The 72,089-nt window shown below is 34.8% G+C and overlaps 2 protein-coding genes and 1 long non-coding RNA gene across 3 annotated transcripts; all 3 read left to right on the plus strand.

Moving 5' to 3' along the window:
- The first annotated feature begins 6,687 nt into the window (after positions 1–6,687).
- LOC131841359 (uncharacterized) lies at positions 6,688–12,453 on the plus strand. The gene is made up of 5 exons (XM_059189677.1): positions 6,688–6,736; positions 8,390–8,598; positions 9,712–9,930; positions 11,494–11,615; positions 12,279–12,453. Exons 1-5 carry the CDS (start codon positions 6,688–6,690, stop codon positions 12,451–12,453), a joined length of 774 nt encoding a protein of 257 aa, XP_059045660.1.
- Positions 12,454–17,093: 4,640 nt separating this feature from the next.
- Positions 17,094–21,923, plus strand: LOC131841360 (uncharacterized). The gene is made up of 8 exons (XM_059189678.1): positions 17,094–17,105; positions 17,185–17,300; positions 17,637–17,834; positions 18,985–19,147; positions 19,575–19,760; positions 20,481–20,595; positions 20,911–21,072; positions 21,835–21,923. The coding sequence occupies exons 1-8, from the start codon at positions 17,094–17,096 to the stop codon at positions 21,921–21,923; spliced, it is 1,041 nt and encodes a 346-aa protein (XP_059045661.1).
- Positions 21,924–23,291: 1,368 nt separating this feature from the next.
- On the plus strand, positions 23,292–52,762 carry LOC131841345 (uncharacterized). Its single transcript, XR_009357447.1, has 3 exons — positions 23,292–23,355; positions 38,672–38,779; positions 52,691–52,762. It is a non-coding gene; the product is annotated as an uncharacterized LOC131841345 (long non-coding RNA).
- Positions 52,763–72,089: the final 19,327 nt, after the last annotated feature.

Below are 72,089 nucleotides of genomic sequence, written 5' to 3' on the forward strand. Positions count from 1 at the left end.
CTCATCACAAGAAGAACGAGCAAGAAACTTGTGTGTTGCTCTTTTAAATAAATATTGATTTACTTATATTTAATTAACAACAAGGATTAGGCATGCGACAATCAACATAGAAACCGCTACGCACTTAATCTCTGTTCAATCAGATAACATTGTCAGCGCTATGAATTTTAAGTTAGATATTTTCCACAAAATAAATTATTATCATTTATACATTTTATAATAAGCTTTTTTACAAAGAAAATATTTTATAGCACAGTTGAATTATTTTTCTGGCAAATTGAGTACAGACTCTGGGAGTTTGTTGAAACAGAGAAATATTGTTATCTGATTATTAATAATGTATTATAATATCATGTTTATATATGTTATAAAAATATTGCAAATATTTACGAGCAGGTACCTGTCTCTATATCATTATCAGCGCTACATAGTATAGAACAAAGTCGCGTTCGCTGTCTGTCCGTCCTTATGTATGCTTAAATCTTTGAAACTACACAACGAATGTTAAGACAATCTTCAATAATAGATAAAGTAATTCAAGAGGAAGGTTTATATGTATAATACATGTACACCCTCGGGCGAAGCGTATAAATAAAATTGGGACGCTAAAGCTAGTCTATAAATAAAATTGGAGTGTCTGTTTGTAATATTGAAATAACCGTGTTTTAGGTACTACATGCATATGAATATATATATATTGTACATATATATATATTCATATGCTATATATATATTCATATGCATGTAGTATGTTTTTTACAATTTTTGTCTGTCTGTTTGTTCCGGCTAATCTCTGAAATGGCTGGACCGATTCTGACGGGATTTTAAATGACAGGTAGCTGATGTAATAAGGAGTAACTTAGGCTACTTTTATTTTAGAAACATAAAGTTAAATTCCTCGCGGACGAAGATGCTGATATAGCAAGTAGTGAAATGAAATTCTGTTATTTTTTTATAGTTTTAGAATTTGCCGATAAGCCTTTTGTCTTGTCAATAACAAAGACATTTTTTTGTAATGAAAATATTTTCATGTTATGATATTCTTTTGTAAAAGGATATTATTAAATATTTTTGAATGGTACAGGTAATCCTTTCATGTATAATATATACAATTTATTTATTTATTTTCGATAGCCTCAGTGGTCTAGTGGTTTAGCACACCGCTCTACTATCCGATGGTAGTGGGTTAGATTCCTCGCACGGTACAAACATTTGTATTCATGAGTATGATTGTTTGTATCGGTCTGGGTGTTTTCTATGTATAATATGTATGTATTTACAAAAAAAATGGGTCCTTGTATTTATATCAGCTCTGCTTAGCTTGGGACTAGATGGCGCTGTGTTGAGATATATTATTATTTATCCAATAAAATGGTGAACAAAGACGAAAATCAAGCTATGGATAGTCGTACTGGAGTTTCTTGCCAGTTCTTCTCAATTGGATCTATATACCGAACTGGACGGTAGGGAAAAAAATTATAATGTAAAAACTTGACGTTCATAAGCGGCTAAAATGTCCTACATGAATAAATTATTTTGAATTTTTAATTTCGTACCTTTATATAAATATAATCCTTACTAATATTTGATCTAAATGCGAAAGAAACTTTGTCTGTCTAGCTTTCACGCCAAACCTACAGAACCGATTTAAATGAAATTTGGTACACAGATAGTCTAGAACTTGAGAAAGGAGATATGCTACTTTTTATTCAAAAAAAAAAAAGAGTTGTAAAGGGTTGAAGGGGTTTTATTTTATACTACGACGGTGGCAAACAAGCATACGGCCCATCTGATGATAAATGGTTACCGTAGCCTATGGACGCCTGAAACACCAGGGGTGTCATGTGCGCGTTGCCGACCCTTAAGAAACCATAATATACTCTTCTTGAAAAACCCCATGCTGTAGTCTCGTGAGAAAACATCGGCAGGTAGTTCGTTCCACAATCTAAGTGTACGCGGGAGGAAGCTCATCTGAAACCGCATTGTCCGAGACCACTTAGGTTCCAGCGTGTGGGAATGAATTCCCTGTCGATGGCGAGCGGTGCGATGGTAAAAGGTGGCCGTCGGCATCATGTCGAACAATTCATCAGAACATATGTAGTATAACATTGGCACAATTCTAAAATAATATCCTAATCATCTGGATCAATAGCGTACTTCCACAGTGCGTTTTCCTAGAAACTTTTTGCCACGCACAATCATATTGTGGAATCACCTTCCAACAATGGTATTTTCGAACCGATACGATATTGAAACCTTAAAGAAAAGAGCATATTCCCTCTTAAAAGGCTAGCATTGCACTTGCATGTCGTTATTTGAAGAATTCGTTTCCGCTTTTTGTTAGTCCTTTTAAACTCCGCAACGGATTTTAATGCAGCTTTTAGGAATTGATAGAGTGATTCAAGAGGAAGGTTTATATGTATAACATGTACACACTTGCAAAGTCTATTACACAATTGAAACCTTCAAGAAAAGAGCTTATTCCTTCTTAAAAGGCTGGCAATGTACTTGCAATTCCCCTGGTATTGCTAGTGTTAAAGAGCGGTGAAAACTTATCATTTGGTGAGCAGCAAGCTCAATTGTCCCCTCTTATCATCATCATCATCATCGCAGCCCGGAAGACGTCCACAGCTGGACATAGACCTCCCCCAACTCTCCACGACGAGAGTGTAAATCCATTTGGGGGGATATTGCCATATTCGCTACGCTTGGCATGCGGGTTGGCGATCACAGTGTGGTGGTAGTTACTCAGTAGAACCCCCGTCCACTGGTTGATGAATCCGTTAGTCACCTTTTACGACACCCACAGGAGAGAGGGGTGCTATTCTTACGGTGACACCACATGCACAAATGTAATTGTACACGCGTAATAAGTATTTTTTTAGTAATAATAAATAAGGACCCAACAGAACATCAGCGCTGCAGAGTTATCTGTAGCATTATGCTGAGTTGGCTACCTTTTCACTTTTGTGGCACATAAAGTCACGTACATTTCTTTTATTAATTCGTGTTTTTTCTGTATCTCATGTATGTTATCTGTCTGTAATTGTGAATAAAGAATTTAGCTATCTATCTATCTTCATTAGCCTATCTTCACTTAGCCTTTGGTGAGCCTTAAGCTCATTTATATATACTAGTATAAAAACAAAATTTAAAAAAGAATTTGCTATCTCCGCAAAAAAATACGTGAGAGTTTGTTTGACGAATGTTTGATTTAAATCGTGATGTAAAATATCCATACATTACAGATATCAATTATCATTTGAAACCTTCACACGTAGCTAAAATTCGTTGCCATGTTTCATTTTCGTATCTTGTGACATTGACAAATTGGTGACTGCATATTGATATGTTGGATCTGTATCAGTAATTTGTTGGGCGGCCGACTTTTCATATATTTATTTGGCTGTAATATTTTCACATAAATTTATATGAGCATTTTTTATTGGGTTGTTTTGGCTATTGTCAGGTGCCTGTAGCACTGCGACCTACATAGAGCTATTGTGCTCGCCTTTTTTCAAAGTCCGCTACCTAGACCCGTCAGGGACAAGAATTGAAGGATATTCTTAGGAGCGATGGTTTTTATCTCCTCGGGAAAGAGTGTAAACTTTCCAAAGGAGATATTTCATTTATGCATGAGTGGCCTGCAACCACATAGGATGTGTAGTGGATAAAACAGCATATCATCATAACTAATATTCCGGATGGGGTAGTCAGATGTATTGTTAAGTCTTAATGTTGTGATGAAACATTTTACACTTTCGATAACATACCTATTGGAATCTAACGTGACGTTGTATTTTTTTTTATTTCTGATTTAATGTTTCAATCATCCTGAGTGTAGTTTAGGGTAGTAAATCAATGAGATGGTCAATTTAATTTTACTAATAAATATAATATGTGTGGCAATATTATTTGACGACCTCGGTGGTCTAGCGGTCTTTACAACGCGGTCACGTGTTCGATTCCTCGCACGCCACAAACATTTGTATTCATGAATATGATTGTTTGTATCGGTCTGGATGTTTTCTATGTATAATATATATGTATTTTCTATGTATGTATATGTATGTATTTACTAAAAAAAATATACCTATGTATATATATCAACTATAATTAGTACCTATAACACAAGCTTTAGCTGGCTTAACTTGGGTCTAGATGGCGCTGTGTGAATTGTCCTATTTGAATTTTATATTTTGAGATTATTAATTATTAATATTATAGTACGCCATACGTGGTACTGTTATTATTATTGTAGTATACGTGGGAAAGAGAGGGAAGCATTATGACGTCTCTAGCGCACACTGCTGGCGTCATGCGTGCATTAAAATAACATGTTTTACAATGTTTGTCTGGCTATCTGTTTGTTCCGGCTAATCTCTGAAATGGCTGGACCGATTTTGACCGAATACCTTTTGGCAGATAGCTTATATAATAAGGAGTAACCTAGACTACTTTTATTTTAGAAAAGTAAAGTTTAATTCCACGCGGACCAAGTCGCATGTACAGCTGGTCATTTGTAACCAGAATGTTGTAGTCTACAAATGCAGGTAACTGTCACCCGCGCCAGGCTATACCGTACATAGTATAGTTCTTTAAACGTTTCACATTTACGAACCCTATCTGATTCACCAACAGCGTTCCCTTCGCCTGGTGAATGTGTCCAAATTCGAAATAAGAGTGTCAGTGCGGCCGCCGGCGCGGCGAGAGCTGGCTGTACACATATGTGGGGTTCGAGGACTGACGGTGACATCGGGGGCCGCCGCCGAGCTGCGCGTGCAATTCCGGCCGCGCGACGTGCTCGCGCTGCACGACTGCCTCCACGTGCGGGTCTCTGTTGGGAAGCCGCTGGTCGTGCCGATTGCGTGCTATATGCAACCTCCTATATTAGATGGTTTGAATACTTTACAATATTAATTGAGAATGGAAAGGTGATAATGGCTTCACTTCCGATGGTCGCAGGTTCGATTCCTCGCACGGTTGAAATATTTATATTGATCAGTATGATTGCATCGGTCTGGGTGTTTTCTATGAATATCATGTATGCTTTAAAAAATGAAAAATCTGAATATTTATTTCCGATGGTCGCAGGTTCGATGCCTCGCACGGTGAAAATATTTATATTAATTAGTATGATTGTTTGCATCGGTTTGGATGTTTTCTATGTATATTATGTATGTATATAAAAGAAATCTAAGTATTTATATCAGTTGTCTAGTACCCATAACACAAGCTCTGCCTACCGTGGTTCTAGACGTTAATTATCTAAGATTATTTAGTGTCATTTATTAATGGTTCCTTTTAAAAAATGACTTTATATTCCACAGATATTATTTTCTAAAAATAAGTTTTTATCAATAATCTATAATTATATCTTTGCTCTGATAATTAATTATTACAAAAGGGCGCTGATGCAAGCGAGAAAGAACCTGGGACTACGCGAGCAAGCGGTGCGCGCATTCGTTCCCTATTTTATTTTCCTTATTTTCTCCAAAGAACATACGTCTAAATAGAAATAATCTTTATTCAAATTAACTTAATATAACCACTTTTGAATAGTCAAGTTTTTTTTTCTACCGCTCGTTCGGAATGCAGATTCATTACAAGAAGAATAAAAAAGAAACTTGTGTGTTGCTCTTTTAAATAAATATAGATTTAATTATATTTAAGGATTAGGCATGCGACAATGAACATAGAAACCGCTACGCACTTAATAGAAAGTCATTCATGTACCCATTTGAATACACAAAAGTTATATATATGTTACACGTAATACATAACATACTCGTATCATATTAGAAGCTACACAGAAATGCAAATAGTGTATCTAGTGGCATATTAACCAGTGTATATATTGGTGTTATGCTTTGATAAGTCATGTGGTTAATAACAATATTATAAACATGCGTTCTGACTAGAGATGTGCTAACTCGTAACAAACATGACTCGAGTTAACTCGAGTTAAAAGTCACGTAACTCGAGTTGACTCGAGTTAACTGGAATAAAAAGTTTTATTTTTATTTTTCAATTTTAATGTTTTTGGGCGCAGCTAGCCTTGAAAGCTTCTCTGAACTTTAGTAGCGAGTAGAAATGGCACTTTAAAGCCGCGGAAGGACTTATGGAACACATAATCATTTTATTGATAACATAATTAGATGAATATGCGAAAAAAAATTATAACAACCTCTAATCAATACTGAAATATTTGTGACGAGTGAAAATTGTATGATATGAAATGATCGGAAAATTTCATGTCATTGTCAGTTCGATGACAGAATCATGCTCTCGCTCTTTCACTTGATTCATTCATTTACCAGTTGAATTCTTCCAACTCGATTTCATAGAATTCAACTCGAGTTAACCCGAACTATGCTCAACTCGAGTTGACACATCTCTAGTTCTGACGCTGAACAGCTTCGGTCCGGAGCCAGGATGTGATATTATTGGCGTTGTTTACTCTAACGTTACATTCAAAACACGTAAATCTGAATCGAGAACAATAATTAATGTAATAACCATTTCTAACATCAAAAGGTGTTCAATTTTGAACTAGGTCGGTAGAAATCTTTACATGGTATAAACTGAAGTTGCTTCCGCTGTGACTTTCAAACTACGCAACAGATTTTTATAAGGTTTTTAAGAATAGATAGTGTTAATACTTGTAGTAACATCGCGCATACAGCCATGACGCGCTCGGCATCCTACTGCATCTGTGTACCGTGCAACATTATGCGTCTGTGGCATATTGTGATTTGCGCGGGAAAAAATACTAACGACAAAATGGCTTCTTCTGCAGATATTATTTTAAACTATTGTACTTCTGATCACAATTTTTTTTATACTGTTCTTCATTTCTTTATCTGTCTGTAAATTACTTTTATTACAATAAAATACTTCTATACAAAAAAACTGGTATATAAATAAAGCCCCTATAATTATATATATATATATATATACTAGCTGTCCGGCAAACGTTGTTTTGCCTTAAAATAAAAAAATTAGGGGTGGACTACCCCTAACATTTAGGGGGATGAAAAATAGATGTTGGCCGATTCTCAGACCTACTCAATACGCTCACAAAATTTTATGAGAATCGGTCAAGCCGTTTCGTTCCCATACTCCGAAACGGCTGGTCTGAGTATTTTATTTTTCATCCCCCTAAATGTTAGGGGTAGTCCACCCCTAATTTTTTTTTTATTTTAAGCCTAAAACAGCCGTTGCCGGGACAGCTAGTTTTATAAAAAAGATAAACATTCAAAAGGTTTATATAAACCTGTTGTTATGTTTGTTTGTTTATGACCTCGCTGTGTTGTTAACAAAAAGCCATCGCAGTAAACACTTATAGTGATAAAGTTTTAAATCTTGTTAATTTATTATTGCATACAGGAGTAAATATTTACATAAGTGTATAATGTATTATACACATGTACAACTAGCTGTTCTCGCGACTTCGTCCGCGTGGAATTTAACTATATCTTTATAAAATAAAAGTAGCCTAAGTTACTTCTTATTACATCATCTACCTGCCAAAAAAAGTCCCATCAAAATTGGTCCAGCCATTTCAGAAATTGGCCGGAACATACAGACCGACAGACAGACAGACAAAAAGTATCAAAAATGTTATTTTGGTGTATGTACCGTATTTATATTTATATGCATGTAGTAAAAAACGGTTATTTCAATATTACAAACAGACACTCCAATTTTATTTATATGTATAGATACATGTACACTCATGTAAATCCGGGGCGGATAGATCTAGTCCCACGGTAAGTAGAGCAATAAATAAATAGCCGTGGACAATTAACACAGCGCCATCTAGTCTCACGGTAAGCAGAGCTTGTGTTATGGGTACTAGACAACTGATATAAATACATACATTTTTTTTTTTCAAATACATACATTACAAAGCTGAGTATTTATTTCCGATGGTTGAATTTGGTGAAATAAAATAGGATATGAAATGGAAATTCCTCATTCGTCCTCTATGCCTTGCGAACGAAGTCGCGGGACAGCTAGTAATCTATATACAGATACAAGAATCTTATTTAGATTATATAACTCAAAAGTGACTGACTGACATAGTGATCTATCAACGCACAGCCCAAACCACTGGACCGATCGGGCTGAAATTTGGCATGCAGGTAGATGTTATGACGTAGGCATCCACTAAGAAAGGATTTTGATTAATTCTACCTCCAAGGGGATAAAATAGGGGATTAAAATTTGTATGAAAGTTTGTCAATTTTAAACCGATCGGGCTGAGACTTTGCCTGCATAAAGCTACTATGACGTAGGCATCCCCTAAGAAAGGATTTTGATTTGAAATTAACGCGAGCGAAACTGCAGGCAAAAGCTAGTTACTATATAAACTTGTATATTCTAGTGTTAGTTCCAAATATATCCACATCATCATTGTCGTGCACACCTGGTGAGGAAGTAGCGGAGTCGGTGACCCGCTGCGGTGAGGTGGTGGAGCTCGGCTCCAGACTCCTGGGTGACGTTCACAAAGTGCAGCTGCTTCTGAACTGCGAGGCGCGGCATGCAGCTTTCTTCGTAATGACTGAAGATGCCTGGATATCATCCTGCTTAGATGTTAGTACGTAATGTCTTGAAATAGGGACAAGAAATTTGGAATGCGACAAGCAAAACAAGAGAAAAAGATCAATTTTTTTACTCGAACCTATATTTTCAATCAAGTTACCTAATTAGGAATATATAAAAATAATCGACTAAGAAAAAATCTATTGTTATCTAAAGAAATAAGGACTTTTGTTTGATCGATTATAATGTCTTCAAAAATCCTTTTTTTAAAAAACTTTTGATACGATAATTTCTTCCCTGTGAGAAGATTCTCAAACTTCATTCAAATTCTTATTGGTAGCTTGGTAGATGACCGATTACCTTTATCATTATCATTATATATATATTATATAGTATAAAACAAAGTCGCTGTCGCTGTCCGTCCGTCCCTATGTATGCTTAAATCTTTAAAACTATTTTTTTACATGTACACTCAGGCGATGTCGGGGCGAGTAACTAGCTTTATTATAATTACAAACAACATAGAGTCTTATCTTATTGAGAGAGTTATGCGTAAGTCACAGGACTTTGAGATATATTAGAATGATCATCGTCAATAATGTTAGAGATAACATGTTTTTCCAGTACCGATAACCGTATCAGAGTTTTGTATGCAAACTTGTCATTAAGTAAACGATATTGCTTGTACTTACGTAGAATTATAATATAAAATATTAAGTAGGATTTAAATACACAATAAACATTTCTTCTAGCTTTTTTTTATGTTTCTCATGAGCGACGTACGTAGACAGAATAAAGTCAGGTACACGCAGACCAATATACTGCATCATTTATTAATACCTTTTCATTAAAACTTATCTAAATTTCACAGTACACAACCATAACTATAACTTTGGTCCTCAAGAACGGCGAATACATTGTAAAACGTTTACGAACTATTCATATATCTGTTACCACTTTTATCAGGTAGATTGTTATTTGCCTTTTCATTTACATAAAAAAAAACTTTATATAAATATAATAAGTACTGTTTGTCTCCCTAATCATCGTCTCTTAGATACACATCACTGTTTTCACTTGCCTTGGCCTGGCCATGGCTTATGATGCCAGCAGTGTGCGCAAGAGACAGCCTAATGTTCTTTCTCTTTCCCACATATACTATAGAATTTGACAAGCGATGGATCGTTACAAGCCGGTGCATTCACAATACATCCGGTATGTTGGGCCGGCGGTGGAATAGTGCGCGGGACGGTGTGGTGCCGGGCTCCCAACGCTGGTCTCCACGTTGCACCACTTCGGGTGCTCGCCTCCACTGCTGTAGTGCGGCCGTTACATCTGCTTGCAGATTCGTTGTACTTTAAAAGAGATCATATAACGCTTCAGGTCAGTGTCATAGAACAGAATATCTTTATTCAAATAAACTTAAATATAAGCACTTTTGAATAGTGTTAACTTAATTGGCAAGGATAAAAATTCATTGAACATCTTATTAATATGACTAACGCGAAAGTCTATGAGTACGGATGGATGATTGTTACTCTTTCTCGCAAAAACTACTGAACGGATTTTGATGAAACTTTACAGTAATATGGCTTATATATCAGAATAACATAGGCTATAAACCGCGGGCATAGCTAGTATATAACATAATGAATAGAAGAGGATGTGCTGAGATCAGGTCAGTCGTCCCATCGTGGCATATTCACCATCACGATGTTTTCCAGGTGGAACTACAAGCACCGTTCCCCTAATTTACCATATTATTACCGATATTTGTTGTTTGGTATTTAAATAGGGTACTCGTACTTAAAAATTTCTGTATTACTAGGCGTAGGATAAAGATTACGACATCTGTAGCCAGGATGACAGACTTTCTCCAAAAATACTATGTTGTCACTGCTGTTTGGTTAGATAGATAGATAGATAAATTCTTTATTCACAATTACAGACACATAACATACATGAGATACAGAAAAAAACACGAATTAATAAAAGAAATGTAGGTGATCTTATGTGCCGCAAAAGTGAAAAGGCAGCCAACTCTGCATAATGCTACAGATAACTCTGCAGCGCTGATATTATGTTGGCTCCTTACTTATACTATACTTATTATTAATAAATTACATAAATATTAAACTTTGAGCTCTTTATCAAATAGAAATAGAAATAATCTTTATTCAAATAAACTTAATATAACCACTTTTGAATAATCAAGTTTTTTTATTCTACCGCTCATTCGGAATGCAGATTCATCACAAGAAGAATAAGCAAGAAACTTGTGTGTTGCTCTTTTAAATAAATATTGATTTACTTATATTTAATTAACAACAAGGATTAGGCATGTGACAATCAATATAGAAACCGCTACGCACTTAATCTCTGTTCAATCGGATAACATTGTCAGCGCTATGAATTTTAAGTTAGATATTTTCTATAAAAACATTATTATCATTTATAAATTCTTCAATTCTATAATAAGCTTTTTTACAAAGAAAATATTTTATAACACATTTGATTTTTTTTTCTGGCTAATTGAGTACAGACTTCGAAATACTAACTTTCGTCAAACGGCACTTAGGTCAAACTAGTTTGAAATATATAAAGTATGAATAAACTGTAAATAATGTAATTAATTATGTTATTAAACTACTTATACTAATATTATAACAATGATTACACATATATTGATATGGTGAAAGGCTCCGCGAGACTGATGATGACGAAGATGATGGAAGACAATGCTTGCGGTAAGATTGAGGTAACTAAGTTGGGTAAGCAGCTGGTTAATAAAGCTCCTCAGATAAGGAACGTCCTAAAGGATTAAAGTAATTTGTTTACTTGGTAGATGTTTATTTAGTTGGTTTTTAAAATTCTCTTTAGTTTTTGTTGTTGTTTGTTGGGCTTGTAATTAAATAACTGTAACTTTAAAAATTCTGTCTTTACTAGGCGCAGGATAAAGATTACGACATCTGCAGCGAGGATGATCCAGCGTGCGAGTATTATGTACACCTCGGGACCGGTTTCCCTCACCGTTCACTGTCGGCCACTGTTCAAATTGTCAATCACAGGTAGCGTGTGTGTTTAGTAATTGTACATGTTCTTATGGTACATATAAGTAAATCTTAATCCTTAATCATTACATAGTATAAAACAAAGTAGCTCTCACTGTCTGTCTCTATGTATGCTTAAATCTTTAAAACTACGCAACGGATTTTGAAGCGGTTTTTTTAATAGATAGAGTGATTCAAGAGGAAGGTTTATATGTATAATACATGTACACCCGTGCGAAGCCGAAGCAGGTATGATGACTAATCATTACATAGTATAAAACAAAGTCCCTATCGCTGTCTGTCTCTATGTATGCTTAAATCTTTAAAACTACGCAACGGATTTTGAAGAGGTTTTTTTTTAAATAGATTGACTGATACAAGAGGAAGTTTTATATATATAATACATGTACACCTGTACTAAGCCGGGGCGCGTCGCTAGTGATATTATAAATGTGAAAGTAGGGATGCTTGTTACTCTTTCACGCAAAAACTACTGAACCGATCATCATGAAATTTTGTACACATGTTCTTAGAGACAATAAATATGTATTTTTTATTAAAAAAAAAATATTTTTGATTCAATGCGAATGAAGCCGCGGGTAAAAGCTAGTAATATTATAAACGCGAAAGTTCAATTATGTGAGCCCTAACAATAGATTACGTAATTTATTTCATATCCAGCTCAGTTTTGTATTCATATTCCTGGAGCGTTCGTCCCTGGGGCGTCGGTTCTTGTTGGGAGGAAGAGAAGGCAGCGGCGGGATCTCTGGTCTCCGACGACGCTAGTGCGCAGCTTTGTATTGGGGCCAAAGATGAAAAGGTAGACAACAACAGGTTAATCATGGACTATTATTGACAGCCTCGACCGTCTAGCGGGTTACCACATTGGTCCCGGATTCGATTCCTCGCACGGCACATTAGTATTCCTGAGTATGATTATTTGTACTGGTCTGGTATTTACGAGAAAAAAATATATCTATGTATTTGTATCAGTTATCTAGTACTCATAACACAAGATTTAGCTGGCTTAACTTGGGTCTAGATGGCGTTGTGTGAATTGTCCTGAGATTATTATTATTATGAGGAAGTATGAAAGGTTAAAGAGTAATCGTCTATCGTGGTATGGACATGTAATGCGTAGGAATGAAGATCATATCCTAAGGACGGTGTTACATATAAGGGTAGAGGAAGACCGAAAAAGAGATGGATGGACTGTGTGAAAGATGATATGGTGAGAAAGGAAATAAATAACAGGATGACTGAGAACAGAGATGTATGGAAGAGAAAAACATATTAGGACGACCACAAATAAATAGGATAAGGAAGAAGCAGATGATGATATTGCAATCTATAATATTATAACTTTAGTAATATATATATTTAAAAAAATTGAAATTAAATACCCTATTTAAAATAAAAGCAAGGCAAAAATTATTGTGCTGGTTTGAATCAGCTCAATAATTTTACAAATAGCGGTTCTTTAACTAAGATAGCCTATTATGAGAATCTAGGATATAAATATCTGAATGCATTCACTTAGAACACTTAGTTACAAGTTTTCTTCTAAGTTGGCGCTAATCCAGGTTTAAATCTATAAAGTTTTAATATCATAAAGAGGTAAAGTTTGTGAGGTTGTAGGGAGTAATCTCGGGATCTACTAAATCGATTTTGAGATTTATTGTAGAGATGGAAAGCTTGTTTTTCAAGAACGACTACAGGATGTATAAAATTGGTCTACTCCTGTTAGTCATAATCATAGGATACTAGGACTTACGCCTTATTTGGACGATCTTCCTCTATTCCCAGGTAGGATAAATCTTGTAGGATCAAGTAGACTCAACCGTATATACGTAAGTAGTAGGTTGTAATATTAAAAAAGAAACAGCGGATCGTGCTATGACTAATAGGAGCAGACTGCAATGAAAAATATAGCAAAAACACGGGAAAATGTGATGCAGAAGAAGTTGTCTGGAATACCAGCTGGGTATAAAGCTACGCTACAAGCACTGTCTGGAAATTTTGCATGTTTTTTGCCTAAAATTAGGGATTAAATTGCCCGCGGCTTCGCTCGCGTTAATTTATCCCCTTAGGGGTGGAATTTATCAAAATCCTTTATTAGGGAATGTCTACGTCATAGTAGCTTTATGCATGCAAAGTCTCAGCCCGATCAGTTTAAAATTGACAAATTTTCATACAAACTTTCATCCCCTATTTTATCTCCTAAGGGGTAGAATTAACTAAAATCTTTCTTAGCGGATGCCTACCTAAGATCTACCTGCATGCCATATTTGAGCCCGATCCGTCAAGTGGTTTGGGCTGTGCGTTGATAGATCACTATGTCACCTTTGAGTTATATATATTTAGATTACACTACGACTAATAGATGCAGAGCTGCAATGAAAAATATAGTAAAACCCCGAAAATTAGACGTAGAAGTCGCGTGGGACATATAGTTAGTATAAAGCTACGCGCCTATCACTGTACGAATTTAGTGTGTTTTTTGCCTAAAATTAGGAATTCAATTGCTCGAGTAACGCCAAGTTATTGCGAGTGGAACCGACGCAGGGTCGAGTTGCACCGAGGTCGTCATGTCCGGTGCACGTGTGTATGCCAGATGTTGGAGATCAGATCGGAGTACAAAGAGCAGTGCTGATGTAAGTATTTATTCTCCTCCAATCGATCCGTGTCCAATTAAAACGGGGATCGAAATTACCACTTTTAGCCGAGATTTAAACCCCTAGCAGTGTCTTTAGACTGAGGTCGTATCAGTCAGGCGGAAGATTTTTTTTATACTACTATGGTGGCAAACAAGCATACGGCCCATCTGATGGTAAATGGTTACCGCAGCCTATGGACGCCTGAAACACCAATCCGATACTACAGTGATCATGTAAGTGTTCATTTCCTTCCGACCGATCCCCCGTCCAATTGAAACGGGGTTTGCAATTCTCACCATTAGCAGAAGTTCGAACTCCTAGCAGTGTCCTTAGACTGAAGTCGTATCCATCAGGTGGGAGATGGCCGTCAGCCGCTCTATAATTCCTTCTACGGTTTTGGAGTGTCATTTTCACTCGCTCCTCGTTTGGCGAAGCTGTAAAGGCTACTGCAGACAACAGCTTTAAAATAGTTAAGAAAGATAGGGATTAAATTGAAATACTATAATATCATAATAGGGCTGTAGATCAGATTAGAGTTGAAGTTTGATCACTAGTAGGGAAGGCCGTAGCGCTGTTCAGGTCGTCTCACTGAATATTTGTTGTCCCACACATGATAATGGTTACAGAAGAAGAGTGCGTAGCGATTTCTATGTTGATTATCGCATGCCTCTTACTTGTTATACTGTAATTATTTATATAAAAAAAACATCTATTAAAAAGAGCAACACACAAGTTTCTTGCTCATTCTTCTTGTGATGAATCTGCATTCCGAATGAGTGGTAGAATCAAAATATGACTATTCAATAGTACTTGTACTGAGTTAGAATAAAGATTATTTCTATTTCTATTTCTATTTCAAGAATTACAAAATAAAACAAATCCATTAAGTAATGAAATTTACTTCCCCAAAATAACACCTAATTCGAGAAAATATACCACATAAGGGATTGAACACTTGGAGTACTGAGTTGTTTTTTTAATCTAAATATATTTGGGGTTTTGAGTACTGAGTTCTGTTTTATATTATTTATTATTAATTGTAATAATACTTCTTTAATTCAGGTTGGTGTTGAAGGATATACCACGGGAAAGCATACCTCTAGGTTACGACACGTTGTCTGTCAACAGCAAAACGATCCAGTCGGATCCTATACCAGGTGTGGAGGTACTTAATAAAACTGTTATAATTTCACTATATAAATATATCTAAATATTAAATTTCTTTTTTAAAATTAAAAACCTTAAGAAATATAATATAACTAGCTTTTGGGGATGGAATTTATCAAAATCATTTCTTAGGGGATGCCTACGTCATAGTAGCTTTATGCATGCAAAGTCTCAGCCCGATCGGTTTAAAATTGACAAAGTTTCATACAAACTTTCATCCCCTATTTTATTCCCTTGAGGGTAGAATTAATCAAAGTCCTTTATTACCGGATGTCTACGTTATAACATCTACCTACATGCCAAATTTCAGCCCGATCCGTCCAGTGGTTTGGGCTGTGCGTTGATAGATCACTATGTCAGTCAGTCACCTTTGAGTTATATATGTTTAGATAACTAAAATATATTATTAAAAGAAGTCCCTTTAGGCAAGGTTCTAAAGATACTGGCAGCGTTCCCCCTTTGAATGGCTGGACTAATTCTTTGTCCGAGGTAGCTGCCAGCTCTTCGGTCTTCTGTGATGTCGACTAACCTTTTTATTATTTCCTTAAGAGTGAAGATTATGGCAATGGAAATAGCATAAAATAATTTAATATGATCAGTAACATATAAAATTACACCTTATTTATATTATATACTGGGTCTTAACACGAATAATTTTATGGCAAATAAAAGAAGAAAGAAAGAAAGAAAGAAAGAAAGAAGAAAGAGTAAAAGTATTTACCTCTCTCGACGATTCGACTAGGTTGCACTAACCGTGGTCACGAGCTGACTGGAGTAACAGCGATGTCAATGTAGACACATAGGTGACAGCAGTTTTTTCATCTACCGTCACTAGATTGTTCAACGAAAGTTCGCTACACACTGCACTCACGGTATCCATACACTTATCGACTGTTGATGCTACTGATCTTTGCTTGAATTTATGTTAAGACCTGGTTAATATTATACACGAATGTTTAAAAATAACTGAAATTACACTGTTAATAATTATAAAAATAATAAATAAATAAATGTAAATACATATATTGCAATAGAGTATATTTCATATAAGGTTTATTTGCTAAGATAATTTTGTTGTTGGTTGATGCAGTGTTGTTTATACTGCAAAACTTTTAACATTCCAAGTTTTAAAGTGACCACCAGACGGTTATATTCAAATGCTTATGAATCATACTAATATTATAAACCCGAAAGTTTGTGAGTATTGCTGGATGTCTGTTACTCTTTCACGCAAAAACTACTGAATGGATTTCGATGAAATTTTACAGTAATATAACTAATACATCAGAATAATAAGTAGGCTATAATTTAAAAAGGTTCAAAAGGGGTTCAAAGTTTGTATGAAATTTTGTCAATTTTAAAGCTACTATGGATTTTGATAAATTCCACCCCTAAGGAGATAAAATAGGGGCAAACTCTCAAATTTGCGGGTATTGACTTGAGAGAACATTGCTTCTCTCATGGGCAGTTTTATGTCGCATGCTCACGAGTAAGTTCATCCAGCTTGATAGTTTTAGCGTCTAATGACAGATTAGTTAAGAATATTGTGTACAAACAAGTTTTGTAGGCCATAATTTTTTACACACGCTAAACAAAAACAAAGCCGCAAAAACTAAACCTAATTAATAATAATACTTCTTAACGCGAGCGAAGCCGCGGGCAAAAGCTAGTTATGTCTATGAAAGTTTTGTCCATCTGTCTACATATGTTCAAGTATTCGATGCTATGTTTCGTTGCTGTGTTGTAATAAATTATGTTTTCAGGGTTGGTCCCGGGAAGTTTGTGACGTGGTGTGTTGCCAACTGGAGGTGTGGTGGGACGTCGTTGCTGTGAGATTCATACTTGATCCACCGTATTTGTTGCTGCCACATTCTAGAAGGTTAGTCGCAATTTTTTTTTTCTTGGGGAAATCCGTCATAGAGACCCGCCCGCTCCAGGGGTAACGAGTGGGTACTGCCGGACTCCTACCGGCTAAAACCCTAAGGTGTATCTCTAGTGCTTATTGCCGGAGCTCCGGGTGTGCGCGAGCATTCTTCCGCAGCTCCGACGGCGGGGACCCATCTCAGTAGACGGGTCACTACTCATCTTCAGGAGAAGTAGCGCAGATACTCACGTGCACCTTCTCTTATGATCCTCCTTTGATGCCGCATTTACCGTTAGCGCAAGCGGATGTAACATTCCATTATTTGTTAAAAAATCTAAATCAATCATTTAGAGTTAAGAAGATAGATCTGAAGATTCGAGCTACGCAGTTGTACGGATGTAAATCAGTGTACACCAAGTGGGAGCTGCCCCCAAGAGTGCAGCCCCCCGCCTCTCAGTCACGTCTAAGTCCTGCCAACTCTTTGGATGCGATCCTCAACTTCGACTTGCCGAGTCTTCCTAATGAATACCCAGAGACTGATGTTATTGGGTAATTTACTCAATTTATATGTAAAACTAGCTTTTACCCGCAGCTTCGCTCACGTTAACTTATCCCCTTAGGAGTGTAATTTATCAAAATCCTTTCTTACGGGATCGGGGATCGGGGAAAGTCTCAGGCCGATCGGTTTAAAATTGACAAAGTGTCATACAAATTTTCATCCCCTATTTTATCCCGTTGGGGGTAGAATTAATCAAAATCCTTTCTTAGCGGATGCCTACGTTATAACATCTACCTGCATGCCAAGTTTCAGCCCGATCCGTCTAGTGATTTGGGCTGTGCGTTGAGAGATCACTATGTTAGTCAGTCACCTTTGAGTTATATATTTAGATTAAGTTTCAATAGCAGCAAAAAACGAAGAAGCAAGTTTAGACGAATATGTTTGCCAATCCTTGATACACTCCTTATGGTTTCTATGATTTTTGATTCTCTATTTCTGATTATATATAATATATTAGAGGATTCAATTTTTCTGTCTCACCTATCTCTCTGTTTAGCCTTACTGTAAGGCAGTGTAATTACAGGGTATGCAGTCATGACATCCAGTGAAATAGTAACACATAAATGTTACCACGGGCGTAACATGATGTACTGATCGTGTATAGCCCACCATCAGGTGGGAGATAACCGTTGGCATTTATTATCAAATAAATGCCAACGGTTATCTCCATTGGCATATATCATCAGGTGGGCTATCAGTTTTTTTGCTATCTCAGGTATATAAAATTATAAAATATGGCATAGGGGACAAACGAGTCTTCGGTTCCACTGATGGTAAGTGATTACCACCGTCTATGAGCACCCGGAACATAAGGAGAATTGCAGGTACGTTGTCGGTATTTTAAGCAGAAATAAACACTTGAAGGGTTCAATATCGTATCGGTTCGGAAATACCATTGCTGCAAGGTTATTACCCTACAATGTATTTGTGCATGGCTGAAAGTTTCTAAATAACGCACAGTCGCTAAACGCAACGTCCTCCACGTTGCGTTTAGCAACCATTCATTCAGATATTCAGGATGGTATTTTGTTTCTAGCGGGTAATGCGATGATGAAATTCAGCAGCTGGTATTAATTCTAACAATTCTATAATATTTCGCCGTAAAGACAATGGATATAAATTAGAAGTCTGACCATATAGGATGGTGGCAGAGAACGACGAGTGGCGGTCCCAATGCAGGGTTGTTCGGCAAAGTTCGACCCGGCAACCGCGGCTAGAACCGGCGCGAGCGTGGCTCGGGCTGGTGCCACCTGGGGCCCGCCTGCACGTACCGCTGGAAGTCCTCAACGATACGCACCAACATGTAACCTTCCTAATAATTCCTTCTTTGAATTCCTAATCTACTTTAGTGTCTTTTGGGAGCATCATGTAGTGGTTTTGGTAGGGAGTAGTCTCCTATTCGTACAGCGTTGGATACAAATATACCCAAATGAACGCAGGTCGAGAGTTCACTGCGACATCGAAAGTCGAGAAGGATTCTGATTATCCAATGTTATCCGTCGATAATGTTATCAAAATGTCGTCAGTCAGGTCGAAAGTCTTTAGAGAGGACTGTGTCTTTCACACGATTCTCAAAGACTTACCGACCTTAAGCTGACTGCGCCTAAGTGAATGAAATTTATAGCAAATTACTTACAATACTTTTTTTATCATAATGGTACAATTCCTTATCTACGTATATGGTATGAGAAGTCGGAATGGGGCGTCTTTGTATGATAAGTTTACTGAAGGTACGGTGGTGGTCCGAGTCGTGCGGTTGGTGGGACGAGAGCACGTTGAACACCGCGTGCCGCGGACGAGAACCCTGCGAGGGGTGTCAGGATGCCGCCTGCACGTGCACGTCCATCCAGCCCGCACACGGAGAACTGCTCCACGAGGGCTCCGCCCGCCTGCACTGCGGACTGACCGCGCCCTCTGTACGTACATACTCATACATACGACCGCGGCGAACTGATGCACGCTTGCACCACCCGCCTGCACTGCGGACTGACCGCGCTCTCTATACATACACACGCCCGTGGCAAACTACTGCACGTTCGCACCATCCGCCTGTACTGCGGACTGACCGACCAATAGAAAAATTAATTGGTATAGCTTCACGATAGATATATTGTTGCAGATGAAGTCCAAATAAATCAAAAGTAATTTGAGAGAACGATAGAGTTCCCCCCAGTCATCTTGGTCCCCTTACTGTGGTGTCGATGGTCTGCTGAACGAAACACTTTCTGGATACATATGTAGCCAACGTGGCACGGCATGAGTTTATCGTTGAATCACTCTATCTACTAAAAAAAGCTTCAAAATCCGTTGCGTAGTTTTAATGATTTAAGCATATATACAGACAGCAATAGCGACTTTGTTTTATACTATGGAATGATGATACTATGACTGAAAAGTAAATATTTTAAAATCTCAATGATTTCCTTCCTCATTATGTATAAAATCTTCCGTATTTGATTTCTCCAAAGTATTTAAACGAACATGCCAAACCATAATGTTTGTATTTAAAAAAAAAAGGTATTTGAGAATTTATATCAGGTGTCTAGTACCTATAACGCAATCGTTACTTTCAAAAATTAATTTTATCCAAAATATGGTGATGATGATGATGACAGTGATGATAACGGTATCCGTAGAGAGATGGGTGTGTGGTGCGGCTGGTGGTAGCGCGAAGTGGGCGTGGTGTGGCGCGCGCGTCGCTGGTTGGCTGCCGGGTGCTGGCACCGCGCCTCGTGCTGCGCGCCGTCCGCTGTTAGTCACACCACACTTTTACAATTTTTTTTGTATGGGAAAACCGTCATGAAGATATGCCCGCCCTAGGTGAGGCACCCGGATACTGTCGGACTCCTACCGGCTCATGGTGATATCTGCTACTAGCGCCAGGGTCACGGAAGCAAAGTCGTGACTTTGATTCTGTTTGATCTGAAGTCTACGTATTTATATATAATGTCTAGTATAGTATACTAAGTATACTAGTATAGTCTAACAAGCTCTACTTACATTAGGACTAGATGACGTTCTGTGGATTGTCCGAGGAAATGATTATTTATTGTTGTATTACATCAGCCATCGGTTGTAACTTGGACCTGGGCGCTGGTAACCGCAGTGATGGCACCGCCGTCCTGCGACCGAACTCTGCTCTCATCATCGGGACTCGCACTCGTTACCGTCTCATCATCACAAACATCACGCCGATCGCCACTACCGTCAGCTGGGATCCTGCGATTGGTAACTGTCATTATTTTTGTCTATTTACTACATCGATTATATTTTACAAATTGCAGAAAGTCGCCAGTGTACTTGGGTCCGAAATGTTTTCATTGTAAATTTTGCTGTGGTATGAAACGTAAGATAGCAGTGAAGTTAGCATCCATATAGTTAATATTGTACGAAATAAGCCAATTATTAAATAACCAATGAGTCCTGTATGTAAATGTTACCTATATAACATGCTACATACCATAGATTTACAGAATACACAATGTAATGTATATAAAATATAATTAAAAACTGTTAGTTAGTACGTAACAATCTCCCACATTTCAAAATTACAGTAGAGAATAAAAAGAAAAATCTTTATTTAAATAAACTTTAATTTAAGCACTATTCAATAGTCATAATTATTTTTTAATTTACCACTCAATCACAAATCTCTCATCACAAAAAGGTCGAGTGAAAAATTTGCTTGTTGATCTTCTAGATAATTTAGTAACTTTACCTTTTTTAGTTGAAATGTGTTGTAGTAACACAGTTTCTACACGTGCAACCGTCCACTTTCTAGAATCCTTATCGCACGGCACGTGTAACGCAGCTGCGCGACCTTCCAGCCGTCGTTACCTGCAGCTGCGCTTAAAAGCGACACGTGTAAAATGGTATATAGGGCCGAAATATTTTTTTCGTCCGGTGAATCTGTAAAGGTCAGCAGTGGCCAACAGCATTAGAGTACTCCGAAAAAAAAATACAATTAACACACTTAGATTCTGTCTCTAGGCTGTATCATTACCAGCTCCCAGGTTCTCAACAAAGTAGGTCATAAACCAAACCCTAAAGAGGCGTGTACACACCTCCTTAAAGTGTGAACACAAACTACCAACTAACATAATATTCATAAACCATTTGACTTAATATTACCACGTTTATTACTCTGAATAACTGAGATAAAAGTGCAATATTTTATTCTGGCATAGTTCTTAAAGTTTTAACTAACTCCCTGACCCCACAAACAGTAATTTATGGAGCGCAAACGAGTCGCCGAGGTAAGGGCAGATTACTGTACGCATTGTTGGCATTAACTACAGTTGAAGCTATAAATGAGCTAACAGTTTATTACGTGTTTACACCTAAGGGGATCGTTTGGAACCGTGTGTACTTGGAAATTAAACCTAGCTTCTTTTATCCGATCCTTCCGCGGCTAGCTATGTGCAGATTATTTTTCACACACGCTATAGATTCAAAGGAGTACAATTTGTTGTAGTTGTATTTTATTCATGTACAGATAATAGAAAAAAAGAGTTGTAATAAGGAGAAAAAATATAAAACTACAATTGAATTGAATTGAATTGTAGTTTTATTTTATTCATGTATAGATAATAGAAAAAAAGACTTGGAATAAGGAGAAAAAATATATATTTGTATGGTATACTGACATAAATAACAGAATGAAGTAACAAAACAAGAATGTAATATAAAAGAACTTATATTAAATACAAATCTAGAACATAAACTACATTTTTGATTAACCAGTTACAACACAGTTATTATATGAATCTTTTGTGTAATGCAATAAAGTTCATATTGCTCTATTTCAATGTGAACCATTTTGTGGAATCACCTTCCAGCAATGGTATTTCCGAACCGATACGATATTAAATCTTTAAGAGCTAATTTCTACTTAAAAGGCCGGCAACGTACTTGCAATTCCCCTCCTTCTCTCTCTCTCTGTCTCTCACCAATCGATCCCCCGTCCAATTCAAACGGGGATCGAAATTACGGCCTGAGTCGAGGTTCAAACCCCTAGCGGTGGCCTCAGACTAAAATCTTATCCCTCAGGTTGGGCTCAGCCGCTCCATAAGTCCTTCCGCGGGTTTGGAGTACCATCTGCACTCGCCCCTTATCGTCAAGTGAAGCTGTAAAGGCCAACTGCGGCCAACATTAGAGTAGTCCGAAAAATTAAATTTTAGAAAAATAAAGTTAAATTCCACGCGGACAAAGTCGCGTGTACAGCTAGTTGTAAATAAACTGGCTTTGAAAAAATATTCAATTGAGTTTCTTGCCAGTTCTTCTCAATTGGATCTGTATATTGAACTGGACGGTAGGGAAAAAATATAATATAAAAAATTCGACGTACATAAGCGGCTAAAATGTCCTAAATACATGAATAAATGATTTTTTAATTTGAATTTGTATTTGAATGATAGTTATGTTGTTGCAGACAGCGATGGAGATATTCTCAAAGTAGAATTTATACCGAATCACTTTAAAGTTGGAGGCTACGAAAAAGTGGATATACAAGTAAGTACAACAGCGTAAGAAGTTGTATATTTTAAGTAACAAATCCAGGTCGAATAAGCAAAGTTTCTATGTCATTATGTACTAGACAATGCTACAGATAATTATGTACATATTAATAAAAACTTTATCAATACGTAGAAAAATCTCTAAAACACATTATTGGATTACGAATCCTTATAAAGTAAAATATAAAATAGAGAGTGGACTGTATTTATTAAAAAGAAAATAATTAATGGAAAAGTAAGCAGAAATACGATTTCGACCTGGAAGAACGTCTTCCACACTCCGAACACCCCAAATAAGGAATGTAACTCCAGACTTGAGTAAGTTTGGTGTTACTTTGCTCAGGAACGTCCCGATGTGTAGTACTGTTTAGTGGCCACGCACTCTACAGTGTATATTTTCATAAAAACAATTATACTATATCAACTAAATCAATATTTTTCTTTGTTTTATATAGCTGCTATGCTGTAAATAATGTAATTGACGTAGTGGAGTAACTTGAAACAGTCATGCTCGGATACATACCGGCAATCACGAAAAATTCATTAATTCATAATCACACAAAAATAAAAAATAAAAAAAAGAAAAAAAATCGCAAAACAGAAAAAAACATAAAAAAAAAAGGATACATACCAAGAACCGCAATTTCATCAGTGTAAATAATACAATCACTCGTCTTAAAAAAAAAAACAGTCATGCTCGTGAAAACTGTGATCGGTACAGTTTATGCTGTAAATAATATAATTGACGTAGTGGAGCAACCTGAAACAGTCATGCTCGCTATAAAGTTCAAACTTGTGGCGGTGTGGTGGGCCGGGTCGATGTGCTCCCTCAAATATGGTTGAGTACAATGATGGCTGGCTCATACGTCATACTCGTGAACGGGTACTGCTTGTGGGGACTGGTCTGTTCAGGTTGTGAACACTGATTAAATTTTTTGTTCTTTGCGATAGCATATGCTGGTGGTCACTCTATTCTCCCAAATTTGAATTTAAATGAATCTGTATTATTGTAAACATGTACAACATTTATTTGAAAAGAATACGAGCTGAGTTTCTCGTCAGTTCTTCTCATCTCGATGTCATTCCGAACTGACGTTAGATTTGACATATCATAAGAGTCTGTAATAGATCTACATGAATAAAGATATTTTGAATTTGAATTTGATTTAAAAGAACCGAACTTTTTATTCCAGTTTTTATTTTTAATTGTTTCTTTATTCTAAATTAGAAATATAAGTGGGCACATATATTTATTTGTGGCCAGTATTACCGAGCGCCCTTTGCATCAGTTAGCAAGCCAGTGATACAACCTGCATAGACTAAGGAAGTTATATAGATAGATAATAGTTTTTATTTGTATCTTAGTACACACATACAGGCCTAATTATAACATCAAATGACAAGTACCTACAATATAACAATTCAATAAGGGTAAACCTGCACGTGTGTGCTACAGCAATACAAAATTGGTACATAGCTCAGTGTGGAGAATCACTCAAGGAGCAAAACACTGATTTTCAGCTATGTCCTCGAGGGTGAATAATAATGAATGAATGAATGAAAAACACTTTATTGTTCCTCTCACAGAAAGAGTAATTACATAAATTAATATGTACATTAAATATGAAAATAATAACAAAATAATTATAATATAGAGGTAACAATGGGCGGCCTTATCGCTAAATAGCGATTTCTTCCAGGCAACCTTAGGATGGAGAGGAGTGATTAGACTGTGTCTGGTCGAGGTATAACAATTTGTTGTTGGATGTACAATTTACATATCATATACACATACATATAACTACATAATAATCATTATGTAATAATGTACCTTGTATATTTTTTTTAATAAACTAAAATGAACTGAACGAAATAATGTGAAATAAATAAGTAATAAAAGTTCGTAATACGGAACACACATGTACACATAAATAATATTTTTTTTGTAAATGCGTATATAATGTACGTAGATAACATCCATACCGGTACAAATTAGTCATACTCTCTCTCTCTCTCTCTCTCTCTCTCTCTCTCTCTCTCTCCCGGTCTTATCCCATCTTAATTGGTTTCGTATTGACGTTTAGTACCTTGTCGCTTGCAGGGGATGCCGTAGTATGAGACTATTTCTTATTTGTACTGTACTTAATGATTAGGAGAACTTATAGTGGCTTTAGTTTTATGGCCGGTTGCCTCTTGCCGCCAAGACAGTAACCTCTCTTGCTGACTGAGGATTAGGATGCCGTCGATGGCCTATGTCCTTCCACCGCCATCCTCTATACGATACCCTGTCTGATACCGCTGTTTCTCGTCGGCCCGGTATCAGAATATGTCCGAACGGTCCCACGAGAGGAAACCTGTTGATCGTCGGGAGGTATTTCATTTCCCTCCTACCCTCCGGAACTTCTTTCAAAGCACCGTCGGGCCTTCCCCTATCCGCTACCCGGGGATGTTCTCAAAGGGTCCCTCGAGAATAGTCATACTCATGAATGGAAATTTTTTGTACCGTTCGAGGAATCGAATCCGACACCATGAGAAGTAAAGCGTCGTGCTGAACCGAGACTTTCAAAAGTGGTTATATTTATGTATATTTGAATATATAATTTTTCTATTGAAATTCAAATTCCGAAATCATTTATTCATGTACGACATTTTAGCCGCTTATGAACGTGAAATTTTTATATTATATTTTTTTCGTTACCGTCCTGCTCAGTTCAGATTCAATTGAGATGAACTGGCTAGAAACTCAATTTTTTTTTAAAAGCCAGTTTATTTACAATGTATATTTATATAGGTATCTATGTCTAACATTAAATGAAAATCCCGTGCATGAACAACTATTGCCATGCACACTCGTCATTCAGGTAATCGTTTAGTTTGAATTTATTTAAGGGTAAGGGACACAGTTACCTAGATACATCAAAATTATAATTGCATTTAATAAAATCTAGTAAGACAAATCCAATATTGTGTACTAAGCACTGCCGTGTCTAAACTCTGTCTCCATACCTTAATTCCAGTATATCCTTTGGTATCTTATCTATACATATAAATAAAATTGCTGTGTCTGTTTGTAATATTGAAATAACCGTTTTTACTACATGCTTATGAATATAGATACGGGTACATACACTGAAATATTTTTTTTTACAATTGTTGTCTGTCTGTTTGTCTGTCTGTCTGTTCCGGCTAATCTCCGAAATGGCTGGACCGATTTTCACGGGACTTTTATTGGCAGGTAGCTGATGTAATAAAGAGTAACTTAGGCTACTTTTATTTTAGAAAAATAAAGTTAAATTTCACGCGGACGAAGTCGCGGGAACAGTTAGTTGTAACTAATATTACAGATTTATATTACTAGTTTCAAGTGTATGTTTGAAACTAGTAATATGTTTCATGTTTACGTTTTACAACTAACCTCGTAGAGAATCGTAAGTTAAACGCTAAAAAAACAAAATGTGTTAATTTCTCTCTGTCTAAAAGTTTTAATACTAATTGCAATATTAAATTAAATGACGAATCTCTCGAATTTATAGAATCTACTGTCTTTCTAGGAATCACACTAGATAATAAAACACAATGGGGTGCACAAATTCAAAGCCTTGCAGCTAAGTTCAGCAGCTTTTGCCGTGCGTAAGGTTAGACAGTACACTGATACTGATACTTGGTCTATTTTAGTTATTTTCATATTTTAGTAATTTTCATAGTTTACTCTCTTATGGAATATTATTATGGGGAAAAGTGGATGATATTAAAAATATATTCATATTACAAAAACGTGCCATTCGAGCGATCTACTGTATGAAGAGTCGTGACTCATTAAGAGAGAAATTCAAAGAGGCAAATATTCTCACCGTTGCTTCTCAATTTATATATTCAAATATCCTATATGTTCATAAAAATCTTGACTTATTTCCAAAAAACAGCAATATTCATAATATTAATACTAGATTTAAAGACAAACTTGCTGTCCCCAAGTATCGTTCAGAAAAAGTCAATAGGTCTTTTATGGGAATAGGTATAAAAATTATATACAATAAAATACCAAAGGATATGTTGGAATTACCTTAAATAAATTCAAAACATCTGTTAAATCATATTTACTAAGCAAAGCCTCTACTCACTAAACGATTACTTGAATGACGAGTGTGCATGGCAATAGTTGTTCATGCACTGAATTTTCATTTTAATGTTAGACATAGACACCTATATAAATATACATTGTAAATAAACTGGCTTTAAAAAAAAAGTAATTCAATTGAGTTTCTTGCCAGTTCTTCTCAATTGGATCTATATACCGAACTGGACGGTAGAGAAAAATAAAATTATAATGTAAAAATTTGACGTTCATAAGCGGCTAAAATGTCCTACATGAATAAATGATTTTTGAATTTGAATTTGAATTTGAATCGAACAAGTCTACTAAATGTCATGTCATTCCTATATTACCAATGTACCGTAGTATACCTAGAGCCAGTATATATTCGGCGCCCTGTGTACACTTGGCGTAAGTCTGTGAGGGTGTACAAGTTGAACAAACCTTCGCTAATTACTTCCACGTAAGCTCTTCCCTTTTAATTAATTCCCTTTATAGAACAATCTTCTAGATTTATATATCTTCTCTATTATTACTCTCAATGGGACTATCAAGGACACTTTTAGAATAGAATAGAATAGAATAGAAAATCATTTATTCAAATAAACTTAATTTAAGTTCTTTTGAATAGTCAACATTTTTTTAAATCTACTTGAATGTTTTTTACTACTACCTTGAATGTTTTTTCTATTTTATTATTTCATTGAATTAGTGCTAATCGGTGGTTTGTATTCACACACTTAAACTTAAATCGTAAGTAAGAATAAATTATTTATAAGAGCAACACACAAGTTTCTTGCTTGTTCTGCTTGTGATGAGACAGCATTCCGAATGAGCGGTAGATTAAAAAAAAATGTTATGACTATTCAAAAGTGCTTCAATGTAAGTTTATTTGAATAAATGATTTTCTATTCTATTCTATTCTATTCTATTCTATTCTATGTTAATATTTTTTTTATACAGTTGTCTATGACTAACAATCAAACAAATGAAAACACCGTGCATAAACAACTATTGCCAAACACGGTTGTCACTTAAGTAATCGTTTAGTGAGTAATTGGATTTACAAAATTTTTTTTATACTGCAATGATGACTAATAAGCATACGGCCCATCTGATGGTGAACGGTTACCGTAGCGTATGGACACCTGAAATACAAGGGGTGGGGTTAAGAAACCTTAATATATTAATATACTTATATATGATTTGACAGATGTGTAGAGACATTTCGGTGCTCTCTGCCAACTCCGAACATGAACTGGCGTCGTGATAGATGAACAAATATGGTTATGAATATATTAATATATGAATAAAGTATATGTTGACCTGAAATGATGCCATTTAAACAACAAATGTTTGTATTCAATATGGGATCTTCATGTTGTCGCCAGACAAATGTTTGTCATAAATATTTTGTTCCAATATAAAATAGAGTGAGGATAACCCGATGAGGGCAAAAATACTTGTGTCAATATGTATAAACATACGAGGTTCTGGCGATCAGGAGCTTTTGTACTTTCGGAATGAAAGGGGTTACAACTCTAAGGACATAAATAACTTTTTTTTCGGACTACTCTAATGCTGTTGTCCGAAGCTGGCCTTTACAGCTTCACCGGACGATAGGGCGAGTGCAGATGGGACACCAATCTCGGTAAAGTACTTATGAAGCAGCTGAAGGCCAACTCCTGCTTAACGGATACAACTTCAGTCTGAGGTCACCGCTAGGGGTCCAAACCTCGGCTCTGGCCGTCGTAGTATCGGTCTCCTTTTGACGTGACGTGGGATCCATCGGAGGGGAGTTAAATTTTTTTTTATTTTTTTTTAATCTTTATTGTACAAAAACAAAAGTACAAAAGGCGAGCTTAATGCCATATGGCATTCTCTACCAGCTGACCTTTAGGTACAAATTGAAAGCATGTAGAGCAGTAGTGGCGAAAAATTGTGACAATAAAAACTATAATAGATATATAAATATAATATACAACTAAAATATACATAAATAAATAAAATTACTATGTATGATATGGATATAAAAATTACATAGAATAAAATAATATATACACAATAGATATAAATGTGATATATAATGTAACATATATATATAAATATTTTTTTTCGGGCTACTCTATGCTGTTGGCCGCAGTTTGCCTTTACAGCTTCATCGGATGATAGAGGACGAGTGCAGATGGGACATCAAACCTGGTGAAGGACTTATGGAGCAGCTGAAGGCCAACTCCATTTTTTTTTTGGGGAAATCCGTCATGGAATTACTGCCGGATTCCCACCGGCTAAAACCCCTTGGTATCCTCCGAGCGCTCTGGTACCAGGGTTATGGGATCAGATGATATTCAACCGTAAAACCCAGCGCGGGCTCTTCAGCCCAACTTCTGAGTAAAGGCCAACTCTTGCCTTACGGAGACGACTTTAGTCTTGTTGTACATTGATGAAGCGGTGCTGGAGGAATGAGGTTGTGCAGTTCTTGAGCAGATTCGCCAAAATGGAGTCTGTAGAACACCGATAGACAAGCCACTTTACGTCGGTGATTAAGACTGTGAAGCCTGTTAGCTACAAGTGATTCGTCTCCGATAAGTCTCCTAGCTCGTCTGTCGATTGAATTTTAGTTGTTCACACTATGTGATACTTTTGCCCTATAACAATTACCTACTTTTAATAGCTGACCTCGCAAATGTTGTTTTGTAATATAAATTAAAATCGCTATTAAAAAATAGGGGTTGGTGATAGAAGGGTGGAAATTTAGGATTGTACATAAGTATTTTTTAATGCCACATTATAATAAAAAATATATAAAATATTGTCTAAAAAATAAATATTGGGGTGGACAACCCTTATCACATATTATCACATCTTATATGCATTTAAAATTTCATAAAAATCGGTCAGACACCAGATTTTTATATATAAGACCAGCTGTCCTGGCAAATGTTGTTTTGCCATATAAATTAATAACGCTATAAAAAATAGAGGTTGGTGATAGAAGGGTGAATTTCTATAATATATCATTATCATTACATAGTATAAAACAAAGTCGTTGTCTGTCCGTCCCTATGTATTATTAAATCTTTAAAACTACGCAACGGCTTTTAAGGCAATCTTCAAAAAGGACTGACATAGTGATCTATCAACGCACAGCCCAAACCACTGGACGGATCGGGCTGAAATTTAGCATGCAGGTAGATGTTATAACGTAGGCATTCGCTAAGAAAGGATTTTGATTAATTCTACCCCCAAGGGGATAAAATAGGGGATGAAAGTTTGTATGACACTTTGTCAATTTTAAACCGATCGGGCTGAGACTTTGCATGCATAATGCTACTATGACGTAGGCATCCCCTAAGAAAGGATTTTGATAAATACCACCCCTAAGGTGATAAATTAACGCGAGCGAAGCCGCGGGCAAAAACTAGTAATAGATAAAGTAATTCAAGAGGAAGGTTTATATGTATAAATAGCTTTTGCCTGCAGCTTGGCTCGCGTTAAGAAGTATTAAGTATTTGTAGGGGTTGTTCCTACACTTGTTGATAATGATAATTGATAGTGATAATTGATAATTGATAGTGATAATTGATAATCTACGGGGATGATAAATAAAAGATACGTCCCGTAGTGAGCGCTTGATGTTACACACTGATTTATTGTATAGTAATATATGTATAGTGAAATGATATATGCTACGTAAGTGATAATTTATAAGTATATTATTATTATGGTACGGTGTTCCGTACATCCTGCCCCTCTAAAAAGAAAAAAAAATTTGTTATATTCGAACATTAAACAAAAATAATAATGAGTCTTAATTTAAAATGATATAAAGTTATTTTACATGCTATAAGGTGATTGAACAATATTTATCTTACAACTAAACAAACTATAACTAAACACTAATTACACAACACAAGAAACGTTACGTAGTTTGAGATTTTGTTGATAAATGTACATAAAGATTCACTTCAGGAATCAGATAATCTTTATAAAAACCTCTTTCCTTATTATATTTTCTGATGGATAATGTATCCTCATTGTACAATTATTTTTGTTTGTAATCCGACTCCATAATTTTTGTCTATTTGATAATTGTTTGCGAGCTTCTCTACATTCTTTATGATAGTTTAGCGTTTTCGTTACATAACCCACGCCATAAATCAGACCTTCATGTTTTACTTGTAAAATATTACTATTATAAATTAAGCTATAAATATGATAATACAAATAATTATAAATGAATAATTAAATATTATTCTGATTTTATGTTAGTTGGTGCTGTGTATTTGTGGAGTCGTCATTGATTTATGTATGCTATACTAAGTTTTGGTTAAATGTGTTGTCATTAACCGGCAAAGTTACTAATTTAGTAATAGGACGCTGAATGATTTTGTTTCTACATTTAAGGGTAACAACTCTTACGTACCCGGCACTTCCAGACTGAACGTTTTGTATGCGGCCTAGAGCCCACTTACCTGGTGGCATATTCTCTTCCTTGACAAGAAGAAAGATTATGACTCGATAGTATGATAGGATGTTTTGCAGAGTCGCGTATTGCTGAATTTTGTAGTCGACCTCCTACTTTTAGAAGCCCGTATTCATCTAGATAAGGATTTAAACTAGATATTTTACTACTGGCGTGTACCCGCCCTGTCTGCTTAATATGACGTATGTCATTTTCAAAGTCATGTTTTTGTACTTCCTTTACAATTAAATTATATGATTTATTTATTTCTAATGATAATGATTTGTAATATGACGTATGAGATTGTTTTTCGCGTGTTCGCGAAATGAAACGTGAGATCCAGCCGACGATATTTACAATTCGTGTTAAGGAGCTGTACCTATTTAATAAGTCTATAATAAGTGAATTGTCTTTAATTATATTATTATGTAAAGCTGCATGCACATTAATATTTTTTTGTTCGATAGTGGTAGGTTGATAAATATTATTGGTTATATGTTCATGATTAAAATTACGTAGCCATTCTGGCCCTTCCCACCACAGAATATGGTTTGATAAACGATCAAATGATAAACCTCTTGTTGCGCAATCAGCTGAATTATCTTCTGAACGTACATGATGCCAGCGTGATGATGGGATCACCTCAAGAATTTGCTTAACTCTGTTGGCTACGAAAGGCTTCCATTTTGATATATCTCCGTGCAGCCAACCTAACACAACCATGGAGTCAGTCCATGCCTGAATTGTGATATTTTGATTTGGTACTGATTCTAGTACCTTTTGTAATAACTGACTCAAGAGTAAAGCGCCACATAATTCCAAACGTGGCAATGATACCTATTTGTTTTATACGGTGTGAATGACATGAATACATTCGGTGGATGTGTCATACAATCTTTTTAAATTAAATGAAGTTTGTTTTGGAATTACTGTCTGATTTAAAAATATCTCTATCTGGTTGGTAAAAAGAATTTGAGGGTTGTTATACCTATTTGTTAAAATTTCCCATGCTGTATCATAATTTTCAGAGGATACATGCAGGTGTTGTATTAATCGTTCAGCTTCACCTTTAAGTTTTCCTTTAAGGTGTTGCATCTTCTGAGACTTAGTAATGGATTTATTGTTGTGAATGGTTTCAGTGAATAAATCTAAGAATGTGGGCCATATAATTTCCAGTAAATGATGGAATCTCTATTTGAGGTGTTGATAAATGGATATGGGTTATGGACGCTAATTTCATATTTAACTCGCGTTTAATCTTTTTATATGATTGCTCGTATTCGCTAAACTCTTCTTCATATGATATATCTCCTCCTTGTAATATATGATCTATTTGAAGGTGTAAACTGTCAATAACATTCCACTTAGTTTGTACATTCCTAAGCTCATCTTCAATCTCCCACTTCTCTGTTATGGTATTTATGCTAATGTTCTTTACTGATCGATTAAATGCTCTAAAATTCGTTCGTTGTAATGCTATTAAGTTGTCAATTTCACCACTTGGTTGCGTGGCCTTATCCTCCTTTGAATAACTGGATAATATCTGTCGTATGGACTGATACTGCTCTTGACAATATTGGTAAACATTTCTCGTAAAATATTCGGACTTGACATCTGGTTGGACCGAGAGTTGTAAATGATTTTGTTGAAACTCTCCCCAGAAATTATCTAGAGTATCCAGACGACGCTGAATGTAGTCCACAGTCTTTCTTGAGGCGGGATCTTTGGTAAAATTACTTTTGATCTTATTAATGTTTTCAAGAATTTCAGACTGGCGTTTGTATAAATATTTTTATTATATAATAATTAGAATAGTCTTACTTGATATTTGATGCTTATCTGTTTGTGAATGAGGCGTAGACCGCTGATCTTTGATGTTGGCGTTTCGAGCAGTATCGCTCGAAGATGATATAAGCTGCTGATGATAGTCACAATGGGCACTGATAATGTTTATTTGCACACCACTGTATAGAAATGTCTGAGACTTCCTTGACTACGCGGCACGAAAGTCAAGTCTCCCGAAGAATATAAGTAATGTTCTGATTTTAAACTGGTTCCTCGAAGGACCAAAAAAAATGTAGGGGTTGTTCCTACACTTGTTGATAATGATAATTGATATTGATAATGATAATCTACGGGGATGATAAATAAAAGATACGTCCCGTAGTGAGCGCTTGATGTTGTACACTGATTTATTGTATAGTAATATATGTATAGTGAAATGATATATGCTACGTAAGTGATAATTTATAAGTATATTATTATTATGGTACGGTGTTCCGTACAGTATTATTAGTTAGGTATTATATAGTTTTTATTAGTTAAAAGATTTGTAATGCATCCGTACGAAGTCGGGGTCGGAAGCTAGTATTGTATAAGGAGATATATAGTATCTGATATATACACTGTTAAGCTCTGCGATTACCTGATTTATATACAAATTGAAAATGCGTAGAGGCAGCCCTCATCTCATTCGGCGCTCTAATGAATATTCCCATTATTATTATGTATGTATGTATTTACATTAAAATCAGTTTATGTCATATCAACCGCGCCCCGCGTCGCTCGTAGTAGGCATTAGGTATATATTTAAGTATCGATATCGATATTTAAAAAATATAAATAAAAACATTTTTTCGGACTACTCTAATGCTGTTGGCCTTTACAGCTTCACAGGACGATAGGGGGCGAGTGCAGATGGGATACCAAACCCGGTGAAGGTCATACGGCTAGGGGTCCAAACCTTGGCTCTGGCCGTCGTAGTAGTATTAGGTATATATTTAAGTATCGATATCGATATTAGAGAAATATAGTTATCGATACTTAAATATCGAGATATTACAAACATTGGCTATCAGGAATGATCGATTTTTGAATATCGAGATATTACAGATATCGCCTATTAGGGATGATGATATTAGTAAAATATTGACATTTAAGTATCGAAATATGAGATAAATCGACTCATAAAACAACATCAATTTTGATAATATTTTATCGAATATTATATATAAAATTTACGTGTCATGTAGTTTGTCCGCGATGGACTCCTGAACTACTGAATCGATTGCAAATTTGATTTGCTCATTGTGTGCAATTTGATCCAACTTGAAAGATAGGATGGCTTACATCTTAATATATAGTCGCAATATTACTTTATTCAGAAACCTTAGCCACAGCATCGCGTGGCCGGGTCTGCTAGTATATATACCTATATAATATATATATGTTTATAAAACCTGTTTGGTGGATAATATAGTTTTAAAATCGATATTTCTATGTTATCGAATACTTGATATCGATGTTTACAGGACATCCCTAATGAGTATGTACGTATATCAATCATTATTAACAAATAGTAATTATCATATCGCTCCACCACTCAACTGGTGTAGGAACACAATTAATATTAGTTATTTTTATTCTAAACTAGCTGTAACCACAACTTCGTCCGCGTGGAATTTAACTTTATTTTTCAAAAATAAAAGTAGTCTAAGTTACTCCTTATTACATTACACCTGCCAATAAAACTCCCGTCAAAATCGGTCCAGCCATTTCAGAGTTTCGCCGGAACAAACAGACAGACAGACAAAAATTTAAAAAAAAATTATTTTAGTATATGTACCGTATTTATATTTATATGCATGTAGTAAAAAACTGTTATTTCAATATTACAAATAGACATTCCAATCTTATAAATATAGAATAGGGTGGTTGAAACTAGGGGTTGTTTTCTAAAGCTTCTAGTTTCAACCGCGATATGCTTTCTTTTCCAATCTGAGGAAACGCCACTACACATCCTGTGGTTGTAAACTCATACACAAACGAAATATCTCCTTAGGAAAGTTTACACTCTTTCCCGAGGAGATAAAAACCATCGCTCCTAAGAATATCCTTCAATTCTTGTCCCTGACGGGTCTAGGTAGCAAACTTTGAAAAAGGGCGAGCACAATAGATCTATGTAGGTCGCAGTACAATAGAATAGAATAGAATTACTGGCAAGAAACTCAATAGATTTTTTTTTTAAAGTCATTTTAATTACAACTAGCTACTCACCCAGCCTTCGCCCGGGTGTACATGTATTATACGTATAAACCTTCCTCTAGAATCATCAATCTATTTTTAAAAAAAAACCGCTTCAAAATCCGTTGTGTACTTTTAAAGATTTTTGAGAAGAACTGGCAAGAAACTCAATTAAATATCTTTTTTATTTTAAACACGTTAAAAATAAGTACAGGTAATAACACAATGCAGGGTTGTACAAACGGCATGAGCGTATTGTGACCAAGTCGGCAGTTACAACTAACTGCACACGCGGGTGTGCTTGGCATTGCTACAAATTGTCTTGTGGCTGCTCAACTGTTTCCTTACAATCTGATTTCAAATGGCAGGAAATTCCCAATTCAATTGTTTATATTCTTTACAGTTGAATAGAAATGGCTTTCATTTAAGTAAAATTAATTTTTAGTGTGTTGCAGTGGATTACAATTATTGTTTATTAATATGCTTACAATATAACTAATTTAAATTTCTTTATTTATTTAAATCAGGCTGCTAAATCGGCTATATATAGGATGAGGCAACTAATATTAACGTTTTACTCTAGTTAGATTTAAACAAGTTTATTTTTAAACTTTCGTGTTTAATATACATTATTTAAATTATTAACCGGGTCTTAACACGAATAATTTTATGGCAAATAAAGGTATTTACCTCTCTCGACGTTTCGACTAGGTTGCACTAGCCGTGGTCACGAGCTGACACAACCACGTGTCTCGTAAATACCTTTATTTGCCATAAAATTATTCGTGTTAAGACCCGGTTAATAATTTAATTAAACAAGTTTGTTTTAGATAGATAGATAAGTAGATACGCAGGGGTTCTTCCGCGGGCCCATTTGGGCCTCCGGGTACAGGCCTGGAGCATATGCTTATTATCCGGGCATACTGCTGGGGTGGACCACCTCAGCGTCGTTCATTTACGCCGTTAGTTGGCGAGGCCGGCTACTATTGTGTAACCGGCTGAGGGAGTGCCCTGCCGCGAATGACGTGTTTCCACGATGGAGAAAAAATCGCGCGGGAGCGCGTGAGTTACGTCCGGTGGGCGCGCGAGGAGTGGGACGAGTCCGCGAAGATGTGCTTCGCACTCACATTCCGCGCGCGAGAACTTCGCGGGCGTCAACCGGGCGACAAATTGCTCCACCGTGGGGACCTTAAGATCGCGGGCGATCACATCATTGCGGACGTACCGTCCGACATTTGTGCAAAGACGGAGGGCAATGTGCTGTTGGACCTGCAGTCTTCGCCGCTGTGTGACCGAGCACAGTTGCGGGGGAGGTATATGTGAGCCGTGAATGTAGGTCTTGTAGATCCCTACCTTCATCCGCAGCTGCTGTTTAGACTGTAGGACCGGTCGCAGCATAGCGCGCGCGGCCTTGGCCAGACGGCACGGTCAACCTGCGGCGTCATACGCAGCGACCGGTCGATCTCGACCCCTAGGTAACGCACTGTGCGCTCCCATTTAATGGGATTTCATCTTTTATTTACAGACACATAACATACATGAGATACAGAAAAAACACGAATTAATAAAAGAAATGTAGGTGACTTTATGTGCCGCAAAAGTGAAAAGGCAGCCAACTCAGTATAATGCTACAGATAACTCTGCAGCGCTGATATTCTGTTGGCTCCTTACTTATACTATACTTATTACTAAAAAATTACATAAATATTAAACTTCGAGCTCTTTATCAAAATATATAAAGTATGAATAAACTGTAATTAATTATGTTATTAAACTACATAAACTACTTTTAGAATTTCTTGTAACTAATAACTTTATTTTTATTATAAAAAAGAAGAAAAAGTTGATTATTTAATTGAATTAGTGCTAATCGGTAGTTTGTTCACATACTTAAACATAAATTGTAAAGTAAGAATAAAATTATTTAAAAGAGCAACACGCAAGTTTCATGCTCGTTCTTCTTGTGATGAGAAGCTTTCCGAATGAGCGGTAGATTAAAAAAAATGTGATGACTATTCAAAAGTGTTTCAATGTAAGTTTATTTGAATAAATTATTTTCTATTCTATTCTGAAGATCTTCAGCTCGTATGAACAATACAAGACAGTAGAAAATATTGAACAATGTGCACGACATTGGAATTATAATGAATTAACAGAACAACGAAAAAATACCTTTATATTTACTGTAATAATAGAGTAAACCAAGTAGACCGGAACATGTATATTTACGGCAAAATTGCGGCGAAAAAAGGCTAAAAAGTATTGCTATCCCACTTCGGTGAAAGGAGATGTGGGGGTCTCTGAATAGAGATAGTACTAAATTAAAATTCAAAATATCTTTATTCATGTAGATCTATTACAGACTCTTATATTATGTCAAATCTACAGTCAGTTTGGAATGATTTTGAGATAAGAACTGAGAGGAAACTCAGCTGGTATTCTTTTAAAAAAAAAATGAGTTCCGTATAATCTCTGAAATGGCTGGGCCGATTTTGACGCGACTTTTTTTGGCAGATAGCTGATGTAGTAAGGAGTAATTTAGGCTACTTTTATTTTAGAAAGATAAAGTTAAATTCGACGCGGCTTCATCCGCGTGTACAGCATCAGAAATATAAATCGTGCTTAGTGACTTAGTGCCGCGTAACTTAGTAGGCATATCTCAATCTTCAAATCAGCAGGATAGCTTGTTATTTTCCTACAGAATTTAGCAGTTTATTGTTTTTTTTTCAGGTAGAACTTGATGCCCTTAGACTGTGCTCTCGTCGACTTTTCGTGGTGCGTGCTAAAGTAGAGCATGCCTACAAACCGCTGTATCTAGTGATTGATGCTGCAGTGGCTGTGAGTTTATTGATGTTTAGTGATGATACGGCCAGTTGGTAGTTTGTATTCACACATAAATTTCAAAGAGATTTTAAGAAAGTTGATTATTTAAAAGAGCAACACGCAAGTTTCTTGCTCGTTCTTCTTGTGATGAGACAGCTTTCCGAATGAGCGGTAGATTTAAAAAATGATAATTATGACTATTCAAAAGTGCTTCAATTAACTTTATTAGAATAAATTGTAAAATTACAATGATTATTTAAAAGAGCAACACGCTAGTTTCTTGCTCGTTCTTCTTGTGATGAGACAGCTTTCCGAATGAGCGGTAGATTCAAAAAATGATAATTATTGCTATTCAGAAGTGCTTCAATTAAGTTTATGTAGTTATGTAAATGATTTTCTGTTCTATTCTTCTATTCTATATCTTTATATAATAAGAATATCTCAGGACAATTCACACAGCGTCATATTCTCCCAAAATAAGCAGCAAGCAGACTTTGTATTCAAAAGTGCTTGTAATGAGTTTATTTGAATAAAGATTATTTCTATTTCTATTTTTTTTCGGACTACTCTAATACTGTTGGCCGCAGCTGGCCTTTACAGCTTCATCGGACGATAGGGGGCGAGTGCAGATGGCACTCCAAACCAAAGGAAGGACTTATGGAGCAGCTGAAGGCCAACTGCGGACAGACGGTTACGACTTTAGTCTGAGGGCTCTCTTTAGGTGTTCGAACCTCGGCTCAGACCGTCGTAATATCGATCCCCGTTTGAATTGGACGGGGGATCGATCAAGGGTCAAAGATCAAAGATCGAAGGGTTGTATTACGTGTACTATATAACCTATATATTTATATCAGTTGTGTAGTAATAACTTATATAAATACATAGATACATTTTCTGTTAATACGCACATAATATACATAGAAAACACCCAAACTAATACAAATAATCATGTATACAAATGTTTGTACCGTACGAGGAATTGAACTCACGACTATCAGAATTAATGACCTAAACCACTTGACCAACGAAACCGTCATTATATTAAAAAAATCGAAATTCAAAATATCTTTATTCATGTAGGTCTACTACAGACTCTTATGATATAATATATCAAATCTACCGTCAGTTCGGAATGATTTCGAAATGAAAAGAACTGACAAGAAACTCAGCTCGTATTTTTTTAAAATAAATGTTGTACATATTTACAGTAATACAGATATATAGTTTAGATGTTGATAGACGTTGAATCTAAAATCAATCATATTTATTTGTGGAAATATTCATAGCAGGCAAGAATCGAATCTGCGACTAGTCCGTCCCAAGTTAGTTACTTAGTCCGTATAAGTAACCAATGTTATAAGCTACATAATCAAGATTTACGTCTGTTTAGTGCACACCATATACGTAACCCATTCATATATAACGCACAACCACCTAATACTGAAAATCAAACGGTATTTCTTTTACTGGTCGAGATTAGTTCGGTCGTACAGAGACAAATGTGTAAGCAGAGGTGTCAAACTCAAGTTTGCAGAGGGCCATATATCAACTGTAGCCGGGCCAGATTGAAATAGAAAAAATGTAGGGACTTATTGTGACATTTTATTTATTTATTCTGATCTCGGGCTTTATTGGTTTGCGGGCCTTTGACGGCCTCGATTGTCTAGCGGTTTAGCACTTTACTTCTGATGGTCGCGGGTTCGATTCGCTCTGTGCAAACATGTGTTTTCGAGAGTATGATTGTTTGTATCGGTTTGGGTGTTTTATATGTATATTAGATAGATAGATAAATTCTTTACTTACAATTACAGACACATAACATACATGAGATACAGAGAATTAATAAAAGAAACGTAGGTGAGTTTATGTGCCGCAAAAGTGAAAAGGTAGCCAACTCAGCATAATGCTACAGATAACTCTGTAGCGCTGACATTCTGTTGGCTCCTTACTTATACTATACTTATTACTATTATACTATTATACTTATTATGTATGTATTTATAAAAAAATGTTTAAGTACTAACTGACCCCCCCGACTTAGTCTACCTGACACGTACTTCACTATCTTTTTAAATTATAGTCTATGTGTTATTCTGATGGATAAGCATAGTCTTTATTATTGTAAAGTTTCATTAAAATCCATTTCCACCCATAGTTTTTGTGTGAAAGAGTAACAAATATCCATCCATACACAGAAACTTTCGCGTGTATAATAATCGTAAGATTAATATATATATATATATTTGGGAATAAGGATGAATGGAAGAGAAAACCCTATTACGCCGACCCCAAATAAATGGGATAAGGAAGAAGCAGATGATGATGATGATATCAGTTATCTAGTACGCATAACACAAGATCTGCTTACCGTAGAACAGGATGGCGCTGTGTTAATTGTTCAGGGTTATTTATTTATTGATACAGGCCAGGGGCCGGAAGCGGGCCGCGGAGCGCGGGCTGCGAGCCGTACCTTGGACATGGCTGTTGTAAGGGGAGCTCCATACTGCTCGTATATATAATGTGGGGTGGACGGAATGTAGCTCGTTCAATTGTTTCTCAACATTTCTGGCGACCTTCCAAGCACTGCTCATAAATGTTTAAGTTTCCCCGCCTCCAGCTTCTTACTGTTGTCTATCTGTACCAAACATTAAACAAATTGAATATTTTCAGCTTCACAATAACACTGCAGATGAGGGTCAACGGTTCAATTCTATACAAATAAATACATTTCAAGTAGATACTTGTAATTTGCATGCATGTTTATATCAAGTTGTTTATCTTGATGGTTTAGCGGTATAGCACGCTTTACTCCCGATGGCCGCGGATTCGATTCCTCGCACGGAATAAACATTGGTATTCATTAGTATAATTGTTTGTATTGTTCTGGGTGTTTTTTATGTACTTATAAAAAATATATATCGAAGTATTTATATCAGTTGTCTAGTACTCATAACACAAGCTCTGCTTACTGTGGGACTTCCTGGTGCCGTCTTAATTGTCTAGGGTTATTTATATATTATACCAGCTGTCCCGGCAAACGTTGTTTTACCATATAAATTAATAACGCTATAAAAAATAGGGGTTGGTGATAGAAGGGTGAAAATTTAGGGTTGTATGTATTTATTACTGACAGATTAAAAAAAAAAATGTTAGGGGTGGACAACCCTTATCACTTAGGGGTATGAAAAATAGATAGTAGCCGATTCTCAGACCTACTGAATATGCATATAAAATTTCATAAAAATCGGTCAAGACGTTTCGGAGGAGTATGGTAACTAAATTGTGACACGAGAATTTTACATATAAGATTTGTTACCTTTTTATTAAGTCTCTAAAGAATTAAAGAAATATAATAAAAAAATCATTTTAACAAATTTATATAAAAATACGTATGAAAATATATAAAAAACGTATATATGAAAATATATACAGCCTAAGTTACGTATATCTTAAATTGAGCAGTATTGAGTTTATTTGAATAAATATTATTTTTATTCCTACTTTGGTGATATGACCATCTTCTCATCTCATTACATGACCATACCACCTCAGCCTTGTCTCTGTGAGTTTGTCTTTGATAGAAATAGAAGTAATTCAAATAAACTCATTACAAACACTTTTGAATAGTCATATTTTGATTTCACCACTCATTCGGAACGCAGATTCATCACAAGAAGAATGAGCAAGAAACTTGTGTGTTGCTCTTTTGAATAGATGTTTTTTTATATAAATAATTACAGTATAACAAGTAAGAGGCATGCGATAATCAACATAGAAATCTCTACTCACTCATTATTAGTGTAATCAGATAATATTGTCAGTGCTATAGATTTTAAGTTTTACTATAAAAACATTATTATCGTTAACGAATTCTTCAATTTTATAGTAAGCTTTTTTGCAAAGGAAGTGTTTTATTTGACATTTAAAGCTTTTTTCGGGCAGATTTATAACAGAATCTGGTATTTGGTTACCTTACGCAATTGCCGTAAAATATTAATGGTTATATATAGTATTAGATAGTTTAATTTTGTCTGTCTTTCCCGTACATTAAACATAATTATATATTAAACTTTAAATTGTACAGCGCTGCTGTTACACCTCGTTTGTTTTGAATTGTCCATTTTTACATTTACTAAATAATCATTACAGTTACGAACGGACCAACTTGTGTACTAATTAGCACCTTGTGACCTAATAGCACTGAATATTGTAATATTATATATATTATATATTATATATATATTTATATTTGTGTATATATCCTAGATTTTATTTAATTATTTTTGTTATCTATACATCTATACATATAAATAAATTGGAGTGTCTGTAATATTGAAATAACCGTTTTTTACTACATGCATATGAATATAAATACGGTACATACACCAAAATAACATTTTTTTTAATTTTTGTCCGTCTGTCTGTATATCTGTTTGTTCCGGCTAATCTCTGAAATGGCTGGACCGATTTTGACGTGACTTTCTTTTGCAGGTAGCTGATGTAATAAAGAGTAACTTAGGCTACTTTTATTCTACAAAAAATCTCTTTTGTTAATTACCACGTGGACGATGTCGAGGGTACAGCTAGTACTATACAAAGTTATAGACCATTTCTAGTCACAAGTAAGTAAAGTGAAAGCTGTATTACATACGGACAACGCCGCGAGACAGAACTAGTTATAGATACAAGCAGACCTCTCCAAAAAGTATTCAAGTTTATAAACTGACCGAGAATCCGATCATAATGTGGGCTGAAAGGAATTTAATAATAGATTCAAGATAAGAATGTATAGCTTTATTGAAACTTAAGCCAGTTTGTGAAGGTATTACGGAGTCGGCCGTCACAAGATGTTGTATAGGATCACGGGAAATCAATTTGTATTCAGCTTACATAGTAAAAGGTTTGCGATACAATTATGAAGTTTTAATACATCATTTATAACTATTACAATCTGAATTGCGGTAAAAGCTTTATATTAAGACTAGCATTGTCCACGGCTTCGCTCGCGTTAATGGAACTTATCAAAATCCTTAGGAATTCATATCATATCAAAATCATTTCTTCTGTGGATCTCCAATTACATATCTCCAGGCTTTCCCTCGCATATAGAATATCTTTTCTGGCAAATTGAGTACACACTCTGACAATTTGTTGTATAATAAGGTGCAGAACCTATATTATTATAGTAGTACTAGTTTTTGCCCGCGGCTACACTCGCTTTAATTTATCCCTTTAGGGGTGGAATTTATCAAAATCCTTACTTAAGGGATGCCTACGTCATAGTAGCTTTATGCATGCAAATTCTCAGTCCGATCGGTTTAAAATTGACGAAGTTTCATACAAATTTTCATCCCCTATTTTATCCCCTTGGGGGTAGAATTAATCAAAATCCTTTCTTGGCAGATGCCTACGTCATAACATCTACATGCATGCCAAATTTCAGCCGGATTCGTCCAGTGGTTTGGGCTGTGCGTTGATAGATCACTATGTCAGTCAGTCACCTTTGAGTTATATATATTTAGATCAATTTGTAAGGTTGTATAATGAGTTAACATTGTAATAATAATATATTCATGTTATTAATTTAATCGAATTGGATGTTATTTTACTACTTGATGGATTTATATCGTTTTGTTTAATTCCACTACAATCATGTGTGAGACCACGAATATTCGGTGTGGAAACTTGACTATCGTTACGACGAATTACACAAGAAAAATAAAAGAGAAAAAAAAAACAATAATAATAATAATACCTAATCTCCATTTAACATACTACCTAAATAATCCACTGCCATCCTACGAAACTCCAGCAAATTCTAATGACGATCTGGAAAGCGATAACTCCGACCGTTATTGAGCAATGCCAGAGAAATAGCCTGTTTGGCCAGCTCTGTTCTTCTCCATGGAACATATTGTCTTGCAGTTTTGTCGATGTTAATACCGCTTGGCCGACTACATATTCCATTAATGAATCTTCCGACTTCGAGTGTGTCATATCCCACCATCCCCAACAAAAACATAGTAGGATATATATTAGGGTATGTGAGACTGTCTTTGATATACACGTATAAATGGAGTTTCTCCACCATCGTATATATTTTGATTGTGGGTTCAAAGAGTTTACTGCGTACGAAGACATTATATAGTATTTTTTTAATATGACTTCGGAAAGTAAGATCATCGCTCATCAAAACATCATATTGTCGCAGTTTTGTCGCCGAAGAATGAAGCACGTGTGAGACCACGAATATTCGATGATTTCAAAGAATTAAGAATTTTGCCAGTGCCTTGTTTGTACATTTTCGCGACTGTTTGTAATTTGATGAAAAACTTAACCCAGATAGAAACTAACGAAGAAAGAATTATCCGTGAAAGTACAAGGAGAAAAGATCTGCAATCCCAAATGATTCCTAAATTCACAATAGTTACACACAGTACGAAATATCAATCTGTAAAATTGTTTCATAATTTACCAATACATCTAAAAACTGTATATAGTTTCACATTGTTTAAGTCCAGATTGAGGTCATATTTATTGAATAAGTGTTATTATTCCGTAGATGACTATTATAATGATGGACATAAAGACTTATGAGGACCTACTGCACTATGCTGGCTGACATACCTAGATTTAATATTTAAGTTGCTATTAGGTTGTTGACAAAAATTTACTGTAATGTTGCAATTATGTTATCCTACACAATTTGTATTGTTTTGGATGAATAAATAAAAAAAAAAATTCTGTCACCGAAGAATAAAGCACGTGTGAGACCACGAATATTCGGTGTGGAAACTTGACTACCGTTACGACCTTCCCTAATGACGATCGAATTCCGACCGTTACTGAGTCTATACCCATATTGTCGCAGTTTGGTCGCCGAAGAGTCAACACTAGGCTTCCAAGCTATGTACATCCGAACTTATACAACGCCTGATGCCTCGTTCAGAGGTGAATCACATGTCCCGTGTCACGTGTGAAAAAAGAAACGCGATACAACCATATCTATTAACACATTATGTATATGTTGATTTAATATATGATGTTGTATATTGTTGACGACAATTGACGACCTCGGTGGTATAGCGGTCTAGCACACCGCTTTACATCCGATGGTCGCGGGTTCGATTCCTCGCACGGCTCAATCATTTGTATTCATGAGTATGATTGTTTGTATTGGTCTGGGTGTTTTCTATGTACATGTATGTATTTGCGAAAAAAAATATCTATGTATATGTATCAGTTATCTAGTACCCATAACACAAGCTTTAGCTAGCTTAACTTGGGTCTAGATGGCGCTGTGTGAATTGTCCTGAGATTATTAATATTATAGTTTTTTTTTTTTATTTTCTCTCAGTTTTTACAGGTTTTATTATTATTATTATTGTTGATTGCAACACTGGAAAATCAGAAGCGAAATTTTACACCAAAAATTTTTTCGAACCAGTCAAATTCTAACTCACTACTTTCGAAGATTAAATTGGAGTAGTCAACCACTGATCCACGAGGCACTAAACTCTCATTAAGCATTGTGATTTAAAATTTATAGACCATAGTTTAATTGCAGTAGAAAACCTCTCTTTATCTAAACTTTTTAAAGAAACGTTCCGACAACTTGGAGTATTAAAAACTTGTGATTTTATTACTTGTTGTAATTAAATTTCTCTTAGAAGGCTCCATAAATTCATTTAATAGCTTTTTACAGTGAAACGTCAGTATTCTTTCTGAGAAATTGGTTTTATTTACACTTTTAGATTTGTCTTGTTAAAACGATGATTCTGGATAAATCTTATTGTGAAACATTTTATTTATAAAGGTCAGTAAAATCTATACATATAAATAAAATTGGAGTGTCTGTTTGTAATAATGAAATAACCGTTTTGTACTACATGCATATGAATATAAATGCGGTACATACACAAAAATAACATTTTTTACAATTTTTGTCCATTTGTCTGTTTATTTCGGCTAATCTCTGAAATGGCTGGATCGATTTTGACGGGACTTTTTAACAGGTAGCTGATGTAATAAGGAGTAACTTAAACTACTTTTATTTTAGAAAAATAAAGTATAATTCCACGCGGACGAAGTCGGGTGCAACTAGTAAATAATATAACGGTTTGTAATATTAAACGGGTTTATAGAAGGTAGATTTGTCGCTGCTGATTTTAATATTACTAGTGTAAGAAGCACTAATTAAGATGACGACTTAGGCTTTGAAGCCGGCTACCGGAAGGGAAACCCCAAGTAGCGCCCGTGACTTGTGACACGGGTGTAGGTTTAAAAAACCCTTTTAGAATACATTAACACTCACCTTCACTACTTGCAGCTTCCCCCCAGGCCCAACTATGACCGAGATGAACCCATTTCTAATACAATTCAGTTTAATATCCAAAACACAACCGGCACGCTCTGCGCTCGTCGACTGAATGCCGCGGCTCACGCAACGAAAGAGGAAATAGAAAGAAATAGAAATAGAAAATCATTTATTCAAATAAACTTACATTGAAGCACTTTTGAATGGTCATAACATTTTGTTTTTTTAATCTACCGCTCATTCGGAATGCTGTCTCATCACAAGAAGAACAAGCAAGAAACTTGTGTGTTGCTCTTTTAAATAATTTATTCTTACTTACAATTTAAGTTTAAGTGTGTGAATACAAACCACCGATTAGCACTAATTCAATTAAATACTCAAAAAGAAAAAAATATTGAATACATAACCAACTGGTTAAGCAATTAATAAGAGGAAATCAGTCATAGTGATTAGAGCAGACCAGTCCCTACAAGCAGCACCCGTTCACGAGTATGACGGATGAGCCAGCCATCACTGCGCTCGACCATATTTTAGGGAGCCCAATGACCCGGCCCACCACGCCGCCACAAGTCTGGACATTTTAGTGAGCATGACTACTCAAAACACCAGACCACGTCATAGCTACTCACAATTGCCATCTGATGTTTAGGATTATTCAACTACCGACCTCCGTATTTATAGACCGAAGTCAGTGTAGTAGCTCGGTTTATAAATACTAGATGGCGCTATTTGCAATACTTGTAATAATCTTTACATTGGGTACTTCATTAGTACTAAATACAAACTACCTTCTTTTAATATCATTTTAAAATATCTGATTTTTTCTACAATAATGATGTGAACTCTAACATACTCAATTTGCCAGAAATAAAAATTCAAATGTGTCATAAAATATTTTATTTGTAAAAAAAGCTTATTATAAAATTGAAGAATTTATAAATGATAATAATTTTTTTGTGGAAAATATCTAACTTAAAATTCATAGCGCTGACAATGTTATCTGATTGAACAGAGATTAAGTGCGTAGCGGTTTCTATGTTGATTGTCCCATGCCTAATCCTTGTTATTAAATTAATATAAGTAAATCAATGTTTATTTAAAAGAGCAACAAACAAGTTTCTTGCTTATTCTTCTTGTGATGAATCTGCAATCCGAATAAGCGGTAGAATAAAAAAACTTGACTATTCAAAAGGGCTTATATTAAGTTTATTTGAATAAAGATTATTTCTATTTCTATTTCATAGTTTTACGTACTCTTTATGAAATCCATTGCCATTCTGCTACATATACCTAGATACAAAGATAAGCTTTGTCAGTGTTTTTCTTTCATAACATAGCGCGGAGGTTATCTTTTTTCTTTTCTACTTATTGTCTTCGCAGTTGTTTTGAAGTTATCTGTGAATTTTGGCAACATTTCCATTGCGATTACCCAGAGACCGCTCGGTTCATAATCCATAACAGATTTGTATCTCGTATTCAGTGCACGTAAATGAAAATAAAGTAATGCAATACGTCATCCGTACAATTGCGTTGTATGAAGATTATGTATACAAATAAATAAAATTGAGATGTCTGTATGTAATTTAAAATTAACAGCTTTTCATTAAATGCACGTGAAAGTGTATACTTACATCAAAAACAATATTTTTTTGTCTGTATGTATGTTTGTTCTTAGTAATCTCAGAAATGGTTGGACTGATTTAGACGGGACTTTCACTCGCAGATAGCTAATGTTATAAGCCTTTTATATTAAAATCATATTTATTTTTAATCTATATATATCTATACATACATATAAATAAAATTGGAGTGTCTGTTTGTAATATTGAAATAACCGTTTTTTACTACATGCATATGAATATAAATAGGGAACATACATCAAAAACCACTTTTTAAAATTTTTGTCTGTCTGTCTGTCGGTCTGTTTGTTCCGGCTAATCTCTGAAATGGCTGGATCGATTTTGACGGGACTTTTTTTGGCAGGCAGCCGCTGTAATAAGGAGTAACTTAGGCTACTTTTATTTTAGAAAAATAAAGTTAAATTCCATGCAGACGAAGTCTCGGGAACAGCTAGTTAAAAATAAAGTAATATTTATTTTTATTAACTGAAACTGTAATATTTCTCTCTCATTCTCATTCTTCTGCGCTGAAACTAAATACGACATGTATTTTTGAGAATTTTCCCCCTTAGGGGTGGAATTTATCAAAATCCTTTCTTAGGGGATGCCTACAAAATAGTAACTTTATGCATGCAAAGTCTCAGCCCGATCGGTTTAAAATTGACAAAGTTTCATACAAACTTTCATCCCCTATTTTATCCCTTTGGAGGTAGAATTAATCAAAATCCTTTCTTAGCGGATGCCTACGTCATAACATCTACCTTAATGCCAAATTTGAGGCCGATCCGTCCAGTGGTTTGGGCTGTGCGTTGATAGATCACTATGTCAGTCACCTTTGAGTTATATATATTTAGATATCATCAAAAGTAAATTAAGATTATTTGGATGAAGACCTTTTTGTTTTTCTATTTCTATTTCATATTACAATATATCGAATCCTGATAAGGATCTATAGAATGTACAACAGAGTATTAGCCCTGTTTAACTTAATAAATAAATAGTATAGTAATAAAAAAAACTCAATATGAAAGTTATTACTTAGCTGTGCACGACGCACCTCTTTGTTTATTATTTATGTATTTTGTCTATTATATTATATAGAAAAATATATATGACATTGTCTTTCTTGTTCTGCTAATGATTATACTTTTGTACATAATATTATAATATTGCTTCCTAATACTCGTGTTTGCATAATTATATCTACCAGCTACATATATATACAGTCCTATATTCACACTTAGCTATTCATTATATGCTTTGATTTATCGATGAAACCCAAACGAAACGCTTTTGTTATTTCGTTCAAATAATCGGTTATTATCGACGTTGTTAAGCAAGTACTATTATGGTTGTGTAGGCATGTAGAAAGTATCGAAACTATCGATAGTCGATGTTTTATAATCAATATGCATATCGATATATCGGTACCTACTAAATTAAATATATCATTATATGAAATAGATTTTGGAAGAATACAGTGTTTATTTTATATTTTCAACCATAATCATATCAATCTTCAATCTAAATATATATAACTCAAAGGTGACTGACATAATGATCTATCAACGCACAGCCCAAACCACTGGACGGATCGGCCTGAAATTTGGCATGCAGGTAGATGTTATGACGTAGGCATCCGCTAAGAAAGGATTTTGATTAATTCTACCCCCAAGGGGATAAAATTGGGGATGAAAGTTTGTATGAAATTTTGTCAATTTTAAACCGATCGGGCTGAGACTTTGCATGCATAAAGCTACTATGACGGAGGCATCCCCTAAGAAAGGATTTTGATAAATTCCACCCCTAAGGGGATAAATTAGGGGATGAAAGTTTGTATAAATCTTCTTAGATTTTGTAGGCCCTAATTTTTTATACACGCTATATAATATTAAAGCCTCAAAAACTACACTTAATTAATAATAATACTACTACGCGAGCGAAGCCGCGGGCAAAAGCTAGGTTATTATATATTTTCCAACCATAATCAAGTCAAAAACAATTGGCTTAATAATATTTTAGACACAGATTCTATGGACCTAAATTTCATAAGATTTTATTTATTTATTTAACTTCAATGCACACAATACAATATATAGCACAATATATTTGGCGGACTTAACACCATGTTAAGTCAATTTTAACTAAAATCGTATTTAATCACTTTCATGCAAATTAAAATTCAAAATATCTTTATTCATGTAGGTCTCTTATGTTATATGAAATCTACCGTCATTTCGGAGTGATTTCGAGATGAGAAGAACTGACATGAAACTCAGCTCGTATTCTTTTCAAGTAACTGTTGTACTAGTTTACAATAATACAAATTCATTTTTTAATTCAAATTTGGGAGAATAATGTGACCCACAGTATATGCTATTACTAAAGCTAATAGTATAATCAGTGTTCGTAATCCGAACAGAGCAGTCCCCACAAGAAGCACCCGTTCACGAGTATGACGCATTGTTTGCAAAAGTAGTTTGAACTTACTTATTTTTTGTACATTTTTATACTTATATTGGTATATCGATAAATCTGTTCACATTGCCTTATCTTTATTATTTGGGATCAACAAATCTATTATATATATCGAAAATAAATGTATCGATATATCGATGTATCGAAAAAAAAATATCGATATATCGATGTATCGAAAAGAAAATATCGATATATTTTCGATTAGTGTAGTGTCGGTGGAGTGATGTAGAGAGTGCTGGCTTCAATTTGTTGTGTTTGAGACAGATCGCGGGTATCATTCGCCGAGCGGCCATGCGTCATCATTTGTCTTGCTCGCTCGTCTTGGTGCTGTTGCGGTCAGGTGTCGTCCTTATTGCCATTATATACATTTGTTCTCGTTATTTTAAATGCATAATGAATTTGGGAATAAAGAAGGAAGGGATAGTTAAACTTATCTTTGATTTTATTCAGGGGAGGGAAATAACGACAAAAAAAGATGGATTTTTTTTGTATATGATAATGAAATGGTGCATCCGCTTGTGCTAACGGTTTACGCTGGTGTTTAAATATTACAAACAGACACTACAATTTTATTTATATGTATAGATATTTAAAAAATCTTCAAATAGTTATACCTACCCATAAGACAAGCTCAGCTTAGCTTGAGACTAGATTGTCCGAGGTCATTACATTAATATTATATTTTTTTCAATGTAATTTTTCTAACATTTCTGCAGCATGATATAGTAGAAAAATTACAGAATATGAAGGGATTATCATCTGCTTCTTCCTTATCCCATTTATTTGCGGTCGACATAATATGTTTTTCTCTTCCATTCACCTCTGTTCGCAGTCAACCTGGTACTTACTTCCTTTTGTAGGATATGAAGGAATCTTAGGACTAAAAATGTCACCTCATTGGGAGTACCACGAGCAGTCATGACGACATGCTGTTAAATTGGGTGGATTTTTTACTGCAATATCGAAAAGATTCTTGTGTTCCACAAATCTTTAAATATTCTGGTACCCTATTGACTAGTGGCAAACAGGACGATACTCAACAGGTCCCTGTTAGTCCCAGTTGTCATTCTGATGAATTGGTTTCGGGTATTAGAAGTTACCAATTTTGTTATTATATTTGTTGCTTACCGATATACTATATTGTTCAAATATATATATATATATATATATATATATATATGTATATAGACCGCGACCATCGGATGTAAAGCGGTCTAGCACACAGCTTTACATCCGATGGTCGCGGGTTCGATTCCTCGCACGGCTCAAACATTTGTATTCATGAATATGATTGTTTGTATCTGTCTGAGTGTTTTATATGTATAATATGTATGTATTTACAAAAAAATATCATTGTATATGTATCAGTTATCTAGTACCCATAACACAGAGTAACTTAGGGTACTTTTATTTAAAAGAAAACAAAGTTAAATTCCACGCGGACGAAGTCGCGGGTACAGTTGTCAATAAATTTTTTTTCTTTCTTTTTTTTAATGGTTGTATTTGCTGCAGGGGTTGGTAGTGAGCTGCGAGGTGCCTCTAGGTGATGCAGTAGACACCGACGCTACGTTCGTGATGAGACGGATGCAGGTAATTTATATTTAGATAGATAGATAGATTTTTTTTTATGAATTAATGAGGAAGCTTTATATGTATAATATATGTACACCCGTGCGAAGCTGGGGCGAATAGCTAGTTAAATTATATAATAACTTGATTATGTGCTAGAATCTCGAAACCCAGCTGTTATTGAGAATGATAGATAGATAGATAGATAATTGATTTATTGCCAACATAACACAAATAATACAATTTCAAGAAACCCAGCTGTTGCTTAGCGCTGGTTTTGAGAATGATACACAAATATAAATATATATAGAATGAATGATCAGTTACAATAACAGTAAATGATGAGGCAAATTGACAATGATTTGATCTGATTTTCATTATATATGGTAGGAATGTAAACATTTATAACGACCTCGGAGATCGTCCGATAGTCGCGGATTCAATTCCTCGCACTGCACAAACTTCATGAGTATGATTGTTTGTATCGGTCTGGTTGTTTTCTATATATAATATGTATGTATTTACAATAAAAAATGTCTATGTATATGTATCAGTTATTTAGTACCCATAACACAAGCTTTAGCTAGCTTAACTTGGGTCTAGATGGCGCTGTGTGAATTGTCCTGAGATTATTATTATTATTTATATTATGTATTTAAAATTTGACGGCCTCGGTAGTCTAGCGGTTTAGCATGCCTCACTTTCGATGCTCGCGGATACTATTCCTCGAACAGTATATACATTTGTATTCATGAGTATGATTGTTTGTATCGGTCTGGATGTTTTCTATGTATTTTTATTTGTATATGTATGTACAAAAAAATCAAATTTACATTTAAATACTCAAAATATAGGCTCGGCTTCGTTAGGAACTAGATGGCGCTGTGTAAATAGAACTTTATTTTTATTATTAAAAATAATCACCAGAATCTGTTTACACCCACAACAAAAATACATTTGTATATAAAACAATGTCCATGAAAATTAAAAACAAAAAGATTTTATTATTAAAAAATTAATATTAATTTTCAAATTACCATCTTCAAAATTAATTAAACGTAGATCAAGTCTGAATATAAAAGAAATCAGTTTGATGCTTCTAACACTTTTTGATGCTTCAAAACCTAAAGCTTTTTGATCTTTATCTCTATAAGAAATCTTAGTTTAGGTTTCAAAAATACAAGTAATTTAATTAGATACCTAACATTGATTGGTTTCATTGATTAATTTCGAAGTTAAAACTAAATTAGTGATTTTTATTAAAACTTAAGAATGTTTTTATTTAATCAATATAATAATAGAACATTAAATGAATTATATTAAAATAATGACTTAATCTAAGCTTAATATTAATTGTTTTGTTACAAATAATCACATAGATTTTAATATATTGAGATTCTGACAACTTTTGTTTTTCTGTTGTTAATAATTGAGATGATACCTATGGTACCAGAATATCTACATAGCAGGAACAATTACAATTATGGAGTGACAATCTGGAGGCATACTAGAGAGAGTAATCAGTTCAATTCAATTCAATTCAAAATATCTTTATTCATGTAGGTCTATTACAGACTCTTATGATATATCAAATCTACTGTTAGTTCGGAATGATTTCGAGATGAGAACTGACAAGAAACTCAGCTCGTATTCTTTTCAAATAAATGTTGTACATGTTTACAATAATACAGATTCATTTTTAAATTCAAATTTGGGAGAATAGAGTGACCACCAGCATATGCTATTGCAAAATTGTAAACGCAGTATAAGTAGTATGCTTTTGGACGGTAGTGACGGCCTCGGTGGTCTAAGGTGATGAAGGCAGGGTGATGATGATGATGATGACTTTTAGATCTTTTTTTTCGTTTTATTGATTTCTCATATATTATATTGTATGTGTATCATATGTGCCCCCTCCGATCGATCCCCGTCTAATTCAAACGGGGATCGATATTACGACGGTCTGAACCGAGGTTCGAACCCCTAGCAGTGCCCTCAGACTAAAGTCGTATCCGTCAGGCGGGAGTTGGCCTTCAGCCTCTCCATAAGTCCTTCCACGGGTTTGGACTGTCATCTGCACTCTCCCCCTATCGTCCGGTGAAGCCGTAAATGCCTGCTGCGGCCAGCATTAGAGTAGTCCAAAAAAAAGTGTCATATGTGTTTTGGTTTATAGTACCCTTAGGACCTTGTGGTTTTAAGAAGCATTTGGTCCATCTGATAGTTATTGTATACCACTAACAAGAACACTCAACTTTCTTGTCGTTCTTTTTGTAATGTTTGCTTTCAGAATGAGCGGTAGAATAAATAAAAGTGTTATATGACTATTTCAAACTGCTCATGTTACATTTCATTACATAGTATAAAACAAAATCGCTGTCGCTGTTTGTCCGTCCCTATGTATGCTTGAATCTTTAAAACTACGCAACGGAATTTGAAGCGGTTTTTTTAATAGATAGAGTGATTCAAGAGGAAAGTTTATATGTATAACACATGTACACCCGGGTGAAGCCGGGGCGAGTAGCTAGTATTTGAATAAAGTTAATATTTCTATTTCTTTTGTTTGAATAAAATCTTAAATAATTTGTTTCCCCCCAAAAACAGTAGTCTCTCTCTCTTCCTAGCTATATGTAAATAAGGAAAGCTGACCCCACGACGTAGTGGTGGGGGCCTTTCCTTATTTTTGTCCACCACTTATCCTGTCCCGGATATCGTCCTCACACTCTATTATGTCCCTAGCAACAATTCTATTCTATTCTATTCTATTCTATTCTATTCTATTCTATCTTCGCATCCCTTCCTTGATCTCCCTCTGAAACATTAACAATTTAGAAAAAATTAGTAAAACAGTTACCTCGTATTCTTTCTCGGGTCAACAAGTAATAGTGTACCATCAATTCGCTATACTCACGAAGCAATGGGTGGGGTTATATGTGATGTCCAGAGTGGAGTCCAAATAAATATGTATGTAGGTAAATTCGGCGCCTCATTGATTCGGTTCTCTCATGAATTATACACAAACCACCGCCCTCAATGTATCATTTGTGTAGAAATAGAAATAATCTTTATTCAAATAAACTTAATATAAGCACTTTTGATTCTACCGCTCATTCGGAATGCAGACTCATCACAAGAGGAATGAGCAAGAAATTTGTGTGTTACTCTTTTCAATAACTATTGATTTACTTATATTTAATTAACAACAAGGATTAGGCATGCGACAATCAACATAGAAACCGCTACGCACTTAATCTCTGTTCAATCAGATAACATTGTCAGCGCTATGAATTTTAAGTTTGATATTTTCTACAAAAACATTATTATCATTTATAAATTCTTCAATTTTATACTAAGCTTTTTTACAAAGAAAATATTTTATAACAGATTTGATTTTTTTTCTGGCAAATTTAGTACAGACTCTGGGAGTATATATACTACATATTATACAATTGTATTTATTTATGCATATATAATGTGCCTCTACTTGTATTTGTATTCTGATATTTATAATAATAACTAGCTGTCCTGGTTAACGTTGTTTTGACAAATAATTTAAGTACTAATATTGCTATTAAATAGGGGTTGTACTTAGAAGCATGAAAATTTAGGGTTGCATGGATTTGAAATGCAAAATTATGATAAAAAAATGTCTAAAAATTTAAACATAAATGTTTAGAGTGTTGACAACCCTTATCACTTAGGGGTATGAAAAATAGATCGTAGCCGATTTTCAGACCTACTAAATATGCATATAAAAAACGGTCAAGTTTCTGAGGAGTATGGTAACTAACATTGTGACACGAGAATTTTATATATCACAAGTATCGTACGTGGTTTTTAAGTATAGATTATTTATTACTCTTTCACCCAAAACTACTGAACAGATTTTGATAAAACTTTACAGTAATATAGCTTTTGCATTAGAATAACATAGATTTTCTGACGACCTCGTAGGTCTAGCTGTCTAGCACACCGCTTTACGACCGATGGTCGCGGTTTCGATTCCTCGCACGGCACAAACATTTGTATTCATGAGTATCATTGTTTGTGTTGGTCTGGGTGTTTTCTATGTATAATATGTATTTATTTACAAAAAAAAATCTATGTATATGTATCAGTTATTTAGTACTCATAACACAAGCTTTAGATAGCTTAACTTGGGTCTAGATGACGCTGTGTGAATTGTCCTGAGATTATTATAATTATTATTTTGTGCGAAATATTTTTCTAAAATTTCGAATTATTATAGTTGCGCCTTATATTATGTTAGCATCTGTTCATTACTATATCTACATTATCCTGATTAAATATTAGATATATTATGTGAATAATAATTATGGCGTTAGTTTTACATTTATAATATTAGATAGGATGGCCCCAGTGTAGGGTGGACTGGCAGAAAAATTCATAAAGGATCCCAAAGTTGCAAGGAAAATGAAAGCTTCACCAACTTTGTACAATGAGGAAAGTTTACGTAATGCTAAAATAAAAGAACATACACACAGGAGTGTGTTCTGAAAAGTTCATAATGCTAATTAGTAACACGCTGGTTTTAAAAGTTCATTGTGTAAAACTCAAGCCTTAAAAATACATGAGTAGGTGTACATTTTGGTTCTGAAAGGTTTGCACTTGATTATTCAACCAACTTATAGAAAGGGTGTCAGTTGTTTGTCTTTTTTAATGTTCTCTAATTAGCGACATCTCATTTTTTTTTTACGGAACACTAGCTGTTTTCCTCGGCTTCGTATGTGTATTTAAAAAGAATCGAAAATTGTAACGGTACAATTATTGTGATCTCGTTTGTAGTTTTATTCTAAAATATGTAATTAACTACGCATATTTTAACATAAAAATGTAATATCTAAATATATATAACTCAAAGGTGACTGACATAGTGATTTATCAACGCACAGCCCAAACCACTGGACGGATCGGGCTGAAATTTGGCATGCAGGTAGATGTTATGACGTAGCCATCCGCTAAGAAAGGATTCTGATTCAATCCTCCCCAAGGGGATAAAATAGGGGATGAAAATTTGTATGAAACTTCGTCAATTTTAAAACGATCGGGCTGAGACTTTGCATCCATAAAGCAACTATGATGTAGGCAAAAAGGATTTTGATAAATTCCACCCCTAAAGGGATAAATTAACGCGAGTAATGCCGCGGGCAAAAGCTAGTACTACTATAATAATATAGGTCCTGCACCTTATTATACAACAAACTGTCAGAGTCTGTACTCAATTTGCCAGAAAATATATTCTATATGCGAGGGAAAGCCTGGAGATATGTAGTTGGAGATCCACAGAAGAACCAGATTGACCGACATAGCCCGAAGAATTGCGAAACTGAAGTGGCAATGGGCAGGGCACATAGCTCGTAGGACAGATAACCGTTGGGGCAGTAAAGTCCTCGAGTGGCGACTGCGGACCGGAAGACGCAGTGTGGGAAGGCCTCCAGCAAGGTGGACCGACGATCTGGTCAAGATCGCTGGAAGGAGTTGGATGCGAGCAGCGCAGGACCGATCGTCGTGGAGATCTTTGGGGGACGCCTTTGTTCAGCAGTGGACGTCTTCCGGGCTGAGATGATGATGATGAAAATAATATTTGAACATTGTTAGGTTTCTACTGAGTGTATAACAAATATTATTATAATTTATTTGGAATGCCGATTTTGCGAAGGGAGAGAGCAAGAAAGAAAATGTTTTTTATATTTGGAGACATTCGATAATCATTTAGAACTTCCGAATCGAATCTCGGTCTTCCGCGAGATTTATAGGGTACAGCCCTCGCGCCTACCCTCCTTGTTGGGGTGTTTTCACCTTCCACCGTCTAACATTCAATTCAATTCAAAATATCTTTATTCATGTAGGTCTATTACAGACTCTTATGATATGTCAAATCTACCGTCAGTTCGGAATGATTTCGAGATGAGAACTGACAAGAAACTCAGCTCGTATTCTTTTCAAATAAATATTGTACATGTTTACAACAATACAGATTTATTTAAATTCAAATTTGGGAGAATAGAGTGACCACCAGCATATACTATTGCAAAGCAAAATGTCTAAACATTGACATACAACTACGTTTTTTTTATCTCTGGACAATTCACACTACTCCATTATTTCCAAGCTTGCTTAGCTTGTGTTATGATTACTAGACAACTGATATAAATACTTAGATGTTTTGTAAATACATACATAATATAAACATAGAAAACAGTACGATTGTAAGAGTACGATTGTTTGTGTCTGTCTGTAGACACAAACAATCGTACTCATGAAAACAAATGTTCGTGCGAGGAATCAAACCCGCGACCTACCGACATACCTTTTTACGATTACATTCGCGAGGTACATGATTTTTTTTAAGAATGATAATGGAATGGTGCACCCGCCTGCGCTAATGGTTTACGACCCCACAGTGCCTGTGACTTTTTTGCAAAAACATCGAAATCGAAATATCGAAAGGCAGGGAAAACATTTACATTTCCATTCCGCTAAATATACAAAAAAAAAACAATCTTACCATCAGACGAGGTAATACCAAGCGCAAACCAATAAACATATAAATAAAATTGGAGTGTCTTACAAACAGACACTCACAGATATTGAAATAACCGTTTTTTACTACATGCATATGAATATAAATACGGTACAAACACCAAAATAACATTTTTTACAATTTTTGTCTGTCTGTTTATTCCGTTTGTTTTTGGCAGTAAGCTGATGTAATAAGGAGTAACTTAGGCTACTTTTATTTTAGAAAAATTATTTTGTTTTAGTAAAATACAAGTTAAATTCCACGCGGATGAAGTCGCGGGAACAGCTAGTCTATACATCTATACATATAAATAAAATTGTAGTGTCTGTTTGTAATATTGAAATAACCGTTTTTTACTACATGCATATGAATATAAATACGGTACATACACAAAAATAACATTTTTGTCTGTCTGATTTTTCCGGATAATCTCTGAAATGGCTGAACCGATTTTGGTGGGACTTTTTTGGCAAATAGCTAATATAATAAGGAGTAACTGAGGCTACTTTTATTTTAGAAAAATAAAGATAAATTTCACGCAGATGAAGCCGCGGGAACAGCTTGTTATTAATAAAAAAAAACGCAGCGCAGGAAACAGACTCGAGTTTACTAATTTGAAGGCTTTAACATTATTGTAATTACAGCAAATTCCCTTTGGAATTGGTAGACCGGGGATCGATAGGAAACGAGTAAATGGGTTCATTTAAGGTTGTACACATTGGAGGCCAATTTAAGCCTTGTTGGAGGCCAGCCAAAGATATTTCAGATTCAATTTATAATGACAATTTTATTCCGTTGCATTTCAGTATCATAAATTCAAATTCAGAATATCTTTATTCATGTAGGTCTATTACAGACTCTTATGATATGTCAAATCCACCGACAGTTCGGAATGATATCGAGATGAGAACTGACAAGAAACTCAGCTCGTATTATTTTCAAATTGCGACACTGAAGTGGCAATGGGCAGGGAACACAGATCGTAGAACATGGACGTTGGGGCAATAGAGTCCCTTGAGTGGCATCCACGGACCGGAAGACGCAGCGTGGGAAGGCCTCCAGCAAGGTGGACCGACGATCTGGTCAAAATCGCTGGAAGGCATTGGATGCGAGCAGCGCAGGACCGATCGTCGTGGAGATCTTTGGGGGAGGCCTATGCTGGACATATCCAGTAGTGGACATCTTTCGGGCTGAGATGATGATGATGATGATGATTACATTATTTTCATTAAATCATTGACTGTATAATAGCACTTCTTTATAAAATGCTGTCTTGCATTAATGATATGGTGAATTATTTGGTATTTGTTACAGATTTACTAAAATTCTGGATTTGCATCGAAATCTATTGTCAATATAATTCTTGTATTAAATGTTTGGTGCAATAAAATTAAAAAATTAAAAATTAAACAGTAATTAAGGATAAAAATAAATAAATAAAATAGTAATGAAGTTTAAAAAAAAAATAAAATAAAATAGTAATGAAGTTTAAAAATAAATAAATTAAACAATAATGAAGTTTAAAAATAAATAAATTAAACAATAATGAAGTTAAAAATAAATAAATTAAACAATAATGAAGTTTAAAAACAAATATATTAACTAGCAATGAAGTTTAAAAATGAATAAATTGAATATTAAAGAATTAAGGCTCATTGCCTTAAATATGTGATTGTGCAGATCGAAAGGAGAATACTAGTATAGAAATAAGGTTGCCGACCTTTACAAAACTGAAGATATTTTACGAAATTATAGATATTTGCGTTGTTCTTACTGTAGCGTTATTCAGAAGTATTTACCGTCGTCCAAGTAGTTTCCGACAGCCGTCGCACCCTTCCTACTATAGAGCCTCATGAAACGTGACGAGCCGAGCAAAAAGCGTTTATAGCCCGCACCTGTTTGATATCGTATTAAATTATTACGTTGCAGTATTACTAGTCATTTTGCTTATAGTTGATAACTTATAGATAGTTATTTTACTATATATATACTACCTTTTGCCCGCGGCTTCGCTCGCGTTAATTTATGCCCTTAGAGGTGGAATTTATCACAATCCTTTCTTAGGAGATGCCTACGTCATAGTAGTTTTATGCATGCAAAGTCTCAGCCCGATCGGTTTAAAATTGACAAAGTTTCATAAAAACTTTCATCCCCTATTTTATACCCTTGGGGGTAGAATTAATCAAAATCCTTTCTTAGCGGATGCCTACATCATAACATCTACCTGCATGTAAAATTTCAGCCCGATCCGTCCAGTGGTTTGGGCTGTGCGTTGATAGATCACAATGTGACACACCTTTGAGTTATATATATATATAAATTTATATTTTTTTATGAGTTTTAATATTCTCTATTTGATAACCTTCATCACTACTGTCTTACCATTGCCTTCTACATATCAAAATTTATAACTTGTTCAGAAAAAGCATCTGAAAATTTTCTCTTCCATTCTTCCATTCATAACGTATAGATTAAAAAATTACATTCAAAACTATATACATATATTGACTTATGCGACACATTCATTCATAACGTATAGATTAAAAAAATACATTCAAAACTATATATGTACTTGTATATTGACTTATGCGACAACACATTCAAATATATGTTAATAATTCATCTACGGAAACCACGTTTAACAAGGAAATATCGTCTTTTGTGTTGCCTTTCTTTTTCTCTATCAGACCTTTCTTAATGGTGTTTTATTGGGACGTTATTGAAAATAATAATCCATGTTTTTATGACAAGAGTTATTGAAAAATTGTTATTTCGATTTATTTACGTAACAATTCGTTTTTACGACAAGAGTTATTGAAAAATTGTTATTTCGATTTATTTACGTAACAATTCGTTTTTACGACAAGAGTTAGAAAAATGTTCGAAATAATTCATTGACAAGAGGAAAAATTGTTATCGATTTATTTACGTAACAATTCGTTTTTAACAAGGAAATATCGATCTATTTGTGTTCCTTTCAAGAGTTATTGAAAAATTGTTATCGATTTATTTACTTAATGGTGATAAGAGAAAAATTTTATTGGGACGTTATTGAAAAAATAATAATCCATTGAAAAATTGTTATTTTTTATGACAAGAGTTATTGAAAAATTGTTATTTCGATTTATTTACAAAAGTTATTGTAATTCCTTTTTACGACAAGAGTTATTGAAAAATTGTTATTCGATTTATTTATCTTAATAACCAATGTTTTTATGACAAGAGTTATTGAAAAAGTTATTTATTAACTATATTATATATCTAGTTATTAACAACTAGCGACACATTATACAACTTTACCTCACAAAAACATTTGTTAGATTTATTAAATACCAGTAAGTCCTCGGAGAGAGCCTGGAGATCTGTAGTACAGGTTTCGACTTAGTTCAGACTCCAGACTCTCACAAGGAATAGCTATTAAGATTAAATACATACTTTTGTTACTTTGTTCAATACTGTAAGTTTCCTTGTGAGCAGTAAATAAAGATTATTATTATGTTTTTTTTTCTCAGCCTTTGCTGGTTTTCTCCACACTTATTATTATTATTATTATCATTATATATATATTATATCTCCCTTTTTACGGGGGTAATATATTCAAACACTAATTATTTCAAACACTATAACGATTGACACGTTTGTGTTCGATCTGAATTTTGTCTACATAATATACATATGGACTTATTTTTAAAAGAAAACCTAAAACATATCGTTTCTCTCCCAGAACAAAAGAGAAATGGAGCAATTGTCAAATATTACAACTCTTCCGTTCTGTGCATTTGTCTTCAACACATCTATAACCCAGTCACGTAATATTAAAGGATGTGACCTCTTTATATTGTGAGAGAGAAGGAAACTAGTCGAGGTGACAAATCATTTTAACGATTTACGAACAAATCGCTCCGATCGGAATGGATGCTGTAAACTATATTCCGATTACGCTTCGGAATGTAGACGAGGTCGGTTCTATATTTAGTGCTGACGCCAGCAGTCTCTCGCTTTTACAAAGTACACACGTGTTGGTATAATGTATTTTAATACGTAATGTATTTTGTATTGATTTCCGCATGCATCCTTATGTAAATTGCGAATACTGTAACTACCATATAGTAATTTTTGTAGCTGTGACGTGGTCGTGTGGAATGAGTAGTCATGCTCACTAAAATGTCCAGACATGTGGCGGCGTGGTGGGCCGGGTCAATGGGCTCCCTAAAATATGGTCGAGCGCAGTGATGGCTGGCTCATCCGTCATACTCGTGAACGAGTGCTGCTTGTAGGGACTGGTCTGCTCTTATCACTACGACTGATTTAATCTTATTGCATGATTATATTTGACCCAAAAAATTAGTGCTTGTTGGTAGTTTGTATTCACACGTTTCGACTTGTAAATGTAAACTTACAAGGATTATTTAAAAGAGCATCACACAAGTTTCTTGCTCGTTCTTCTTGTGATGCTTTCCGAACGAGTTGATAAAAAACAAATTGTTATGACTATTCAAAAGTGCTTAAATTAAGTTTATTTGAATAAATGATTTTCTATTCTATTCTATTTTAATATTTTCAGTGTTTTTAAGAGATGAATAGAATATTTTCTTTGTAAAAAAGCTTATTATAAAGTTAGCTAATTATATGGGATTGTTAACAATGGGACTAATTTTCCCATTGTCAGTAATGGAAGTAAATATAAGTAAATATAAACCTTCCTCTTGAATCACTCTATCTATTATAAGAAACCGCTTCAAAATACGTTGCATAGTTTTAATGATTTAAACTGTCGCTGTCGCTGCCTGTCCGTCCCTATGTACGGGACGGACAGACAGCGACAGCGACTTTGTTCTATACTATGTAATGATGGTAATGATATAACTTTGTCATTTATTTGTATTACTTTGTTCTGGTATCTTATGACTTCGCTCGCGTTAATTTATCCCCTTGGGGTAGAATTCATCAAAATCCTGTCTTAGGGGATGCCTACGTCATAGTAGCTTTATGCATGCATAGTCTCAGCCCGATCACTTTAAAATTGACAAAGTTTCATACAAACTTTCATCCCCTATTTTATCCTCTTGGGTGTAGAATTAATCAAAATCCTTTCTTAGCGGATGCCTACGTCATAACATCTACCTGCATGCCAAATTTCAGCCCGATCCGTCCAGTGGTTTGGGATGTGCGTTGATAGATCTCTATGTCAGTCACCTTTGAGTTATATATATATAGAAATCTACCAACTGAGTTTCTTGTCAGTTCTTCTCAACTGAAATAGCTAGTCGACCTGGATGCTATGGATAAGGATAAAACAGATGACGACCACAAGAGGATGGATTGTGCTGTGTTCATGAAAATTTTAGAGTTTACCTTTACACTAGCTACTCGCCCCGGCTTCGTCCAGGTGTACATGTATTATACATATAAACCTTTCTATGGAATCACTCTATATTTACCCTGTACTGATATTTTGTAAATGGCTTTTGTGTGCGTAGAAATACGTGCCGCGTAATAATCAGCCCTTAATGTAGAAATGACGGGGCATTTTATAATTTACCTGACAACGCTGTTTGTGGACAGGCGATTTATGCCAAGAGCTTTTCGTTAGAAAGCTTTTCGTTAGAAACTTTGGCAAGACTATCTTTGTTCGAGTCAGAACTCTTTTGTTACGTGGCTAAAGACATTCGTCTTTAGTATAACCAAATTTATTCTTCACTAGCTGCACCCGCGACTTCGTCCGCATGGAATTTAATTTATTTTTCTAAAATAACAGTAGCCTAAGTTACTCCCCATTACCTGTCAAAAAAAGTCCCGTCAAAATCGGTCCAGCCATTTCAGAGTTTAGCCGGAACAAACAGACGGACAGACAGACAAAATTTGTTATTTAGGTGTATGAAACGTGTTTATATTCATATGAATGTAGTAAAGTTTTTAAAAAGCTTTTCTACAAAGAAAATATTTTATAAGATTCAAATACCTTATAAAATAATTTATATATGATAATAATGTTTTTGTAGAAAATATCTAACTTAAATTAATGTAAATCTAATTAAAATAATATTTATTTAAAAGAGCAACACACATATTTCTTGCTGGTTCTTCTTGTGATGAATCTGCATTCCGAGTGACATTTCATAAGAGTCTGTAATAAACCTACATGAATAAAGATATTTTGAATTTGAAAATGAATCTGTATTATTGTAAACATGTACAATATATTTTTTTTTAATTATATGAGCTGAGTTTGTTATCAGTTCTTCTCATCTCGAAATCATTCCGAACTGACGGTAGATTTGACATATCATAAGAGTCTATAATAGACCTACATGTATAAAGATATTTTGAATTTAAAGATGAATCTGTATTATTGTAAACATGTACACAATATTTTACATATATTTAAACAATAATTAAATACAATAAAAACAATATTTAAACAATATTTTATTTAAAATAATACGTGTGACGAACCATTTGGAATTTGTTACTCTTTCACCTGTAAATTTGGTTCATATATTGAGATCGAGATAAATATGTGTTCAAATTTCATCATCTCGTCCAAAAATCATTTTTATCTGATCAACTGACGGTAGATTTGACATTGATGAAAAAATCTGAAACTGGTAAATTATTATCATTTTACTACAATTTTCCACTTTAATTGATTATATTTCAACTTATACTGGACGTCTAAAATTCGACCCAATTGATGGAAAAATCTCATCTTGTACTGGACGGAAAGTAATATTGTCGACGTCGATCATAACCAATTTACGTTGACCCCTTCACATCAGTGTCGCACAAACAAATATTTGTATTCTATAATTTGAGTAAAATGATTGTTTGTATCGGTCTGGCCAGTTCTCATATACCAATTATTATTTTCTATGTATTAAAATAATATGTATGTATTTACAGTATATTTCGTATAAAAAAAATATAGATCTATGTATTTATTATCAGTTATAAGAAGAAATGATATTTATATTGTTATAAATACACACAGACTTTGAACTAGCACCCATTTAATCTCTTTTGTCTAGATGTCAACAATCAAGCCATGTATGAATTTTCTGATCATTTATTATGTTTTTAATATTATTATTATTATAAGAGTCTGCAATAGACCTACATGAATTAAGATATTTTGAATTTGAATTTGATTTCTATTTTCAGAGAGAGACATTCCCATACGAGAGTAGACAGGTGACCGACACTGTAGAAGAGACGTTTGTCGCCAACGATCTCCGCCGGGAGGTACAAAAAGGTAATGCAATTATAGTTTGTTCTCAGGATAGGGATCTGTTTGTTTTGCGGATCTCGGAAACTTGGGTTTACTTTTGTTGTCCGATTAATTCCATTGTTCTTACGATAACTCCACTGAGATTAATCTTAGCTATTACTAGCCGCAGCGTTTTGCTTTCCACTAATTAATATATTGTGTACAAGATTTGCCCGCGACTTCCTCCGCGTGGAATTTAACTTTATTCAGTATAGAATAGAATAGAAAATATGTTATTCAAATTAACTTAATTTAAGCACTTTTGAATAGTCAACAATTTTTTATAAATCTACCGCTTATTCGGAAAGCTGTCTCATCACAAGAAGAATAAGCGAGAAACGTGTGTGTTGCTCTTTTAAATAATCCTTATAAGTTCACATTTTACAAGTCGAAACGTGTGAATACAAACTACCAATCAGCACTAATTTATTTAGGCTCAAATATAAAAACACAATAAGATTAAATCAGTCGTAGTGATAAGAGCAGACCAGTCTCTACATGCAGCACTCGTTCACGAGTATGACGGATGAGCCAGCCATCACTGCGCTCGACCATATTTTAGGGAACCCAATGACCCGGCCCACCACGCCGCCACATGTCTGGACATTTTAGTGAGCATGACTACTCATTCCACTCGACCACGTCACAGCTACAAAAATTACTATATGGTAGTTACAGTATTCGCACTTTACATGAGGATGCATGCGGCAATCAATACAAAAGCCGCTACGCTATCATATATCAAGAAAGCAGTATGAAAAATAAATTATAACGTTGTCCGCAAATAAACTTATTCTTGCTATATATTGCTATCATCTATAAATTCATCTATCCTATAATAGGCTTTTTTACATGACACTTGTTTAATATAAAATTTGAATTGCCTCTCTGTCAGATTTAGCGTAGATTCTGGCAGTTTATTACAGAATCTTACGCAATTACCATAAAATGTATTACTTATATAAACTCCCAGTCTGTACTCAATTTGCCAGAAAAAAAAATCAAATGTGTTATAAAATATTTTCTTTGTAAAAAAGCTTATTGTGAAATTGAAGAATTTATAAATGATAACAATGTTTTTGTAGAAAATATCTAACTTAAAATTCATAGCGCTGACAATGTTATCTGATTGAACAGAGATTAAATGCGTAGCGGTTTCTATGTAGATCGTCGCATGCCTAATCCTTGTTGTTAAATAAATATAAGTAAATCAATATTTATTTAAAAGAGCAACACACAAATTTCTTGCTCATTCTTCTTGTGATGAGTCTGCATTCCGAATGAGCGGTAGAATAAAAACTTGACTATTCAAAAGTGCTTATATTAAGTTTATTTGAAAGAAGATTATTTCTATTTCTATTTCTGTAAAATTATCTTATTTTTATTGCGTAAGTTTCTACTTGTACAGTCTTTAAGTTTCTTGAAACTATCTAAGTTTTTCCTTGTATACATAACATTTTCATATATGTACTGTGAGGCAACGGTGAGGATATTTGATTGTTTAAAGCATTGACGTAATGACTCTCTAGAACCCATACCATAAATAGAACGTATGGCTCTCTTTTGTAAAATAAATACAGTATTTACATCGCCATCTAGTCCCAAGTTAAGCTAACTCAAGCTTGTGTTATTGGTACTAATTGATACAAATAGGTACATATATGTTTTTTTCGTAAATACATACGTATTTTACATAGGAAATACCCAGACTGATACAAACAGTCATACTTACTATTGTTCTAAATTTATGTGAATATTTTGACATTGTTATTTTAGACTTATATTATATCTAGCTTTTGCCCGTGGCTTCAATCGCGTTAATTTATCCCCTTAGGGGTCGAATTTATCAAAATTCTTTCTTAGGGGATGCTTACGTCATAGTAGATTTATGCATGCAAAGTCTCAGCCCGATCTGTTTAAAATTGACAAAGTTTCATACAAAATTTCATCCCCTATTTTATCCCTTGGGGGTAGAATTAATCAAAATCCTTTCTTAGCAGTTGCCTACGTCATAATTTCAATTTTCAGCCCGATTCCAGTGGTTTGGGCTGTGCGTTGATAGATCACTTTGTCAGTTGGTCAGTCATCTTTGAGTTATATATATTTAAATAGATTTAGCACTTTTAAATTCGACACAATAATTATTGTTAAGAATAAATAAATAATAATAATAGTCAATACAAAATATTTGTGCCGTGCGAGGAATCGAATCTGCGACCAAGGTTGTAAACTAAACTGCTACCAGCGAAGCCGTCATATAATATATAAGTTAAAAGATGAAGATAGAAATGTCCAGTATCTGTTATTTATTATACTATATATATAAATAAAATTGGAGTGTCTGTTTGTAATATTGAAATAACCGTTTTTACTACATGCATATGAATGTAAATACGATACATACACCAAAATAACATATTTTACAATTTTTATATGTCTGTCTGTTTGTACCGGCTAATCTCTAAAATGGCTGGACCGATTTTGATGGGACTTTAGGTTGATGTACTAAGGAGTAACTTAGGCTACTTTTATTTTAGAAATATAAAGTTAAATTCCACGCGGACGTAGTCGCGGGAACAGCTAGTTACACAATATAAGTACAGAAAGTCGGGCTATTATTCATGTAGCCAAGAAACTTATGTGAGACGGCATAAATTTATTGTCTCCATATATAGTTGCGATAGTGTACGCTACACAAGTATGTATTATGTATTGACATGTGCCAGGGTACACGAGTGTGTATTGATATGTGCCAGGGTTGAACTATTGAGATGTACCCAGTTAGAAATGGGTCACCCATTGTAGCAGTTTCATATAATTCTCTCGTATGGAGAACACGTCCTTTGTCTTTCCGATGTACCTACTGTTTATATATAGAGGCGAGTTATGGAGCGATTAGAATAGAATAGAATAGAATAGAAAATCATTTATTCAAATAAACTTACATTGAAGCACTTTTGAATAGTCATTACATTTTTTTAATCTACCGCTCGTTCGAAAAGTCTCATCACAAGAAGAACGAGCAAGAAACTTGCGTGTTGCTCTTTTAAATAATTTTATTGTTACTTTACATTTTTAAGTTTAAGTGTGTGAATACAAACCACCAATTCAATTAAATACTAGCACTAATTCAATTAAATACTCAAATAGAAAAAATATTGAATATATAACCAACTGGTTAAACAATTAATAAGAGGAAATCAGTCATAGTGATTTATATATTTAGTTATATGTAATGAAATGGTATCATTACATAGTTTGATATTTTACGACCTCGGTAGTCTAGCGGTCTAGCACACCGCTTTACGACCGATGGTCGCGGGTTCGATTCCTCGCACGGCATAAACATTTGTATTCAAGAGTATGATTGTTTGTATCGGTCTGGGTGTTTTCTATGTATAACATGTATGTATTTACAAAAAAAATATCTATGTATATGTATCAGTTGTCTAGTACCCATAACATAAGCTTTAGATAGCTTAACTTGGGCCTAAATAGCGCTGTGCGAATTGTCCTGAGATTATTATTATTATTATAGTATAAAACAAAGTCGCTGTCGCTGTCTGTCCGTCCCTATGTATGCTTAAATCACTAGCCCATGATGCTCTCGAGTAACTCAAGAATAGAATAGAATAGAAAATCACTTATTCAAATAAAATTTAAGCACTTTTGAATAGTCATAACAATTTTTTCTCATCATCACTCATTTAGGCAAAAACAATATTGCGCTCGAGACTTGTTACATAAGTGTAGCCAGCACAGTGAGAGAGGAAAATAGAAATGATTTCTTCTGTGCGGTGTTTTTCCTGTTCCCGGACGTAATGGGTGGTATAAGTCAAATTAATGGAATGTGCCTCGCGTCGGCACGTTCCCCGTTCGGTTCCCGGTCACGTAGCTGTTATAACAATTCACAGCAGTCGACTTTGACAAATGCCCGGCTGGTCGACTCTGACTGAGCTGTGTAAGTGATAGAATAAAATAGAAAATCATTTACAAATGTTTAAAAGAGCAACATGCAAATTTCCCGCTCGTTCTTCTTGTGATGAATCAGCTTTCCGAATGAGCGGAATTTATTCAAATACTAGCTGCACACCCCGGCTTCAGCCGGTACATGTATTATACATATAAACGTTGCTATAGAACCGATACGATTGAAACCTTCAAGAAAAGAGCTTATTCCTTTTTAAAAGGCCGACAACGTACTTGCAATTCCCCTGGTGTTGCGGGTGCTCATGGGCGGCGGTAATCACTTATCACCAGGTGAGCCGCATGCTCGTTTGTCCCCTGTATTATAAAAAAAAATCACTCTATCTATTAAAAATAACCGCTTCTAAATCCGTGATTCTACCACTCATTCGGAATGCAGAATCATCACAAGAAGAACGAGCGAGAAATTTGCATGTTGCTCTTTTAAACATTTGTATATATATATTATTATACAATTAATAAATTGTCATAAATATTTACTAATATACACAAAAATACAGATGAACCACTCCACTTTTATGGAGGTTGGAAAATAATCCAATCTTATGTTCGCGTAATATTCAAAATGGCGTCTCGCAAAAAGCACTTTATATCTATCGGAAAACACCCAATGTTTACATGCTCGAGGAAAAAAATTAATTTCCTCGCACAATAAAATGTCGACAGAATGACAACTAACGCAATTTAGGTATGAAATATATTTGCCTATAGTTTCCTATCTTTCATTGGGCTCCCTAAAATATATTCGAGCCTAAAATATATATAGTGATGGCTGGCTCATCCGTCATACTCGTGAACGAGTGCTGCTTGTAGGGACTGGTCTGATCTAATCACTGACTCTTATTTAGTTGCTTAACCAGTTGGTCGTATAATATTTTTTCTATTTGAGTATTTAATTGAATTATTGCTAATTGGTAGTTTGTATTCACACACTTCAACTTAAAATGTAAAGTAACAATAAAATTATTTAAAAGAGCAACACGCAAGTTTCTGGTCGTTCTTCTTGTGATGAGACAGCTTCCCGAATGAGCGGTAGATTAAAAAAAAGTGATGACTATTCAAAAGTGCTTCAATGTAAGTTTATTTGATAATTTTTGTTTTATATTTTTTAGTATATAGATCCAATAGAAAAGAACTGACAAGAAACTCAATTGAATTGCTCATATATTTTTGTTAAAAGCCAGTTTATTTACAATTATATTTATATATGTGTCTATGTGTAACATTAAATGAAAATCCCGTGCATAAACAACTATTGCCATGCACGCTCGTTATTCAAGTAATCGTTTAGTGAGTAATAGGCTTTGCTCAGTTAATATGATTTAACAGATGTTTTGTTTTTAGATAGGATTTATTGTAGTTACTATTATCTATCTAACTAAAACGGCAGTCTCACTGCCATCTCAACATCCCAACCACCTGTTTTTTTTTTATTTTTTTTTATTGGGTTGTTTGGGCTATTATCAGGTGCTTGGACCTACAGCACTGCGACCTAAATAAATTTATTATGCTCGCCCTTTTTCACAGTTCGCTACCTAGACCCGTCA

The sequence above is a fragment of the Achroia grisella genome, unplaced genomic scaffold, assembly GCF_030625045.1.
Source record: "Achroia grisella isolate CSIRO2021 unplaced genomic scaffold, CSIRO_AGI_Agris_v1 utg1589, whole genome shotgun sequence".
Taxonomy (NCBI): Eukaryota; Metazoa; Arthropoda; class Insecta; order Lepidoptera; family Pyralidae; genus Achroia; species Achroia grisella.

What these genes read in the sequence shown, in the direction of transcription:
- LOC131841359 (XM_059189677.1), top strand. Translation starts at nt 6,688, where the DNA reads ATGACGCGCTCGGCATCCTACTGCATCTGTGTACCGTGCAACATTATG. An exon ending in GGATATCATCCTGCTTAGAT is followed by an intron (nt 8,599 to 9,711) that starts GTTAGTACGTAA and finishes CATATACTATAG; the next exon opens with AATTTGACAAGCGATGGATC. An exon ending in GTTCAAATTGTCAATCACAG is followed by an intron (nt 11,616 to 12,278) that starts GTAGCGTGTGTG and finishes TTTCATATCCAG; the next exon opens with CTCAGTTTTGTATTCATATT.
- LOC131841360 (XM_059189678.1), top strand. An exon ending in GCGGACTGACCGCGCCCTCT is followed by an intron (nt 19,761 to 20,480) that starts GTACGTACATAC and finishes CGGTATCCGTAG; the next exon opens with AGAGATGGGTGTGTGGTGCG. An exon ending in CAGCTGGGATCCTGCGATTG is followed by an intron (nt 21,073 to 21,834) that starts GTAACTGTCATT and finishes TTCTGTCTCTAG; the next exon opens with GCTGTATCATTACCAGCTCC.